The sequence below is a fragment of the Punica granatum genome, chromosome 4 (genome assembly GCF_007655135.1).
Source record: "Punica granatum isolate Tunisia-2019 chromosome 4, ASM765513v2, whole genome shotgun sequence".
Taxonomy (NCBI): Eukaryota; Viridiplantae; Streptophyta; class Magnoliopsida; order Myrtales; family Lythraceae; genus Punica; species Punica granatum.
In genome coordinates this window covers 37260432-37327200 of record NC_045130.1, presented here as the reverse complement: position 1 = coordinate 37327200, position 66769 = coordinate 37260432, and the positions used below count along the sequence as shown (strand labels likewise).

Sequence of the window (66769 nt, the reverse complement as noted above, 5' to 3'; positions counted from 1 at the left end):
GGGCTCTGTGCCGTCTCCGGAAAGAGGAGCTAGTCCATGCAAATATCTCAAATGCCCGTAATGTGAGTGTTGGAAAACCGAGCACGAGCGCAGCGGAAAGTTTAATTACGGTAAAAATCAAATTTTTATCGCATGCTCATTTAATCAAAAACTTCAAGATCACATCTTGACATAAGAATCGCTTTCTAAACGAATAGATAACATCACACAATGAATCCATAAGAAAAGTTACGAACTTTTCACTAACCTTATTGATTCGAGTCGATCAAATTAGCTGTCCAAGTGTCCGGCCTCTAGCTCGTCCACACGAGCACGTCTCCACCAAGATTAGACTCCTCTCGACCCGTACACTCCGATCTAGGTCACCGATCTCGAACGGAATTGTCACGAAATGAAAGGATCTCTTCAAGGACGTCAAGGACAATACCGAAACACCGAATTGGAGCCGAGGAAGACTCCGAATTGCCTCAGAAATAACGTGGCTGAGCTGCTGTAATTTTTCAGCTGAAGCCTCCTCTCTTTCTCTCTCATATATCGGGTCTTATTGATAGATCGTTCTCTAGGGTTTTCTGTAAGAACATATCTATATATATCTTTACCCTAAGGACTAAAATGCAATTATTAATTAATTCGAATTAATTAATAAATCACAAATGAGTCCTCACAATTTAAGTCATCCAATGACTTACCCTTACAGTTAGAAAGAAAGATAAAATAAGTCCTCGACACGAGTTTCCATAAATAGACGATCTATTTATAGAAACTCTCCAAATAAAGAAACTATCGTATTTCCTTAATTAGATTTATCCTTGATATTGAACTCGGCTTCAGGATGTGCTAGCACCCTCGCAACCACATTGCAAACCTCGTTCGATAATTAATTTCTAATTAACTTCCTTAATTAGAATTAATTCTTTTCTCGGTTTAGACCCGCTCAATGTGTGTGACTAACTAGGTTCATCATCAAATGGCAATGGGATTATAGTATCAACTCATTTGATACTACCAAAAACTCTTTCTGTAACCGAAAGCATAATTCCCAAAATGCCCTTGGTTCCCAAAGTTCACGAGTGACACCTAGCAGCATATCGTGACAATCCAAAAGATGACGAATGTATAATTGGAACATTCTGATGAACCTATGATCGTATATACCATGCACTGAATCCTTTCACAACAAGATCCCGATCTAGCTAGAGCTACGGTAAATGCCAAACTCTATAGCCGATCATATGGACTCTCTAATTTCATTCTTAGATCCGTAACATTTGAACAGAAACTCATTTCTATTCAAGTCTATCTACCCCGGCCGAGGATTTCTCGATCTAGAATAAAACTCATATCCATAGGACATTTTCCCTGTTTACTCAGGTTAGTGAATCCCGTCTTGATCAGACACCTAACTCCAAGTATAACTAACTAAGACCACTATCTGCCGAATACTCACGCTAAGCACAAATACATTAGCAGTAGCAAATCTTAATTACCTATACTTGAGATAGCGTTCTATCTCAGGTCTAAGGACTATATGCACTAATACGATCCAGACAACATTAATTGACATTAGTAAATTACCGTATGAATGTTATCTGCACGTCACGTTCGACTACTTATCATATAAGTATCCACATATCTGTTATGATAACAATTATCAAATAGCATGAGACTCACTACTCCATCTTCATTAGTATCTGTATACTAATAATGGAAACAAATAGAGGTGACGATCTATCTGGAGAAATAATATCCAGTTAAGTCTCCTACGATCGTGAACAGTTTAAAGATATTCTTACCGAATTACTTCGCCACTCATATTCTTAACTCTTAAGAATGAAGTATTCAAAATATCTTAAGGACTTTATTCTAATAAACATAGACAATATACGAATAATAGAATAAATTTTATTACCATAAAAGGAATTATCCAAATATATAAATCAAACTCTAGGGCATATCACTAACAGTGAGCCCAGGCTTGTTGCTATCGAGGCACAATGTAATGAGATCTTCAGGGCGGAGGAGCCGCTTCTCGATGTTTTGCTAAGATTCTTCATTGAGGTGTTCCAGTAGCTAGGAAAAACTCGTTAATACATGGTTCGCTTAGGATTTCATAATACTTAGGTAGAAAGTAATTACAAAATCAAGCACACCTGTAACTTGGAATTCTCAAATCAGCCTCGAGGCGTTTCATCTTAGTCTCTGTATCATCATCATTGCCTGTTGATGAAGCCGACAAAAACAAAGAAAGCAAATAATATCACCAATTGGTCAAACGAAAATGACAATATAATATATAATATGCGATCACACAAATATAAGTGACCGGGCAATTACTGAACCATTCACTCATCATAGATCCCAAGCATAACTACATTAAAAAATAACAACTGTTGAATAATAAACAAACGGACATAGAATGAACCAGCAGACCTGCTAAAGCAGCTATTTTTGCTAGTTTCAGGAAACGCTTTCTGTCGGCAAGAGTCAAGTCCCTGTAGCCTGATTCTGCCACTTCATCAGCCTCCAAACCAGAGCTCTCATCCTGAGAAAGAGCCAATTCATGAAGGGTTTCCGAAGCCAAGGGAAACTGATGGAGAAACACCCCGCGAAGCCACAGGAGATCACGATGCTGCTTGAGAAAAATAGAGAGCTCCTCTGGAAACTCTTCCCCGAGTCTCATAAGCTTGGAGAACAGTCTTCTTGCGTACAGCTGTTCGAATACATAGTAACTAAACCCTCCTTTTGGTCCCATACTTTCTTGCTACATGGAAAAGTAACAGAAAACTCAGCATCTGATATAGAATTTACCAGAGGCATTATGTTCAAAATTCAAGAAAGAAACTAAGCTTGATCATCTTTCATGACGATGCCAAAATTATTCCTCTTTAAAGGCGAAGATAACAAAAAGGCGACACTGAAGATTTGACAATACTAAAGCAGATGAAAATCTTAAGGAGACTTTTCCTTTGTCTGTTACAACATATATATGGCAATGGACAGCCATCTAATTACAATTTCATCCATGTGTTAAGACAATCAAAGCATAGTTTACTTGTTGATGCAGTAAATGAGCAGATAGAGCAGACCTTTGAGAAACATATTTACAATTTATTCTCTCAATTCAGTAAGAGAAGTAGGGCCCCTAAACCAGTTATAAGTCTAAAAGTCATTGTAAAATAAAAAAACAAAATATTCATTAAAGCCATATTATTTTATCCAATAAAAAGTAACCAATTGACATCAAACACAAGTCCTAATATACAATTATCACAGGCACGATTCTGCAGATTATTTGCAAACTTCACTCTGGTTTCCATTGTGAAAAATCCATCCCAGAATACAAGATTTTGGCAATAGATGGCAAAGTGAAGAGCAAAGTCCATACCATTAGAGTCTTAAGCAGCATAATCATTGAGATCGCAGCATATGTTCCATAGAGTGCTATAGCACTCGTGCTGCTTTGCGACACCCAGCAAACGTGTCAGGAGGTCTTTATGTATTTCGTCTTGCTTACTTCCTTCAAAATCCTGCAGAAGGAAACATATAAGGGGAGGGGGACTAGGACCAGGGAAAGGAAAAGTTGTGAGGTAAAAAGCTGAACCTGCTGTCCAGTTCTTAGAAGATCCTTAGTCTGTTGATACAGTGAATTAAGGAGTACATCCCTCCTGCTCCAGTACTCTTCCAAGAGTCCTTTCTCCTGCTCTCTACGTTCAACTTTTGCATTGATAGCACCAGTGTAAGCCTCAAGCAGAACTTCAGCCAGCGCCTCTGGTTGAGTAAAGATCTTTGGTTTTGCAGACAATGTATCAAAGGATGCATCATTTAACTGCTGAAGCATGAAAGAAGCAAGGCTCCAGAGTCCATTGCGAGCGATAAGCTGGCAATACCAAGGTGGATACCACAGATGATGCTACATCCAGATTGTAGTAATAACTCCAAAATTTGCTGGTAAAATTGTCAAACCAATACACATCATAGATTTCTAATTTCATAAGAGCGTTCAATGATTGCTCTGCTTATACTGTTACAGTAAAGAGAGAATCCGTAAAATTCTCTTTTCAAGACATCAACCACAATAGCTAGAACTCCATCAAAAGTGAGTTCTCTGTCTATGCGCTCCTTTATCTCAATATATTCTAACAAGCTCTTCTAGAATTTATGGACATTACTGACTAAAGTCATCTCACACTTCACATAGGTAGTGACTGCTTGATAGCCACTTGCCTTGGCTATCATTCGGATCAGAGTGAGCCACTCATTGATCCTCTCGGATGCATGCTTTTTAGCAATCAAGATCTAGAAAAGCAACGGGACTCATTATCGGCCTAAGAGGATTATCTTTTGGAACAAATTCAAGCTTTGTCCTATGGGGATAATTAGGTTGATATATAGCCCTCTTCGTGGTAAGAAGTTCATTAAATGTCATATCATCAATGTTGATGGGGTCTTCTTCCACCAATCCCAAGGTCTATTGAGATCCTGTGTAAGATTATTTGAAGAACTCATTGCCCTTTCATTGGCAGCTCTTTTAGCTGGATCAAGCATGTGTGGGGTCTTTGTTTTCTGCCGAACCTTTTCCAGTTCTCGATCAGAAAGTTTGGATCCCTTCTGACTTCTTTTGGCTTGTTCCGTAGCACCAATCGGTTGTTCACCTACTTGTTAATTTCTTCTTCAAATGAGTTTTATCTTGTCAAACTTTTCTATGACAAGTCTCACATCCTTATGATATTCTTCGAACTGGCTTTCTTCTACCTCTTTTTTTTTTTTTTTTTTTTTTTTTTTTTTTTTATGGGAGTCGACGTTTTTTACTACTTAATTAGAATCTACAGAGAGTAAACATTGATGGCTTAGATTGTTCACAACCATGCCAACTAGTATCATCGGTTTCATAATTTGAACTGCTATAAGGGGAACTCCACGGATTATCTACGATTCTTCTATTTCGTGCAGCTACCATGCGATCTATTTCATTCACACACAAGTAATTATATAAAACTCTAGACAGTTCACTATTTTCTAAACACAATGCTACTACCCTCATATATGCAATATGCCCATTACACATATAGGGGGAATCCTCATAGTTCAGTTGCACAATAAGGTTGTTATCATCATACCTACTGCAAATAATACCAAAATTCTTATAGGCATAATATAATGGATGATCTACTTGATGTGTCGAGGGTCCTAACGGATTCATGGAATATTTAAAGGAACTTCATGAATTTATTTTATTTTTGTTTTCCCGAATCTTAATTTGTTCTTCAAAGATCGTGATCCGTGTAGCAATCTCCGCCAGTAGGAACCAACGGGGTCCTTGCTCGAGTATTCCTATTACGAGACAATTGTAAGAGCAAATCCCTTAATTTTCAGGAAGAAGAGAAATTATATTAAACAAGATTCTAAGATGCCCTATAACATCTCTAACTGCGATAATAGCGAGTATTAAGTCTAATTCAGGGTTCATGAATTGTTTCACAAAAATAAAGAGGATGCAAATGAAACGAACTCAAGACTTTTTGTAACTGTTATGTAATTTTTCCAACTTTCAAGGACTATTTGCCATTAAGTTCCACTGTGAGCCAGGTTCACCTAGTAATTTTCCCTCAGTTGGGAAAATTGGTTGTTCAGAAAACAGCGAATAGAAGGTGGCTTCGAGACAAAAAAGAGGAAAAAGAGAAGACGAGAGAACAGAACGGGGACGCGGTTTTGGGTGGGGGGGTGGGTGGGTGGGTTTATCGCTATTAATTGAAAAGTAAACGGAAAAGAAAGTCCGGCCTTGTCATCCTCGCGTTTCGGTCCTTCGAGATGTTCAGTTACATCCGTCGGCATGGCTTCAGAGATAACCCATTCAATTTCGGGGAAAGCCTCTTGTCCAAATAAAATATATGCATGCCTCAAGAGGCTTCAAATATGACTTTAGCCACTGCATGAACGTCGAAGGCTTTTCGGCGACGACCCAGAGGATATTTATCTTAATGGACGTTAGCGACCCGTAAAAGTACAGTGCTCTCTACATAGACGGTAGATATTTTCGCTAGGCCGCATATTTAATCATCTTCCTTGTTAGCTTTAGTCTTAAAGGTCTCAATCTTTTCACAGTATTATAGCGTAAATCTGAAACACAGGCGTTTTTTTTTTTCTTTTTTTTTCACAAGGCTAGATCGGATTATTAGCCTGATGTGACTGTCCCAACTAAGAGAACTTAACCGTCACGAAATGTTCCTTTCTCTATAGCTCGCTGAGACTTTAACCCAACTCGATCACTGCAATCCTACCAACACACTAGTAAATTTAAGTCCAAGGCTCATTGGATCAAACATTATTGGCCGACTACCGCCATCCCATAATATGCCCACATAGTGACGAGCTCTGCGCCCTCAATGAGGTTCGAACTCGTGATGTTCAAACGAATCACTTGGAGCTTAACCATTAGACCACCGTTAATTAATCCGACGTATCGAGCCATCAAAACTATCTCCCCAATGAAGGAAACAAGCTATCCCTCAGAAACAGATTGAAGTGTTCTTTTACCCCTTTCCTGATGTGGAAAGTGGATACCGAAGCTGCTCTGTTCTTTCTAGACGGACTTACCGGAGGTCAGTACAGTAACGGGGAGAGGATGCAAAGACAGGTAAAGTAGACAACGATCAACGGGGGATCAAGGACCACCAAACAAGACAGTAAATTTTTTACAGATCACAGATCATTGTACACCGAACATCAGTAGCCCAGAGACAATTGCTAGTTTATGAACCGATGTCTATCTCGAAACTATTCTCAAACTCATTAATCTCGCACTAAAATGAGACATGTAAGAGTAATATATATAGCTTGAAATTCATTCCTTCCTGGAAGAATGAATATCATCCTGTGAAGAGAACTTGAAAAGGGCTGATATGGATTGTGGAACAAAAGTACAGCAACTTCAAGATTTCTGATCACAACCTACATCCATCTTTGCATATTTACGTGACACGCAAGCAATCACCCCTTGTGAACCGACTCCACATAGACGAATCACGTTGGAACCCGATTCATCAATGCCCTGACTCAGTACATACCATCCAATCCCCTGCTAAATTCTTCTTCAAGGTCAAGTTCGTAGCGGATAACAATATACCCAGAAGGATTAAACCATCGGGCGCGTGCCGTATTCACTCCATAGGCACAGCACCATCTTCGCCCTCACTCATGCCCTGCAGACTACCCAATTCGATCGCAGTCAGCATGAGTTTACCAGCATCTGGGAAAAACTTGTGCTGCATCAGTATTGCCTCCACGGAGCATTCCAAGTCCCTCGACGCTAATCCCTCCTGCCTATGTGGCAACACCTCGTCAAACCCTTCCTCAAAGGTCTCAGCCTCAGGCCCATAACACCGGCTCGAAGCCTGAAACAGCACCGTACTTCTCAGGATCCTCATGGTCTCTTCATCGCTCCAACCGTCTGCCATGGATGCCCGATACAATTCCCCCCAGTCATCTTCATCGGCGGCACTCTTCCAGCACTCCTCTAACAGGGCTCTGTGCCGCCTACGGAAAGAAGAGCTCGTCCATGCAAATATCTCAAATGCCCGTAATGTGAGCCCAGGCTTGTTGCTATCGAGGCACAATGTAATGAGATCTTCAGGGCGGAGGAGCCGTTTCTCGATGTTTTGCTTAGATTCTTCATCGAGGTGTTCCAGTAACTCTTCCTGCTAGGAAAAACTCGTTAATACATGGGTCGCTCAGGATTTCATAGTACTTAGGTAAACAGTAATTACAAAATCAAGCACACCTGTAACTTGAGAATTCTCAAATCAGCCTCGAGGCGTTTCATCTTAGTCTCTGTATCATCATCACTGCCTGTTGATGAAGCCGACAAAAACAAAGAAAGCCAATAATATCATCAATTGGTCAAACAAAAATGACAAGATAACATATCAATCAGATAAATATAAGTGACCGGGCAATTACTGAACCATTCACTTATCTTAGATCCCAAGCATAACTACAATAAAAAATAACGACTGTTGAATAACAAACAAAGGGACATAGAATGAACCAGCAGACCTGCCAAAGCAGCTATTTTTGCTAGGTTGAGGAAACGCTTTCTGTCAGCAAGAGTTAAGTCCCTGTAGCCTGACTCTGCCTCTTCATCAGCCTCCAAACCAGAGCTCTCATCCTGAGATAGAGCCAATTCATGAAGTGTTTCCGAAGCCAAGGGAAACTGATGGAGAAACCCCTCGTGAAGCCACAGGAGATCGCGATGCTGTTTGAGAAAAATAGTCATTTCCTCTGGAAACTCTTCCCCGAGTCTCAAAAGCTTGGAGAACTGTCTTCTTGCGTACAGCTGTTCGAAGACATAGTAACTAAACCCTCCTTTTGGTCCCATACTTTCTTGCTACATAGACAAGTAACAGAAAACTCAGCATCTGATATAGAATTTACCAGAGGCATTATGTTCAAAGTTCAAGAAAGAAACTAAACTTGATCATCTTTCATGACGATGCCAAAACTATTCCTCTTTAAAGGTAAAGATAACAAAAAGGTGACATTGAAGATTTGACAATACTAAAGCAGATGAAAATCTTAAGAAGCCTTTTCCTTTGTCTGTTACAACATATATATGGCAATGGACAGACATCTAATTACAATTTCATCAATGTGTTAAGACAATCAAAGCACAGTTCACTTATTGATGCAGTAAATGAGCAGATAGAGCAGACACTTTGAGAATTTATCTACAATTTATTCTCTCAATTCAGTAATAGTAGTAGGGCCCTAAACGAGTCATAAATCTAAAAGTCATTGTAAAATAAAAAACAAACTATTCATTATAGCCATATTATTTTATCCAATAAAAAGTAACCAATTGACATCAAACACAAGTCCTAATATATAATTACCACAGGCACGATTCTGCAGATTATTTGCAAACTTCACTCTGGTTTCCATTGTGAAAAATCCATCCCAGAATACAAGATTTTGGCAATAGATGGCACAAGTGAAGAGCAAAGTCCATACCATTAGAGTCTTAAGCAGCATAGAATCATTGAGATCGCAGCAAATGTTCCATAGAGTGCTATAGCACTCATGCTGCTTTGCGACACCCAGCAAACGTGTCAGGAGGTCTTTATGTATTTCGTCTTGCTTATTTCCTTCAAAATCCTGCAGAAGGAAACATATAAGGGGATGGGGACTAGGACCAGGGAAAAGAAAAGTTGTGAGGTAAAAAGCTGAACCTGCTGTCCAGTTCTTAGAAGATCCTTTGTCTGTTGATACAGTGAATTAAGAAGTGCATCCCTCCTGCTCCAGTACTCTTCCAAGAGTCCTTTCTCCTGCTCTCCACGTTCAACTTTTGCATTTATAGCACCAGTGTAAGCCTCAAGCAGAACTTCAGTCAGTGCCTCTAGTTGAGTAAAGATCTTTGGTTTTGCAGACAATGTATCAAAGGATGCATCATTTAACTGCTGAAGCATGAAAGAAGCAAGGCTCCAGAGTCCATTGCGAACGATAAGCTGGCAATACCAAGGTGCCAAGCCCTCAGGCGGTGGATACCACAGATGATACTCCTTTCTGTAGTCCATGGCTGTACGAATTATGGTAACACAAGCATCTGAGAGTTCAAAAGCTCTGCTGACCTGAACTCCTAGAGGCTGCTCGACACCAACCAAATAGTCCAACTGCATCTCTAGGCAATAAAATACTTCCTCGAGATCAGAAACTTTACTGTAAAATACCTCAGCATTGTCTCTGTCCATCAGGAGAACAGTATTACGGCGAGCTCTCTCACCGACCAGTTGAATGAGATCCCATAGAGCACTAGCAGTTTCATACTCTGGACCAGAATATGAGGAGTCAACTGCTGTTGAACGATTCTGGCTAATTGTGTTTTGCAGTTCCCTTAGTTGAATCATGCCAGCTAGCTTCTCACCATGCTCCAAAATGTTCTGAAGGGAACTTCCTGCAAAAGTTGCAACTCTCGTCAAGCTTTAGAAATGACTAACACCAGAAAAGACAAAATTTCGCATTAATGAGAGAGGGGAAAAAAAAAACTGTGATTACTATAAAGGGGTAAGCCATGTGGAGGGGATAAGCCATTCCCTCTGAGAGTTTGGAATTATAAGCTCGGAGGTCTTGCCAAAGATGAAGAAGGTTGTCAAGACTGATTAACAGACATATGAAATCAAAAACACAATGAAAAGAAAAGAATTGCATAACAGAAAGCGGTCCATACTCTGTTTAGTACATAACTCCTCATGACCCTTCGATAATGCAAGAAATTGGAGAAACTTTTGATGTTTCTGCTGCTTATCCTTCAGTTGAGTGGAGACCACAGCCATAGACAAAATTTCAGCTCCCCTAGTTGTTGTCCAGTGTTTAGCTAAGGTGTCAACTATTGACTTGCTAGTCCTTGCAAACACATTAGCCTCACCCTCTCTTTCAAAAGCTCCAGCATTTTTTAGTTTCCCGAGTGAGTCATCAACCTGCCCAGAGAGCAGAAAATCATGGAAAAGATGACTAAGCAAAGCTTCTGATTCCTCATCCTGAGCAGTCCGCCGAGCTATCCCTGTCATGATAGCTCTTTGCCTATCCCCAGAGTCCCAAGCTTCGGAACTAGCTCTTCTTGGAGCAATTTCACGAGCAAATGCAAGGTTTCTCCTCTCCTCTTGAGTAGATGCTCCATTTGAGCTCCCCTTGCGGGATAGGCTTCGCTCTGGTGGTTCAACACCACCAAGTATGACAGCCTTTTCAGGTATTGCCCAAATTCCTGCTTTCTCAGTTAGAACAACCCATGCACCATCCTCAGAATCATCAGCAGAAGGAAGAACTGAAGCATCGAGAACTTTTCCAGCATCATAAGGCAAGTCGAATTGATAGAGTCTAGTGGAGTTTCTATAATAATAGGAGACTGTTGCTGTTCCATCGCCCGAGAGTATGATCGTTGACCCTGAGGGCCTACCCCCTACACGGAGTCTCATGGAAAATAAGAAATTCTCATCCTTTTCAAATCTTGCTTTAGGAATTATTACTTGAATGGGAGCTTTATTCTCCAAGATACGGCCCTGTATGGTCTCCCCAACATCAGATGAGATGTTAAGCCCAGATTTGTATTGCATTGTAAGAAGAGAATACTGTGTGTAGCTCGAACCACTAACTCTGTCCTTACACAATATTGCCACAAGAATAGTAATTACTTTTCCAGTATCATCCACCTGCACATCCAGAGGCCAAATGTGCTTCTGACCAGCTAGACCCTTCTTAATACCAAGCTCACCATCATCGCCAATAATCTCATCAGACCAGAGTTTTGTCAATTCCAGATCTGAAGAAAATTTGAGAAGAAAGCATTGTATCTCATGATCTGTCAGTAGAAAGAACTGTCGGCTTGATTCCTCCAAAGAAGTATGATGAAAACGCCACACCAGTGACCTTGGGTACCCTTTGCCACCAGTACTCTGGACAGCATCATTTCCTTGGGAAAGAGAACCTTGCGCACACTTATACACCCTTTTCCGATGTATAGCATGGCGAGAACAGTGGAACTGCCAAAGCTCGCCCTTAGAGCAACAGGCAAGGGCAGCACATTCTTCTTGGCTGTTAAGGATGGGAGAAACAATTAGAGAGTTAAAATCATGTGGGCCTGCGGAACTACTTCTGCTCCTGCTACCTTGCCGCTGCCTCTTTGTGCTGATATTCTCATCAGCTGGTGAGGCAATTGCATTGAGTTCTTCCTCAGAAGCAATACTACTGACAGGAGTAGATTTTATGTCAGAATAGATGTCAGGCCAGTAAATAACTGCTCGAGTTCTTTTGTTACACAGCACAACCCCAACAGATTTGCTTTGTTGTGCCACTCTTCGCGTACTTTTATGTGTGAAATCCCACTTCACAAAACAAAGTAACCAACTGCTTCCTTCAGATATGCTCCTGCCAGCGCCTTCAACTTCACTCAGGTTTGAAGGAATGGTGAGGGCAATGAAGTTTTTCGAAGCAGAAGGTAGTAAGTAGCTCCAGATGAAGACTTTGTCTCCACAGATAATCCAAGAAAGGGCAGTTCCGTGGTCCAGTCCACCAGATATGCAGGTGTCACCTGTCCAGCAAATACAACAGTTGACAACGTTATCTTTCTACTGAAAAAAGCTTGCATTTTTAAATCATCGGAATGTTTAAAATTTTTGGAACAGTACAAACCAAGAGAATGCTTCTGGTGTAGAATTGCTTGTTCATCACGAATCACATGGGGAAACTCTCCGACAAAGACAGGTTTAGTTGGATCTACCTTGCCGGATTTATCATCTTCCTTCGCAGCCGAAGCTCTGGGTACAAAAAGAGAAAAAAAAAGAAAAAGAAAAGGGTCCATCAGTTAGCCTCATTTCGGCTCTAGATGTTTCCATTCAGTAAAGCATAGACCGGAAAAACCGTCTGCGCCAATCATTCTAAGGATCTCTTGGTATCCAGAAGACGGAAGTGCTGGTGTTGAAAATAATGAACGTTATGGCGATGGCCGGTGAAACAATATTTCGAATGAATTGAAGCTTCTTCCACTTTTATGACAGAAACGCACGAGTTTGAGAATTGAAGTGGTTTCAGCTCTGATCATGGACGCAAAGATATTCTTCTTCAATCAAAGGCCATACTAATACTAGATTGAGCTGCAGTAGATTCATATCACGCTGCAGGAGCTGATTCCGGTCACAAGAAACCACACTAATTTCATGAACGGATAAGCATTACTAAGATGCAGGAAAGAATGCGAGAGCATATACAGTTGGAAGGAGTAAACAGGAGGAGCTGAGAGTACCGGGCCAAAACGGAGAGGCGAGGGGCCCACGGAGCAGGAGTTCCGGTGGCAGGGCGGTTGGGGACTCGATTGTCGGCGGCTGGCGTCGCCGGCGAGCCGGGAGCGGCCTGGCTTCCCCTCCGGGAGCTCAAGTTCAGTCTCTTCGTACCTGGAGAGAACATTTCCGGTGCTTGCTAGAGAGAGAGAGAGAGGAGAGAGGGAAAGGGTTTAAAAAGAGCGGAGAGAGAACACGCTGAGGAAGACGACAACGAACACTGAGACACAAATGGGCCGGGCCGTTAATGGGCTCCAATGATGGCCATGTACCTTTCTACATTCTTCATGCTTCCCTAAGGCCCAATATGTTTAGGTTACAGGAACGCCCGTGGGCCTACTGAACGGACAAGAAAAGGAAAAATAAATGTGCACGAGAGGTCCAATGGTGCAAAAAAGTACGCGTACGTGTATCACTGCATTATACGGCCTTACCAATTTTTCCTTTTTCTTTTTTTGTTGGGTTAATGATCGTGGCATGGTGCATAAGACGAGTTCATTTTAATGGATCGACATACTTGCCCCAGCCAAAGTACTTTGTTTTGCGGATGTAGATTTTAAACTTGCATTCAATGTGCATGCCGACAAATGATAGATCAAGTACGTAGTCGGAGATGTATTGCATCTTATATAGTAGGCTACAAGCACTTACACGGTAAACATTCGTTTTTAAGTCTTTACATTTCAGAACATCATAACACAAATAATACACTATGAAAGTCGGTCGAAAACTCAAAATTGTACATAAGAGACAGTTCTCCAAAGAAGAACTATCGCGGGCTAAACCTTGTACTTGATCCCAAAGACCACACAGGACTAATTTCTTTCCATTTCTTTGCTCTAAGAAGAAGGAAAAAGAAAAACTAAAATTAGGTACATGTAATGATGTAGGCGGCTTCTCGCATCACGGCTCCAACTTGAGCGAGACGACTCTCGACTGCCGGTTGCGCTTTGCCACCTTCACGAAGAAAACCGAGAGGCAGGATGGGGCCCACCACGGCCTGCGCACCTGCTGCTCCCCTTTCAGACAGGCAACTGAATATACAAATTCTCCGCATAAGCATTTGAATTCATACCACGACATGGGAAAATTTGAATATGTCCTACTTTTCTGAAGGGTTAAATGTTTGTTAGACGATTTGTGTGCTCCATTTTTTTTTAACCTAAAAAAGAAACCCTCACGACCAGATAGAAATACTAATGAACGCCCAGTGAGTAGCATTCATTAAATGGCCGGCAGATATGGTGGCATAAAGGACTGATGAATTTTCCATAGGACAAGAACTGACCTAAAAGCTCAAGACTGTCACACAAAGATATGGTTTCTTAATTATTGATCCAACAAGAGGGAGCAATTTTTCTTTATTGACCAAACTAGAATATACAAGTAATCGTTGAATGAAAGAAGAGCACGAGGAGTGAGGGAGAGGGGGAGGGAGAAGGGGAAACCTTTGATTCTGCGGAGCTCTTTACAGAGAGTGATGAAGTCTCCCCATTTCATGTGGCACCGCCTTATAAACCGAAGGATCTGCTCTGTCGTGAACATGGACATGCCTTCCAAGTACTCTCCATTGACACCATTCTCTTTAAAAACTTGACGGTAGCTACCTAAGTTAATCTGTTCCAACCACAACCCAACATCCTGCACACAAAACGACGAAAGGCAGAACCAACTATATCAATATGTATCCATAATTACCATCTTTTAAGGTCATCCAGGCAAAATAGACCTGCAGCTGAAATTGAATAGCCACTCCTCAGAGACCACTGAGAAAGAATTACATGTTTGGCTATTCCCAATCTCAGGATTGTATGACTGCCCTTGGTGATTGCTCCCAAGAAAGCAATACCATTTGGTCCGAACTCATGCAATTATTTTTCTAATATAAGCATCATCATCATCATCTTTCTTCACGAATTGATTTCTCTTCTCCTCCTAAAGAATGTCACGTGAATGGGAAGCATACGCTCCGAGGGAGAGCAATCTCAACTTTCCTTTAGAGAACGGGAAGCAAGTCTTCATATAATATAGCCGTCAAACTATCAAACCATAGAATCATTTTGTCTTAATTTCGCGAAAATAATCAATCTTTAATAGCCAGACTAGACTAAAGTCATCATATTCACACAGATTGAAACGTTGAAATAGGGTCAATGCTAATCACAGGTGAATTGCATAGCCAGGCAAATCATACCAATTCCCAATAGGCAATAATAGGTCATCGACGTTAATGGCTGCAGAGCTGAATTGCAAGTTTCGCTTTTTTCTAATGGTGATCGCAAGAAAATGATCAGATTTTCAGCTGAACAATCTCACAGTCACCAAAGGTTCCAAAATCAGTCCGATTTCATGTCTCCAATTACCATTAGATTCTGCAACTTCACCGGATAATCAATCGACAGTACAGACCAACCAATCAGATCTCTCGGGAACAGGAAACGAGCAAACAGAGCTAGCGGAGCAAAACCATCCTGAACGAGATCCAAGAAAAGAGGAGCTGAGGAGCAGTACCTCGACAGTCCAAATGAAGAAATCCAGAGGCTCCGGCGGTTGTTCTTTGCTCATCTCCCGGAGCTTCGGCCCGCCGCGGAGGTGTCACTGCTATCGGAGATCGAATTGATGGACGGGACAAAACCAGGCCGGGAATCGAAGAGAAGTCTCTGAAATCGATGGCGCGAGATGTCAGAGAGAGGGGGAGAGAGAGAGAGAGAGAGAGAGGAGTGAAGGAGAAGGGAAAGTGGAGAGGGAAGTGGGAAAGGAAGCTCCAGAGAGCGAGAGCAAGGAAGAGAGAGAGACACACACACACACTTCCACTTCTGTCGGTCTTTGATGGCGATTGATGTTTTTGTGTGGAGCCATCGATGATGATGACGACGACGACGATGGGGTCCTCCTCCTCTAATTTCGCTCTTGCTCTTTTATTTTTGTGGCCACGGGAAAATCGTCCCGATCTTTTCTGACCGGATCAACCACTGCACTTGGATCTTCATCTCAAAATCGATGTAAGTGAAGTTGAGAGTGAACCGGCCCTCTTGGTGCTTACAGCTACGATTTTAGTCCAGACCGGTTCGAATTGAGCTTGCTGTTGGCCTCGATTGAGGTCGACCGGCCTCGAATACGAAGCAAATCCTCAATCCCTATCCCTTTGACCTATCCGGTGTCCATAATCGGCATATGTTCTGCACTGGAAATTGGATCGTGACATGTGTTCAATCGGCGCCGGCTATAAGCAATAACAACGGAAAAACATAAGATATAAAACTACCTAGGTAGATTGTGAATTATGAGAGGAAATACGTATGGAGTGATTTGGAGAAAAAATGCGAAGTTAAATCTCAATGAAGGTGGTTCGAGTCGAAAGTTCAACATTTCGAATGGGATGCGAATCGGTGAAAATATATGGCGCAACTAATAAATGATTGGGTGCCGCGGCACCAGAATTTTTAGTTCTGAATCATTGAAGTTGCTATTGATTCTCACACCAGTCAATGCCATGGCATCGGATTTTGGTGTTGCCGCACGAATAGTTCAGTCGGCACTGTAGCACAAAATCCACTGCTGCAGCACGACGGTTATTTTTCGAAAAGTAATAAACGTTGGCTATAAGAACATGATCGTTCAAAAAGTTACGACTACTCCTATTATAAATAAATGTAAGAGGGGTGAACAGGCATAAAACAAAAAAATATCAAACACTCTTTCTTCCCTCGTTCCTATGTTCTTCTTCCTCCGACATTCTTCGATAAGTCTCAAGAAGAGATCTCCGTTCTTATCGTACAAAAATCTCAGTGGTCATATTATATCTTAAAAATAATATTGCAATCAAAGTTCCCGCGATAAGAGAGCAACAATCACCTTACGTAAAGTGATCTCCACACCTCCGACCACACATTCCGATTCTATTCTCCGACCCTCTTCTTCAATAGAAGATCGTGAAACCCGTGTAGCGATCTCATTGCATCCTTGCACGCATGTCATGTCGTGGACTCAAGAGATGAAATGGAACCAGAGGATTTGCATTTCCTTGAATATGAATGAAGCTTGGTCGAACAAGGCTGAGGCCGAGGCCGAGGCTTGAACGTCACTTGGTTGAAGCAGCTGCACCTCGAAGGCTCGAACTACCTATGGCGTTATTGCCATTTAACTAATGAAAAAGAAAAGGACCGGGGGAGGGGGGTGGGTGTGCGGGCGCGGGGGCAGGGTGGGCTAAGATCAAACCAAAACATAGTAAATGTGTGCTGCTCTTCGTAATTGAACTAGTTTATATTCCCTGCAATGCACAGTTTCGCTTTTTTATATACCGATCATCATTTTTATGAGGGGTTTTAACGCAATATATTCTATGATTTGCTTTTTTTCTTAAATCTATCTTGTGATTTAAAAATTACCCAAAAAGACTCGTGATTTTATATATTGTTCCAAATCTATCACGGGCCAAGTTTTCCATCAATTTTTAACAGTGTTGCTAAAGTGGCTCATTTTACGTTTAACGGGGCCTACGTGGAAAATTGACACTTCAACAATACCGTTAAAAATGACGGAAAACTGGACGCCGTGATAGACTTAGAACATCACGTAAACCATGAGTTTTTTTGGATAATTTTTAAATCATATGATGATTTGATAAAATGGGCAAACCATGTGATATATGGTGTTAAAATTCCTTTTTATTGTAATAATTATTTACATTTAGAAAAATTAATTTGCTTATTAAGAATAATAACATTTTTCAATTATTAAATGAAATTTCGAATAACAATTTCAATAAAATTAGAGTAGTATTTGCAGAAAAAATTAGAGTAATTTTAAGTTAAAATTAAAGTAAGTTTTAATGATTCCATAAAAAAAGTAAGTTTAATGATTCATTAATGATTTTATAACTAATCGTCTCGAGCATTGCACGGGCTTCTTTTATCTACATACTTAGTACTATATTTGACTATCTATAATGTTCAGATATAATATTAGTATAGATGTTAATTCACTCAATAGTCTAACATGATCATCAAAGTTGTATATAAAACATAAATATCACTCTAATAAAAGTAAAAGTATCTAATACAATTTTTATTCGTAGATTTCATTTTCTAATATCATATGCTTTCTTAGTAATATTTTAAATTTTCCATAATTTTAATTGCTTATTATTGCTTACTTCTGATTAAATAAATAGTGCAATCTCATATTAGCATTTCATTATTTTCAAATTATAATAACTTTGTAATTTTGAAAATAGTTTTTTTTTTATAATTTTCAATTGCTTTATTGTTTTCAAGTCAATTTTATTATATATATATATATATATATATATATAAAAGCTTGACTACAAGCTAATAAATAGGGATAAAATTGTAAAATAAGTGACATGTTATGGTCAAAATAATAAAATGCTTGAAATTAATTTAATGTAATTATCTACATAATTAACTAGTTTTCTTGACTTGTGCGTTGCATGAGATTTTTATACAAATATAATTGTACTTACCCATTCAAATTTTAATTATTTTTTAGTTAAATTTTATAAATTTAATAAAGAATTTATTCTTTTTTATAGTATATAATATCTAATAATTGTATTCAAACATCTTAAGGAATTATGATTTTACATATATTATTACTATATTGGAGAAGGAGCGGTGATGTAACTTTTTTATAATTATCATTTCTCTAATACGGTAAAAAATTAGTATGCCATAAGTTTTGAGGATTATTTTCTAATTATCATAATTTTTGATGATATATTAAATATAAAATATTTCAGGTCCAAATATATCTATGCTTAGATTACTAAAATTATTATTATTAATAATAGAACACGGGTCGCCCAAGGCATAAAGGGGCAATTATTAATTTTATCCTATTTAATCCTAATTATCCTAATTATATATATATATATATATATATATTTACTATTATGTTATTATTTATTACACCGTATTCAACTTTATATAATATATATATATTCATATAAACCATAATTACATCATTTTAAATAAGTACTCAATTAATTATAAACATGTTAATTCTACATAATAATTGAAATAGTAAGGATCTACTTAATTAATTAATATAAAAATATTTTACGCTGATAATTTTCAATATGATAAATAACTGCAATACAAATTATTCTTATGAAGATAAGTACATACATATAAACTATATATAGATTAATTTATACTATTTAATGTATATTATTCTCAATTTATTTATATTGATTGCATTATATTAAAAATTTTCAGAAGTATTATATAGTTAATCGTATTAAATCGTAATTAAGCAAATTTTTATCGAAGTGATTGGATCATTTCATATAAAATTATTCAAATTCATGAAACTTAATTTAAGTAATGTTAGAAGAACAAATTACAAACAAATACTAAAATTATAAATTTTTAAAGATTCTACAATTATCATTCTTTTATCAAATAAAAATTAAAGATTTTGAATTTTTAGAAATTTAAAATTATCTTCATAGATATACGATTGATAATTGAATATATGAATTAATTTTATTACATAAATTTGTTATTTATAAATTGAATAAAGAAATAAACACTTTACATATCAATATAAATTACAATGAAATTCATATTATTTATTATTTTCATTTTTTTGGATAAGTGGCAAATTTCATTCAACTCAAAAACCAATAAGCCACAAATCCGAGTACAACTCAATCCCGAGCTAAAAGAGACTCAAGAGCTCACCTAATCCCAACCGAACACATCAACCGGTAGATACAACTACAATTCCTAATCGACTAGCAAGAGTGAAATGTGCAAGCTTAAAAGAAACTTTTGGTATAGTAGATGACTTCATCCTCACATCTATCAAAATCTTCTGAGTTAGTACTGCAGGTGAAGTCACTTGTTGTCTGAATATCCTAGAATTCCGCTCTCTCCATTATCCAATAAATATAGTGAGTTCACAAGAGTCTTAAACAGATAGTGTCCAGTTTCTCCCCTTTAAGCTAAGACATCCAACGAAACTCTATATCCCAATCAATCGAGTAACATGGCAAATGAAGAAAAGATGGTCGCGAGTCTCCAACTGCATAACACAGAATTCACACTCCTCTGCCGCTATCTTGACTTTCCATTTCACCGACTTGTCCTTTGTATGCAATCTCTTGATTATTATACACAACCAACTGATGAAGGAGGATCGAAGGAGATGACCCTCAAACCATATAGCTCTGCTCCATCCCATCTTTGGTCCTCTCGGCCTGAAGCATTTCCATGAGCTAGCCATAGAAAACTTGCCAGAGCTATGAGGAAACCAAACAAAACTGTCTGGCTCAACAAAGATGATACCTGCAACTAATGCTTCTCCCTTTAAGCACGGGTTTAATATAAAATTTTATTTTCATATTTTACTTCTAGCTATAAACTTTTATGGGCAAATTGCACTGGTGGTCCAAAAAATTTTACAAATATTTTAATATGGTATAAAAAGTTTTTTTTGCTACTTGACGGTACAAAATGTTTCAAAGTTGTTCCAATATAATACAAACCGTCATCTCGCCATTGGCGCCGTCAAGCCGACGCTGATGGTGCAAAACCAATTTTTGTGAGACGTTACATGATGATGCAAAATATTTTGAAATTATAACTTAATAGTACAAAATGTTTTACGTAAGTTACATGATGGTGCAAAATTTACATATCTTGTAAAGGACGGCTTGACGGCGTCAATGACGAGATGACGGTTTGTACCATACTAAAATAATTTTGAAACATTTTGTACTATCAAGTAGCAAAAAAAAACTTTTTGTGCCATATTAAAATATTTATAAAACTTTTGTACCACCAGTGCAATTTACCCAAATTTTATTCACAGAAACCGTGCAACGCGTGAATGGGCCTGCGGGCATTAGTTGGGCCTGGCCGTACATAATATGCAATTTCATATATGGGCCTGTTTCTTTCACAAAGTCATAGTGGTGTGAACAAAATTTGATTCGAAGTCCCCGTTTACGGCACCAATGTAATCAATATTTCCACCTTCGATAGCCATGAAACCAGAATATGCACCAAAGACATGCTTTGCCCCATTGCACACGCACCAACTGCTAGTCGAGTCGCTCCCTCTTTCCCTCCATCGTGATCGACAAGTCTTCCTTTCTTCCGGCAGTCAACAAACGTAAATTCCCAGACCCCCAACGGCTGACCGAGCGATCACTTTTAGAATTTAACCACAATGATTAGATCGAGGTCATATTGAAACATTACAAGCTCATGAAAGTTGAATGGTACGGAACGATAGCCAACGTACATGTATCCAGAAACGGGTGCTCGATAAGTTGGTCGAGAAAATTATATTTACATGCATGAGCACATGCGATATACACTATATATATTTGTGCTAATAGATGAAATAATGATTTCAAATCCTAAATTTCCTTGTATAGATGTCATATTATAATCATGTAATTATTTGTATTTATAGGGCTGCACATGATATGTTTAAGGAAAGCAATAAGTACAAATAATTATATGATTATAATACGACATCTATACAAGGAAATCTAGTTAAGGAAAGCAATAAGTACAAATAATTATATGATTATGATACGACATCTATACAAGGAAATCTAGAATTTGAAATCATTATTTCCTCTATTATGTGCAAAGATTCTAGATAATTGTTTACTTCTATGCAACTTGAAGTAATACGTGGTCTTCTCTTCAAAAGAAAAGAAATTAAACTTAATGAAGTAGTCCACCAAATATAGTGAAGTCAAAGTAAATGGAAAGAACAATTGGTATGCGGTCAGAAATTAAAGGTGTTCATGCGAGGATATAGTCGTGACAAGATCAACACAATTCCGAGTTGATTAGGGGGGAAACAAAAAGAAAAAGAAAATTGGGTTTTTTTTTCGGTAAATAGAAAATTGGGTTTTTTGACTTTCTTCTTTTTGCCATTGAACTTAAAATATATTCGACTTGTTGACTCATTAGATGCTCAATTTGGAGTCAAGCATATTGTTCTTGGAGATTTGGCAAAGAAAAGCAATAAAGCATATGATGATATTTATTAAATGCGGCGATCTATCGCGTGCATGAAATTGACGTGATTTTTTATTTAAAATTTTCTGCCATTTTCCTTTATTTTATGCAGAGAATTACTTTGATCAATAATCTAGAGATAAAATTAAGTGCACAATACAATCACACATTACGGGGTTAATTTGAATATTTATGGGTGAGATTCAAACTAGCTTATAGACCTTTGCTTTGCTGGTCAGAGATTATGAGACTTCAAATCTCGTGTATATTTTATGTATATATATACAATTTTTTGGTAGGAAAAATAGTACGAGACATTACTCTTGCAAGTCCGGGAGATCGAGGAGCATTAAAGTTATTCCTCTTCCCAACAAATGCATTTATCGGGGTTTGAATTTGTATTTTCCTCCTCAAGGGATTGGAGTTTCTACTTTCTAACACTAAATGAAGACTTTGTTGATATAAAAAATATATATATATATATATATATATACACATATGTTAACCAGGGGCGGAGCAGGATTTTCGTTCAAGGGGGCAAAAATGTTATTCGATATAAATAGTATATAAATGATTTTTTTAGAGAGCAAAATACTAATTTTACATAGTTTTGAAACAAAATTTCAAAGAAATTCAAAGTTTAAGGAGGCAATTGCCCCTGCTAATGAGCTGGCTCCGCCCCTGATGTTAACTATGTTACGTACATTTCACTAATATGATTGCGAAGTTCCCGCCACATTCAAAGGCTCGACAAGGCCGGGCCCATTTATTAGTTGAAATAAGTCGGAATTACCTGTTAAGGAAAAATATTATCATGATATCCAACACATTACACGTGTTCTATATCCCTAAGAATACCATATAGGCCTAGCGAATCAATCGCACGCATATCAATTCATCAATCCTTTCTTATGTGCACGCACGAGTTATACGCACAATAGCGTCGAATATCGGAATATATATATGTCTAATGAATTCATAGATAAAAACTCTAGTAACACCTAATTGTTTTGCACTGGTGTGAAAATGTACAGGGTGCAACAAATTTCTGAATTAAATAAATTGATATAGATGTCTTGTCTCCGTGGTACCAAAAGGAAGAACAAGAGGAAAAGAAAGGCCTCGCTTTGCCCCCGTGTTGGTGGAGGCAGAACTCCCCAAATGTCGGGAGCGTTTGCTAAGATTTTTGTTTTTCTTTTTTTTGAGCAAAATCACAAGTATCGGCTCCATCTATTATCCGAGACTAATTTTATTCATTCACAGACTTATCTATAATCACGAAATACTCTCAATACATAATAGAAATTTTTATACAGAAGACAAAGTTTGTAAACTGACAACTCAACACTCGGGGGACCCTAATAATTCAACCGACAAATGACCCCACGTGAGGGTAAATGCCTAAAAATGGGACCGGTTTTGATTATATATATACGAGATTCCATATCTCGGAGAGATCAAACTTATACTCGTCCCGACATATATAAGGTTGTCACATTATGACACGTTCGTCGTGTATCAATCGGGGAGATTCGGGATCTCGGAGAAAATGAGATTTCCGACCGAGCTAGCTAGAGTTTGCCCATATCGGCCGGAATCATGAATAGGAGAACGGATCTTATCCATCAGTATCATCACTTTGCTCATCTATTAAAAGGAAATTGAGCTTCTCTCGAAGGAACTCTGCATGCATGCATTAAGACAAGGGGGAATTGAGCTAGAAAAGATAGTCTGACGGTCGATGGGAACTGATGATCAGTCGAAATAAGAAATATTAACCGATTCATGCACCGACCCATTATTATAACAGTACTAGAACAGTTTCTACCACTCTAATTAGAAACGTTGCGATGCAATAGCAAGAAAGTTGGAATTAATGAGTCAATTTAATCATCAGAAAGACCAAACAAACATACGAACTCGGTCGGCGGATGGACCCCAAAGTCTAATCCTCCATTATTATTATAAGCATATAAAGCGCATGCCCTGGGAAATCTCTGGTTTTGTCTCTTTCCATTCAGTTCACTAAGATTTATTGAACGACAGCAAGAGGAAGAAGAAGAAGATCATGATAATAAATTAAAAAGAACGGTCATCTAATAGTTGCGGGTGCCATGCGCATGTGCATGGGCCCCCTCTCCTCTCTTTCTTTCTTTTTTTCTCCTCATTGATTAAATGAGAGATCAACATCACATGAATATATAATTTGGAAAAAAAAATAGCGAGGTATGATGCTCTTGACATGCATTTTATGTGAATGAATTTTACATACAATGGAAAAGTTGAAAGACTCTAAAAACGTCCTGTGCCACGTGATAAGCCGCACTATAACGAGAATTAATTTTAGCTAGCACGTCTCATTAAAAAAAAGGGGGAATAATGAGGGAGCATTGAATCATCAGTAGAAATATTCATTAATTTTTATTTGAATCTGAACGTGGCAATGATAAAATATATATATACATATCGTTTTATAATTAAATCCTTACAATCTCGACTAAGAGGCATATAACTCCGAGAAATAAGATGTAATACTGCAGTACACAACATGTCCGATCATCAAGAGATTTTTAAGTTTAATCCTTACCAATGAATTTACTTATATATATTTACCTACTTTACATTTTTGTACTAAATCCAGGTAAGCTGCTGCAGTATAAAGATATATATATATATATACACGTATGTATATATATATATATACACATATTATGCGATTTTTGTTATTTCCATGTTGTCGCAATAAACCCTAGCAGGCCGAGAAGATGCAGCCAAATTACAAGTCCCCATGTGCTTCCCTTCGTAAAATTTATACGGATTCATTTGCTTTCTTGACTATGTGCGATCCCCTTTTGCTTTCCACTTCCAATTCTTTGAATTTTAAAGAGAAAAAAGAATAATAAGAAAAATATTGTTTCAGTGTACCCCGTAGAATATTGAAACAGAGCGTCACAAAGATTTGTTTCTTTGAACAATATTAATAAATTATTTGAAGAGTACTATATATTTACTTTTATTTGCAATTAAATGGTGTTCGAGCCAGTTTGTGTGCATTTCGACTAATTAACCTCCCTCGGCGAATAAAAGGCAAGCCATCCACGCTTGACCTAGGAGATTCATAGTTATCTTTTCCTTAATCAGTTTCCGGCCTACTTTTGTGTGGTGAAATACAGTTTTCGTTCATTGAATATTATCGATTAGAGTTCTGGAATAAATAAGAAAATTAATCAGTAATATGATTTAGAATGATAAGGATAATTTTCTACTCAAATCATGGAAAAAATAAAGTATATGTACCTTGTAGGAATTCCTTTCCTTTATTGAGCTTTCCCTTTTCCATGGAACACGTGATTTTTTTTTTTCTAAACCAAATCAGTTTATTTAGTACGAATTTTACTTGCGTTGTTTGTGATTGAAATTCATTTAATCAAATAGATTCCCATCAAATCTTTCAGGTGTACCAAAATAGATAAGTTATGCTTCGTATAAGTGGACTTTACCTATGTTGCAAGGATTAAAAACTTCTAAAAATACTTCGTGATTAAATCATGTCCACGTTTGAATAAATTAATTTTGATTAATAAATTAAAAAAATCTCATAATTTCATTTGAAAAAAAAAATCGGTGTTTGTAAAATCTGCTCAACTCAGACCAACTACACAGAATCCCACGCCATGGGCATCAAACAGAAGGGTTGGAGATAAGAAATGTGGGGCCGTGAAGTTACCACAAGCCATTAACTTTGGAGAAGACAAAGTGGAAAACAAAGATTCCCTCTTCTTCAAACCCTTTTTTACACATTTATTCCTAGTCATTGATTATTCCTAACCATGTTTCTTTAGGCATAGTTACTTGCATAATTACCTATTCGATTATTATAATCCCACGAGAACTCAAAGGCTTGGCATCTTCAATGAAAGGTTGCAATTAATCACAATTATTTACAATTTGTCGCTTTATCATCTCACCATGCATGGCTTTTTCTAGAAGGAGAATTCAACTTGCCACTTAATAAATGAATGAAGTGGTACTTTGGATTAGTATTCCAATCCGTACCTTACATAGGTCTGTTTCATAGAACAATTACCGACAAGTTTTTTGGGTGAATAAAATTGTGTGAGTAAAATCGTGAATTTGCTCTTGCAATTCTAGCGAGCCGAGTATTAAAAATTATTTTTTCTTTCAATAAATGTGCTTTTCGAGGCTCAAATTTGTGTTATCCTCCTTACGAAAATTAAAGCTATTTATCCTCTTAAAAAGTTTTTAAATTATTCACAATTTTAAAATATCAATTTATTTAAGATTAATAATTTTTTAAAAAATAATTAAGAATTTTAAATAATAATTCTAATATATTAGTGTACTTTTTGAATAATTTAGTAACATCTTAATATACTAAATCTCTCGTTTATAATGGTGATGTGTCAAACTATCAAATATTTTACTTTTTATTTTGATTTTTTTTATTAGTTTATAATATCATGTAAGACTTATCTCTATATATATATATGCTATATTTTTAATAAGTTATTTATCATCTTGAAAAAATTTATTTCAAATTGTCACCAATTTAAGTAGTTTTTATCGTGACATTGGAAATGTCCTAATTCTTCTTCTTCTTTTTTTGGTGAAATGCAAGGTTATTCTAGCGTATTCCTTACTTGAGCTGATCGCGAGATACTTTAAATAAATTTTGAACACCACTTGCAATTAACGAGATTTTCAATAATGATTTTTAAACTGATTCAAACAAGAATATTTTTTTCAACGAAACTTTTATTTAATTTTACATTTGTGTCCTTTTTATACTCATTCCATATACTATTACTATGGATATTGATATTTCCTTCCGCATTCACGTATGCTTTTCGAGTTAAGATTACTATTTGTACTTGGCAAAAAATTACATAATTAAATATGGTGCATCTTTTCAACGCTGTATTGCACCCCATATATTTTTCTTTTTGCTTTTTATGCTAAATAAAGGGATCCTCGTAACATTTGAGTGCATTCTAGCCTGACATTATGACTCAAAAAGGCAATGGAATTAAATGAAAAATATTGCAGTAAGGGCAAGCTGTAATAGTGATACGTAAAAAAATGAGATACTTAATGTAGAGGGATTGGCTAGAATTATATGCTAACACATCTAGTGGCAATTTTACGTGTAATACAAATAGATATAAATTAATATATTTTTTTATAAAATTAATGATATCTCTAACATATATATAATTCTCTCATTTTATGTAGATATTATTTAACAATATCCTTAATATTTCATATAAGTTTTTGCCTTTTTATACTTTTCTTATCATATAATCTAATTAAGCTTTTCATTATTTCCTCCACGTCTATATGTTTATTAAACTAAGGCAATTTCGAATTTAGTATGTTATAACAATTTTAAAATAATTCACTCGATGTTAATTTATTAATGTTTTATGCTTTTCGATATTACTAATATCATTTCTCGCATTTTTATCGTATGAAATATTATTGATTGAGAATTTTTTTGTAGACAACTGCAATACGCGGGCTCCTATACTAGTTTCACTACTATTTCTCTTACATATTGCATTTTTTTATACTAGTTTCACTACTATTTCTCTTACATATTGCATTTTTTTATAATCATTAATATTACATGTTTTTGGTACAGATATTGATTGCAAGTACATACAACTTTATCTCTTGCAATTTTTTATTTTCCTTACGAATAATTTGTTAGATCCTTACTTTCATTTATTATTTTTTTTACTTTTGATATGATCCTAATTTTGTAAAATTAGTGTCTTAAACGTATTTTTGAAAATCATGTATATCGGGATTTTTTAAAAATCATGTGTATAGGCAACTAATTATTTTGTTTAATATGTTTTTACATATTTTATTTAGGAGTTGATATAATGCTAAAGATATTCTGTTCAAACATACATATATCGCCTTGCAGATTTTTTTTAATAGTGCTATTCAAAATCCTTATTTTCAAATATTGAATTTTATATTTCATATATTCATAAATTTATATAATTAGTGAATTTTGGTAATTTGTATTTATGCTTAAACTAATTATTTAGCATAAGTTATTCTACTATATATTCTCATATTTATTTATAAAATCTTTTATTATTTTAAAAATAATTTCAAGTGTAATTGTTGTATTTATTGACAGTATTTATTACAAAAGGTAATTAACTTTACTATATATAGAATAATGATAATAATGATGCATGGTTCCATGATTAATCCTCCATGGACTTGCCGCTTGTGCCAAGACGAGAAGATAAATTTAGGATATTGATACTTCAGCAACTTTTTACTCTTTAGATTAACTTATTTTAGCCGGTAAAGATAAAAGAAAGCATGCAAACCCGAAGTTGATCATGATAAACTTGAAACTTAATCTTCAACCTCATGACAACATCATTGAAACCATCAACTTAGATTAACCTTTAACAATCAACGACATGATTGGCCACTTAATTATGCTATTCTCGTTTAGTGGGTTATAAGCATCAGCTTGGTTCATTGAACATTAAACAAAGCAAAAAAGAAAAAGAAAAAAAAAACATTAGACATACATAAATATATTAATATAAAAATTGGGATGTAACTTGTAACTTGTAAGTAGTAAAAAGTGAAAAGTAATATCAATATCTCGAATGTCAGCTACCAGTCATAGTACAAAAGGGGTCGCACGTTGCCTCAGATGAAGTGGAAAGCACTTTCATCCTTCCAAGTTCCAAGCACATTGATCTTCTTGGTTTTTTTTTTTTCCCCCTCCATAAAATAGAAAAATAAAATAAAAATTCTACTTCTATTATCCCCAGAGAGATCAAGTTCACGGGTTCATCTGGGACCCAAAGCTCAATTTTGGGGAGGAATGTATGTGATCAGACTCGTCGTATTATATCTCTGTGCATAATCAATCAAAGTCGTCAGTATTATATATGAAATATATTAATTATATAAGGTTCAAACCGGTGCATAAAGCAACTATCACGCCCCAAAAGTAAATGGTATTATTCGAAAGTTTGGTCTGTACAAAATTTTCAAAAGTCCTTAGCATAGTTGGCTCGAAAATGGAGCGAAGTTCGATCCTCACCTTGTATCTATTTTGACTTTCCACGCCGATAATGACCGAAAATTATACGATTCGGGGAATATTTCATTCAATTTTTTTCTGTATCCAACGTTTTTCATCTACATAATAGGTATGACATGATATTCTTATAATTCACGGCTCCGAAGTCAGTGGTTTCTCATGGACAGTCACTACCGTAGTTTCTTCGAAAGCTAAGAGACAACTCATAGAAGATTTCTCTATCAATCATGGTTCTTGCATATCATTAATTTTAAAAAAAATTCAAAAATATTGCAATTTCTAATGGTCCATTTTATTACCGTTCAACTGGTTCAATCTTATATCTCCTAAGTAAAATCTCGAATTTGATTACTGTGGATAGTGAAAATTCATACTATAAGAGTTTTATTATTTAATGAGCCGATTTCGTTCTATTCTGAATTAATCGGAGTTTATTGAGTTTTTTTATATTAGGTGGCGTGCATTAGAAAAAAGAAAGTTCATCTTATATTATATATTATATTATGTCTCAATGGAATTTATTTATATCTATATATATATATATATATATAATTAAAGAAATACTTCACGCTTGAATTTGTCTTTCTTCACTGTGGCCTCTCTCCTTCTGCCCTCTCTGCTACCCTACGAAGACCCCAAAATCTCCACTGGAACATCCCATACACGCAGACAGAGGAGAGAGGAAGCAGCTACAAAGGTTCCTCAGACAAGGTCTGGTCTCAGATTCTTTGCGAACCCATCAAGAAATTCTTTGCTCATCCCTGCGAACAAGACATTGGGGTGAGCTTCTCCGGCAAAATTCTGATGTCCTGTCTTTCTGGTCGGAGATGCTCTGTTTCTTCTGCGAGCCCGTTGGGTGAATCTTCCGGCGGGTTTTCCAGCTCGGAGCTCGTTTTTCGCCGGCTGTGAGTTCCTTGCGGAGATGGGTTTGGTGAAGAACCTGGGAAAGGTATGGTCTTCCGGTCTTGGTCGTCTGCTGCTTGAAGTTCCATGACCGGAATGTTCTGCTGAAATTCCGCTTTTCTCTGATTATATTTCTAAATTGTGAAAGGCGATTACGTTTCTTCTTTCACTGGGTGTTCATGGTGGCTTTCGGACGTCAGTTCCATCGCCTCCATAGAAGGTTGGTCCTTAGAACTACGGCCAAATAGAGAGAAAATTACTGCTTTGTCAGTCTGGAGATTGCCCAAACTCCTGAACCCATCTGAAAGTTTTTTGGCTTGTGATCCCAGTGAGCTGATCGCTTGCTTTCAATTTGACCGTTTGAAAACTTTCTTTTTCGCTTTGCTTGTGATGGGAAGAGACCCTCATTCCGTCGGTCAGCATGATTAGTTGATATGATGTTTGGTTGTAATCGCTGAGAAGCATGGAAAACTGCGGGACGGTTTAGGCTTCTAAACACCGTGACAGATTCATGGTACAAGCTTCTCTCGAAGTTCTGAATAAATTGGTTGTTTTTTGGCGAATGATTCGTTTTGTGTGAATTGCTTTATCCTTAGAGGAGGAGATGAGAAAAGCTTCGATGGGACTGAAGCATGGCATAGTTTTGGTAACTAAACTCAGTGTGCATACCTTTTATGTGACTTGTTTTTACATGCCATAGTGTGAATGCTGATTCCGCTTTCTTACTGTATGATTACTCTCGTGCGACCGCTACGTATAAACCACTTGCAAAACCTCAAGCTTCCATGTCATTCAAGCTCCGAAAACATCAACATGATAATCATACTGCAAAAGTTCTTTGGTCATATTATCTTTCCTTACTGCATTTTGTTCATAATTGTTTTTCCTTTGCTAGATTAGAGTCTTTTGGTTACAAAAGTTGGCATGAAATTCGAATAGTAAGATGAGATTTACGTATACTTACGCAACGCGTGCTTGTTGTTTTCTTCTGTTTGGCTCCTTTGTCAGATGATGATATCCACTACGTGCCCCCCCAAAGTTCACCATCATCTTGCTAAAAGATCGATGGGATTCTAAGGAGGCCTGGCAGGTAGACAGGATCGGCACAATTAAATTCTCTAATGCAGACGTCGTGACGGGAATTTGAGAATGCCTAAGAGAGCATATTGTCAGGTGAAGCAAGAGTTCGACCCTTACTTGCCACAATTCCACGCCTTAGATCGCTTGGGAACTCATTTCTATACCCAGAATTACCTTAAGAAGTTCTGCACGCTAGACTCATCCTCCGCTTCTAGTAATCCGATATTGACCCAAGACTGTCTCTTCCAACGATACGATCATCAGAGTTCCCCTGAGGATCACACCCGAGCCTCTTCGATTAGTGGGTCCTGCCTCACTGATGAATCAGATGACTTTAAGCACAAGCTGAGGGAGCTCGAGACTGTGATGCTGGGACCTGATGATCCAGATATTTTTTATAGTAATAACGACAGTAAGAGAGAGTCAGACTTATCCCTCCCTTGGAGGATATTGATGGATCCCATTTCTATCTCTTTTGGCGATCTGAAGCAAGTTCTTATTGACTCGGCAAAGGCAGTTTCTGAAGATGATCTTTCGACGGCCCAGCGGTTGATGGGCAAGTTGCGTGGGATGGTCTCTGTTTCTGGGGAACCAATCCAACGGCTAGGAGCATACATGTTGGAAGGGCTAGTAGCGAGACTGGCCTCCTCAGGAAGTTCGATTTATAAGGCCTTGAGGGGCAAAGAACCTGAGAGCACCGAGCTGCTCTCATACATGCACATCCTTTACGAAGTCTGCCCATATTTTAAGTTTGGATACATGTCTGCAAACGGGGCTATTGCAGAGGCCATGAAGGACGAGAAGCTTGTCCACATTGTTGATTTCCAGATTGGGCAGGGGTCTCAGTGGATCACCCTGATCCAGGCCTTCGCAGCCCGTCCCGGTGGGGCCCCTCATATTCGGATCACGGGCCTAGACGACTCTACATCAGCGTATGCCAGGGGAGGCGGGCTGGAGATCGTGGGGAAGAGGCTCTCCAGGCTCGCGGAGTCATTTGGAGTCCCCTTTGAGTTCCATGCAGTGACAGCAGTCTCAGGCCGTGATGTCGAACCTAAGAACCTGTGCCTCAGGCCTAATGAGGCCTTGGCTGTGAACTTTGCATTTGTGCTCCACCACATGCCTGATGAAAGTGTGAGTACCCTGAACCATCGGGACCGGCTCTTAAGGATGGTCAAGGGCCTGTCACCGAAGGTCGTGACCCTCGTGGAACAAGAATCCAATACCAACACCGCGCCTTTCTTCCCGAGATTCGTGGAGACTCTGAACTATTACACAGCCATGTTCGAGTCGATTGATGTGACGCTTCCGAGAGAACACAAGGAGAGGATCAACGTGGAGCAGCACTGCCTCGCGAGAGATGTTGTCAACATAATCGCGTGTGAGGGGGCGGAGAGGGTTGAGAGGCACGAGCTTCTCGGCAAGTGGAGGTCAAGGTTTTCTATGGCCGGGTTCAGCCCGTACCCTCTGAGCTCCTTAGTGAACTCCGCCATTAAGACGCTGCTGGAGAATTACTCATACAAGTACCGGCTCGAGGAGAGGGGTGGGGCGCTGTATCTCGGATGGATGGATAGAGATTTGGTCGCTTCTTCGGCATGGAAATGACAGCTTTCGGAAAAAGCAGCCCAAAACTTTCGGGCTATAGAACGCATCTGTTTTACTCTTTTTTTTTCCTCTCAAAAACTGTGTACTTTGTATAGATACCGAGGCGCACCTCTCGGGGATCAGAGGTTTTTTGAGGGCAGAGGTCGAGTAAACTCCGAGCCGGGCTGCTTGCTCTATTGATGTTTGTTGTAGTTGTAGCAGGAAGGACTTTGCTTCTTCTGCATTATCTTGGGTTTTGCCAGCAACCATTTTCAATAAATTGATGGTTGTGGACCATGTGGATGTGGTGACTTATACGAGGACCTTTCTGCTAAAATAAAATAGTATTAGGGCCTTTAACCAATCAATCTAGAGTTCGGGACGAATACTCAATTATTAAATTTTCGCCGCCATTGGTGAACATTCCAATATACTCCACCATCTTCTTCTTCATCCTGACTAGACGCGCAATCGCGAACGTAAACCCTAATCCCCAAATTCATTCGATCAAATTCCCTTCGAGAGCCTGTTCATAATCTCCATCGGAGGATCCGTCAAGCTGAGGGCGTGATTCCCCATCCGCTATGCTTCTCTCTCCCGGCCACTCCCCACGACATCTCTCCTCCCCGTCCCCGGCTACAGTTCAAGACGATGGCCAGTCTCCGGCAAACCCCAGCAATTCTTCCTCGATCACTCCTCGGAATCCTAGGAAGCGGTCCATGGTTCTTGACGAGGACACGTACGTGGCTGCGATCGAGAAGATCATCGAGCGCGACTTCTTCCCCGACATCTCGAAGCTTCGGGACCGCCTCGATTGGCTGGAGGCCATCAGGACCGGTGACCCGATCCAAATCCGCGACGCGCAGCTGAAGATCATGGAGCGCCGTGGGAAAAGGGTCGGTTCCTCGAACCCCGACGGCAAAACTCAGACCCCAGGTTCGACCTTTACACGAAATTTCACTCCTTTCGATGATGAGTTTACCGGAAGAACCCCCCCGACCGTCGGTGGTTCGAATATGGAGGGATTGTACAGTGGGGAGTGGGGTGGCGGTGATGGCGGCGTTGATGATTCATTATCGTTAGATGAGTTCTTTAGGAGATACACGAGCGAAGATAATGATAGTTTTTCGAAAATCTTGGAGAAGGTGAATAAGAAGAAGAAGGAGAAGTATGAGTATTTGACTGCTGGGGAAAAGGAGGCGGATGTTAAGTCGATCGAGGATGTGAAGAGGGAGCGAATTACCGATGGATATGGAACATCTAATCAGCCTCCGAGCACCTTAGAAGGATGGAAGTATACTGCAAAGAATCTGTTGATGTACCATCCGGCTGATCGTGGTGAGGCCCCTTTAACGGAGGAGGAAAGGGCAGTCAGGCTTGCAGGCTTAACGAAGGAGATTAATCGGTCAAACACGAGGTTTCATGGTAAAATGTTGGATTTGAGGCCAAAGGAGGATGGTACCGTTGAGGTTCTTTACACCCCGGTTGCAGGTGCTACTCCAGTTCCTTCTTACAGGGAAGGAGATAGGTTGAAGAAGTATGACTTGGATGATCTGCGGAAGACTCCCAACCTGTTTTATGCTGAGTTGAAGAAATCAGAGAATGGGTACAGCTTTGTGAGGACCCCATCCCCAGCACCAGGTGTGGATGAATCGCCATTCGTTACTTGGGGTGAAATCGAGGGGACACCGCTGAGATTGGAACCTGAAGATACACCAATTGATATTGGTGGAAGCGGAGATGGGCCTCACTTTAAGATCCCTCAGCCGCCTGCTCGAGATGTGAAGGCCCATTCTCTGTCCAGGGAGGCTGCTCGCAAACTGCGGGAGAGATCAAAGATGTTTCAGAAGCCTCCCCTGCCATCTCCAGCAAGAGGCGGGAGTGCTAGTCCGAATGTGCGGACTCTCTCCCCTGCTGCACAGAAGTTTGTGAGGAATGCTATTTCTAGGTCATCATCTTCAGTTGACGAGTCACTTCGTGCCAGTTATCGGGGTGCCAGCCCGGGCATTGGGACACCTAAGAATGCAAGGAGTGTGTCTAGGTTTGGTATGGATGGGAGTGTAAGTTTGAGGTCACCATCTGTTAGAGAGGGTTCAGATTCTCGCTCGTAATTATGTGGTATCTTCCTTACAATGAGTTTTGTAAGTCACTATCCAACGAAAAGCAAAGTTCGATCTAGTATCTTTGTTGCATAATAATGTCATCTCCAGTCGTTTCTGATCATTTCTATTATGAGAATGTGGTGTTCAGTATATAACATAGCATCTATAACTGCCTTGAACGACAGAAAATATAATCGATGATAACATACGTGGGGGGAATCTGTCCGGAAATGTTCAATAGGAAGTGATCATACCAGTTATTTGATGAGGACGCATATGTTGTGAATTATGATGATTATCCATTGAATGGTCCAATGTTGGTTTCTTGAGCGGAAGAAATGTAAGAAGTAGCTTCCCCTGCTCCAATGGGTTACTCCATTTCAGGAGCTTGGTGTTGGATTTACACTGATATTAGATATTAGAAGAGGAGTCTTGTTTCCTATGGAGTGCATATGCTGGCATAAACTCGGTTGGATGGTGTGTTCTTGTGAGCATTTGCCATACAGCTCGACAAAACCGTTCTTTAAGGTCATGTATATTTGCTGTTCTTTCATGTGCTTTGCCATTAATGTTCAAAAATCTTTTGAGATACACTTAAAATGTTTCAAGCTCTCGAATTTCATGTGCACACATGCCTTGCATTGTTTCCAGCTCAAGCAGGAACCAAGCCACCCTGCAATAGGTTGTTCATCGTCTTCCTGATTCGAACTACATCTTCGTTCGTCCCCTGCACACGGCTTGCCATTAAGTTTCCTTGGAAAGGACGATGTGTATTCCCTTTTCATGGAATAGCCCGGCTTCAAAGCGAAGTCGCTCGGGCTGCTCATACCTTTTCGATCCTTCACGGGAAAGCTGTACTTTTGACTTGTCCAAGTTCACACAAGACCCTCATGAGCGAGATCTCAATGTCTGAGCATATCATACTTTGGAGATCTTTGAACTGTCATGTTGAAAGGTTTCAATGTATCTTGCTGTACATTAAACTGGGCAATAAAGTTCGATACGGCAGGCTGGCCTTACTGTACTGAACATGAGTTTTTATAGCTTTACATTCGTATCTGGATTCAGAGTTCCAATTGATTTCAGCACAGGCTTCACATGAACTTCTGCAGAGAGCCGGGAAGCGCCAACCCCTGTTGGATTCACTATTATCAATCTTCTCGCACACAGCACAAACGATTGCTGGGGCCACAGGGTGCAACAAGGTGGGCAGTCCGACGTATGTGGACACGGTGCATCGGGCGGCTCTTGTGGCGTCCAGTTTTCGCGATCATAAACACGTCGGTATCTCTTCCCTCGCCAGTGGGCATTGATTCCTTGTAGGTGTCAAAAGTTAAGAAAGGCTCCAGCTATTTTAATGCTGCTCACAGGCCTTCACATGAGCTGCAAATATTGTGACCGTGACGCAGCTAGCAGCCACTTTGTTATTTCCTTCTTTATTATCCAAAAATAAATATTGCAAAAAAAGCTAAAATAATAAATAAAGATTAATAAAAACACAGGAGAGGGATTAGTAATCTATGTATGCCAAACTTTAGCAGTCAAAATTACTTGGCCACTGGCCCATTGTCAAAGAATCTTTGCTTATGATCATTTCGCCATCATCGTCTCTGGGCATGTTCTGCATATGGCGATTCCACCAAAGTGGGAGACGAGATAGAGATAAGGGCTCTGTCACCGTCCCCGTTACAGTGAGTCTTGCTATCGAGCCATATTCGTGCTTATAACTTACAAGTTGGTATCCGAATCAGATTCGACTCAAATCCGAGCAGCAGAAGCATATACCATCTGAGCATTCGACTCCTAGCTTTGCTTATATATTTGAAATGTGCTGGTCCTAATATAATTGTTAGTTTTTTTTTTTGCTGGATAATAATATAATTATTATTTAGTTAATGAAAAAATGGGAAGGGAAGGAAAAGTCAGGGCCAAAAAGACGCACGTGCTTAAGGATGAGCAGTCACGCAATGGTCCAATCAGCGCAACTACGACACCGTGTGGAATTTGATGCCGCCTCCCTCCTCCACATCCACCAGCCAGCACCCATAAAAGCTGCCGCGCCTTCTCCCGCTCTATTCCTCATCCGCAGCTCATAGCCCGTGTCCTCCATTAACGCCCCTCGCCTCTCTCTCTCTCTCTCTCCATCTATCTATCTATCTGACGCAATCCGCTTTGCCGTCCGAAGGTAATTCCTCTCTCTGCTATGGCTTTTATGTACATACATTTTCATCCGTGATGCGATACGAGGCTCGTGAAGGTGGTGTTGATGTTAAGAAGTAGATGATGATTGATGAGCAATGGCAGCTCGTCCAATCTCGAATCATCTTTGGAATTTCCTCTAGCTGATTCTGTAGCCAACTCTGTTTCCCTGCATTCAACCGATTTTTCATACGTGTAGCTGGAAGACTCTGCTCTGCAGGAAGCAGGAACCTTTCTCCTTTCCTTAAAAATCGTATTCTTCATTGGTGAAACTTCCCCTGATTCCCCTGTGACCTGTTTCTCTACGATTTTTCATGATTCGCATGTCTGTTGCACTAGAAATCAATCTCTTGCGTAAACGGTAGGATACGGAGTGTGTCCGACAGTGAAACTCTTCTTCTGAGGAATTGAAAGTTTATTCGCTTTTACTTGAAATGAATTGGAAGTTTCTGGTCTCCGAAATGGCTAGAGTTTGTATCATTAAGAAAGCTCATGCTTTGCATTTGAACTGTGGTAATCTCTCTTTAGGTAGAGAATCTTGTCTCTCAAGCAATCTTGGGTCATTATTTTTTTATGCGATTATAAATGCAATACCCTTCGTCAGAGTGAAAGGAAAATCTGTTGGCCATCTAAGAAGCAGTTCGATAATTGCTTTGCTATGTCAGGATTGTGTTTCTTTCCCTAAATGGCTTATCTTTTGTATTTCAGTTTCGGGATTTGAGGGAAGGCGCCGTACAAGCGTTTTGTACTTTTGATTGGGAAGGGTTCCATCGCATACATCATTGATATGCCTGTTGCAAGTTCTGATTCAACTGATCCAGATGCAGAACCTTTCGTTGAGGTCGATCCAACTGGGCGATTCGGGAGGTACAGCGACCTGCTTGGACACGGTGCTGTGAAAAAAGTTTATAGAGCATTTGATCAGGAGGAAGGTACGGAGGTGGCATGGAATCAGGTTCGCTTGGCAAACTTCAGCGATAATCCCATGTTCATCAATCGGCTTCACTCGGAGGTTCAGTTGCTGAGCTCGTTGAATAACCAGTATATCATCGTCTGCTACAACGTCTGGAAGGATGATGAACATAATATGCTGAATTTCATTACTGAGGTCTGCACATCAGGGAACCTGCGGAATTACAGGAAAAAGCACCGCCATGTGTCCATTAAGGCCCTGAAGAAGTGGTCAAAGCAAATACTTGAGGGACTGGACTATCTCCACACCCATGAACCATGCATCATCCACAGAGATCTCAACTGCAGTAATATCTTCATTAACGGAAACACCGGTCAGGTAAGCGTGCTGCGATCATTAACTAATCTCCTTTTAAGTCTGTGATAGTGCCTTTCCCACTTAAAAGTGCTTCATACAACCTAGACCACACTTTCCATGTATATGCTTCTCCTTTCCAAGGCAGTAAAAGCGGATGAGGTATTGATTTGACGCAATGATTCATACAACTTTATCACTGTACTAGTTTCTGCATTACAAGTTCTGAAGAGATCTCACTGACATTGGATTAGTCAGTACGAAAAGCAGTTGCTAAATGTTGCTGCTCCTGTCAGAGGCAGCATCTGACTTATTATGAAGCAGGAGTTGTGCGGGGTTGAGAAATTGAGTCGTACAAGGTTTAAGAAATCCTGAACTATTATTGGACTATTATGTCATTTGAGTATGTGATTAATTGCCTGCCTGTGGCGTGTTCAAGTTATAGAAAATTGGGATCTCTAAGCTTGAGGATGAGGAGTTAAGTAAGGGCAAATCGTGAAATTTCTGAGCTTACTCTCCTGATGTCTATCCTGGTGACACGGTTCCAATTAGTTTTCTGTTATTCGTTCGGAGGGCTTTAACCACAATTTTATTAACTAGTTTTTATTCTGCTTACTTATAGGTTAAAATTGGGGATCTCGGACTGGCAGCAATTGTGGGAAAGAGCCATATCGCGCACACAATCATAGGGACTCCAGAGTATATGGCACCGGAACTATACGAGGAAGATTACACAGAAATGGTGGACATTTACTCATTTGGGATGTGCTTGCTCGAGATGATTGCAATGGAGATACCATACAGTGAATGTGATAGTATTGCTAAGATATACAAGAAGGTGACGACTGGGATACTGCCTCGGGCCATGAAAAAGGTGACTGATGCAGAAGTGAAGGCCTTCATCGAGAAGTGTATAGCCAAGCCCAGGGCAAGACCTTCGGCCTCTGATCTGCTCAAGGATCCATTCTTTTCCGAACTCAACAACGATGATGAGAGTGACCCCACAAGCTGATAGCTCCGCCTCTCAATGCTTTCGTCATCGAACTTGGGAAACCAGCAGATTGTAGCAGTGATGGTAGAATAATGCGTCTCCTACAGTTTTGCAGTTGCCCTAAATGATCGTAAAATTCCGTGGCTTCACCTCGAGATCCACTCCCCCGGATCCATCATATTACTATCTTCCTTATCGAGCCTGCAGGTGGTCCAATAATGCGCTTACTAGTAGCAGAACAGATGCACTGTGCTTGTTTCTATCTCGGAAAGGAACCTCCCCGCATATAATAGGTAAAGGGTGTACAGGGGAAAGGAAACATATGTTGCATATGGTGGAAGGCAGTTCTTCAATTCTGAGGTAAATCTTCTCTCAGACTATAGAACTAGTGTTGTGAATTCCGACCACATTGTTCATAGATATAGTAGAAACCGCCTTGTCAGATTTCGCTTTCTTCAACAATGTTAGATGCTGCATATGTCTGCAAAGAAGGCCACTTCTGAAGCCTCGTGTACGTAGCAACTGTGTTCAACATTGTTATAAAATGTTAAAATAGGTTCACAGTTCTTGGGACCAAAGTAGTATGTATCAATCAAGCAGTCCTCTTACAAAGCATCAATGCAACGAAGCCCTTCACGTTTCCAGTTCGCTTCTTTTATCTCATGGGGATTTCCGGGATTTGTCACGCTTTCAGTCTGTTTCTGCACCGCTTCTGCACATTGCGGTCAAGCTCATGGTTCGTTCTAAAGATACTTTGTTTCGAATAGAAATTTATGCAGATGAATGATGAATTGCCTCTAGCCATCAACTCATGGACGGTTCTTGCTCCGATTTTTCTGGTCAAGTCAAACTGATAAGGACGGAGCTACATATTATTCAATACACGCACACATATATATGTATTATACTCGGCGTTATTTGTTTTAGGACATTAAGTAGCTTTGTCATGCCAAACAGCCAGAGACTGAATATTAAATCTCTGCCTCTGCAAGGAATGAATTGCTTGGGATGGAGAATATTAGCTGTATCATATCACATTATTGGGAGTGAAACTTCTGATACGAATACCGTCACGAATTGTTAACTCCTCGGACGACATTGTTGTAGTTGTAATCCATCTTCGGAGTACCTGTATTGTTTATCCAGGGTCACTGGACTCACTACATGCTTTATAAGGATTGGGACGAATTTGATGCGCCCGACACGAACTTTCATTATTATAGTGAGTAAAGTTGCAAGCTATCACCCCTGCATATACAAAATTAACACGAACTTCGACACGAGCAGTAATTCGTTTTGTTGATATCATGATTAGAGCTCTCAACTTAAAAGCCTGTCCTACTTTTTCAGGAGTACCTTAAGTCGTTACCGGCCGGACCCGATTTAGATCGCACGATGTTAAAGGTGTGAACTCGTGAAAATCCATGAAAGTGAGATTATCGGGATTGAGATTTGGTAGGAAAATCGGTCCAAAGCACCCGAATTTTCAGTAGACGTGCCGTCTTGGGTGCAAACGATGTGCTTAGAAATCCATGGAAAACCAATGCTTCTCCCGTACTTCATCTTCCACTTTCCCCCTTTCTTTATTTATAATTATTTATTATTAGTACCGTTTTAATTATTCATTTAATACTTGAAAACCACTAATAAATAAACTAAACAAACCTCCCATTTGCCATTAATTCCTCCTTTTTGTCTTTCCCCATACAGGAGAGCTTCTCATTTCTCCAAGCATTTGATTTTGAGTATCCTAAGTATATCTTCTAATTCAAGCATCATCGTCCCCGCAGGTCTTCACCCCTAAACTAGTTGCCTCGGGCATATCAATCGTTAACCGCTTCGAGCCCAAGCTGGGAGATTTAGCACGTTGTACGAAATCTCCATGCATCGGTGGACATGCCAGCAATGGAAGAACTAGCTCCTTGATCATAACTTAACCATGTCAATAATCATGTGTGTTACATATCTCAATTGGAAGAGCAGATCAATCGCACACATCGACCGTTTGACCAACACAGAACCTGATACAGTCGGCAACAGGACGTATGTTACGGTTAGTTCGACCGAACATCATTGCTCTAAAAAATTCAGCCTGTTTGCCCAGAAGAAAAGGAAGAATTTTTTCACGGAAAAATGGCACCGGAATTCAACTTCTCTGCACCCGAGAACGTCCTTGAAGCCTTAAAAATTGGATTCTTGGGTTCGCTCGTGTGCATTTGACTTTTGACTATACATAGGCCAAAGCCACATTCAACATATATATATATGTATGTATGTATGTATGTATGCATGTATTTAAGAAGAGATTTTTCCACCATTTTATGCTACTTCTCGCTCTTCTTCTTCTTCCTTCTCTTTATGGTTTGCTGAAGTCCATAAGCTCGCCTTCTCTGCTTCCTGAGATGGGCTTATTTGAAGCATTAATGGCCAAACACAGAGCCTGCAGTTAATGAACATTCCTATACATACGTCCCCAACTTCGGCAGTTTCAAGCGAAATTAATTTTGTCAGTCTTCTTGTTCAACTTTTTGCTCAATCTTCTGCGACCGGGTGGAGTTCCTGTTATGGAATTTGCGAGCCCGAAAGAAGGTTCGGTGGCCTCGAGCCCGAGCCCTTTCCCTTCCCCGAACATCGGTGCCCTCCTCAAAATCAAGATCCTCTCGTGGTGCCCAACCTCACCCTGTCAAATGACTTTCCAGTTTCCAGTTTCATAATGTTTTGTCGTTAATGTTGTGTTTCTTATATCTTGATGTCATGTCTCCTAGGAGCCAAGAAACAGGATTGCCCGCCACAGTTCGTGTCCATGTGGGCGACAGAACATTCAATTTTCACAAGGTGAGATGATCAGACCGGAATTCTGTGAATTGATCCTACTGAGCACGGGGCAGGTTCCTCATTCAAGTCCATCACCGTGTTTCGGCTTATGTTCCGGAAACTTCTGATATTTCAGTGTATTTATGCCATTTGCAAAGGCAAACACAATCTTACGGTTAGCTGCAGATGGAGTGTCACATCGGTTCTTATTAGTTTGAGCTCTCTTGCAGTTCCCATTGTCCTCGAAGAGTGGATACTTCAAGAGGAGACTAGATGAATCCATGGAGGTTGAACTCCCACTGGACTTCCCCGGGGGGCCCGAGATTTTTGAAATGATCGTGCTCTTCGTGTACGGCTCCTCCACGATGATTGATGCTTTCAATGTGGCAGCCCTCCGATGCGCAGCGGAGTTTCTAGAGATGACTGAGGAGTACTCCTCGGGCAACCTCTGCGAGAGGTTCGATCTGTACATGAACCAAGTCGTGCTCCAGAATTGGGATGACACTCTAATTGTCCTCCAGAAATGCCAAGCTCTTCTCCCTTGGGCTGAGGAGCTACTGATCGTTAGTCGCTGCATCGAATCTCTTGCCTTCATGGCCTGTATGGAGATTCTTGACCCCGAGAGAAGGCGTGAACTACCCGTGGTCACGCTGGAGGTCCTGGGGAATCACCCCTGGAGCTGCGAACGAGCAGAGAAGATTGTAAGCCGAGACCTTTGGATAAAAGACCTCATAGCGCTCCCATTCGGGTTCTTCAAGAGGATCATTGGGTCCTTGAGGAGGCAGGGCATGAACGAGAAATACGTGACCCCGATCATAGTCTTCTACGCGAACAAGTGGGTGATCTCAGGAAAAACCCAACAATCCCCAGAAAACTCAAGTGAGAAGGACTCAGCAGGAATCTTCGATGCTGTTCTCGATTTACTTCCGATGGGGGAGAAAGCTAGTAGACAGATTCCTGTTGGATTTTATTTCGCTTTGCTCACAAAATCTCTCGAGTTTGGTTTAAGAATCGATGCTAAGGCAAAGTTATATGATCAGATCGCTTCCGCCCTGCCTTATGCCCGATTGGACGATTTCATCCTCCCAAGAACTTGTGTGGATCCTATCTCTTTGAGCAGAGAGTTGGCTACAATGGAGAAAATAGTTTCGAGATTTGTGGTATTGTCTCATGAGATGGATGCCAGTCGTACTCCTCTGATGAGCAACTCGATGGTTGCAGAACTGTGGGATGCCTACCTCTCTCATGTAGCCATTGATCGGGAACTGCGCCCAACGAGGTTCATGAAGCTTATCGAGACCGTCCCGATATCTTACCGGCATAGCCACGACAATCTCTATCGAGCAATAAATACCTTTCTTCAGGTATTATTCTTTTTTTCCCCCAAAGAAAACTCGAGTTTCTAATACCAAGTAGTAATTTCTACTGACGATGAACTTGTTTTTCTGGTGTTACAAATTTTCAGGTTCACCTGGAGATATCGCAAGAAGAGAAGGGGGCGGTCTGCAAATATCTCAGCTGCCAAAAGCTATCACAGGATGTCTGCATTGAAGCGGTTCAGAACGAGCTAATGCCTCTTCGTCTAATCGTTCAGGCGCTCTTCGTTCAGCAACTGAATACACAACAAGTCTTCAAGGAATGCTCTGACTCGTTCCGTTACAACCACTTTGGTGAGTTTTCAGGGAGCTTATCGAGCTCCAGGTGCCCTTTCTCCAAGAGCCAGAATCTCGGTGAGAGCCCGTCTATGGAAGAAATAGACAGAAGGCCTCTCAGCTTTTTACTCCAAAAGGATCATAGTTCAATTCCAAGGCCTGATGATCTTCCTGATAGTAAAGATTACGAATCCACAAGCTTCAGGATTCAGAGTCTCGAGCAGGAGTTGATGTCCCTAAAGAGGAGCCTCCAGGGGAAGAATGCCTTAAAGAAGACAGAGCTCGGATCAGGCAAGCAGCAGAGCAAGAAATCAAACGGATTCGATGAGCGTTCTCTCAGTAAGAGAAGGAACACATTTGGGCAGATGACAACGGGTTGTATTGGCTCCATGACCTTCACCTCACAGAGAAGATATGCCGGTAGGCTGATGATGAAGATCTTTCGGCGACTAAGCCTGTTTGGCAGTAGGAATTCAAAGAAAAAAACAGGCGCCCCAGGCTCATGGCCAAGATCATTTTAGGTGGCTGATACGCATTATATAGAAAATATTAGCGGAAGCATACGTATATACATGAACTCATCATCATGTAAGTCGTAACAAAAAAAATGCGTCAGCAACCTTATTTGAGGGGAGAAATCGAACTTCTTGCCTAGAAAATGGGACATTTAGTACCGAGAAGCTCACGTTTCCTTATAGTATCGTATATTAGATCTACAATAGGAAGCCAGGGCCTGCTGATGCAGGACTATGCCTACATTATAAATTTTACATCAAACAACTCCGACATCGAACTTAGGATGGAAACTCTCAGGGTACGATACTGACTGGCCATTGAAATACACAAATGACCTAATGATTATTGTCGGTTACCAATCAAAGAATACGAGATAATTCCTCCTGAGATTACACTGCTAAAGCTGGTTCGGGAAAGGTATCATCCTTAACTTTGAAAGATCCAGATAATGTGGCCGAAGCCCGTACAACACTCTGCCCATTCACGTAGTGTTGGCGGCACACAGGCATATAAACTTCAGATCCTCCAATGAGTTCTGTTTCGGTCTCCTGAGTCTTCCTCAGTGTAAAGAATGCCTTCTTGCTGCAGAGTTCGCAGCGAGCTGTCAACTTCATCACTGTATCGGCTACAGGTATTATATCAAGCACAGAACCGAAGCTTCTCCTGTCATGTTCAGTTGTTCGTTACTGCTGTCAAATTTATGCAGAAGTGGTATACAGAGAAAAGTTTACAGAGCAATGCTCCCGGTATGAAGAACTGTACCTGAGATAATCGCCATCCAGGCCTGCAACTATCACAGTTTTGCCATCGCGATCGGCTGCCTCACAACAAAAATCGTAAAGGTCTTCAAAAAACTGGGCTTCATCAATGCCAATCACGTCAATCTGCCAATATCAAAGCAGTCGAATAATCAGGCCATGGTTTACAGATTCAATCAGTCCTACTTATTAGTGAATTCATAGCACGTGTGGAGCTCAGAGGTTTTACCCTCTGGTAGGCCTCATCCCCGAACGTCTGTCTGAACAATGAAAGATCAGGCAGGGCCCAGCATGGGAACTTGGCTCCATCGTGGGTCACGATTGAATCGATTGCATATCTCGTGTCCTTGCTCGACTTAATGATTGCCACATTCCTAAACAACACATAAAGATCTCTTGATGGCCGGTAAATACAGGACTATTCAATAACTTCGGAACCACAAAGACCGGCAGTTATCAACAAACCCAATAAAAAAAAAAAGATCACTTTTTGTCAAATGGGTAGCCGCAGGGACCAAATTAATGAAACAGTGGCTACAAAACAGATCGCAGTTCTGGTTCGCCACGGAACGGAAACCCGAACACGTCGGAGTAAGTGAATTATTACCGTCCATTGCTGCTCTCCTTTTTGATCCGGCGGAGGAGGGCAGTGGTCTTGCCTGCAAACATGGGCCCGACAATGACATGCACCTCACCAACCTTGGAGCGCATCGAACCAACCCGATCGGACCCCGTTCTCCCGGAGCTCAAAGAGGTAGCCGGGCAATTTGCGAAAGCCATCAACAGGAGGGTAAAGTTTGAAACTTTCGGGTATGGATCAAGAGGGGTTGGTGTGCTCTGGAAGAAAACTGGAAATGGTGACCGGTTTGATCCATAGTCTTTGAATTAAATAGAGGGAAAGTGTTGAATTTTGGGTAGAAAAACAAAATTAAAAAAAAAAGTGGAGGGAATGTGAGGGAGTTTGATTAAACAATTGGAAAAAGATTGGACCATTTTCCCTTTAATTATTGTCAGTGTCTGGATTTTTTGGGGGGAAGATGGGGTTCCACGTGGGAATTGCGCGCGCGAAAGAAAAGCAGACAGGTGCTTTGCCACGTGGAAAGGTTGTCGGTAATTAAGCTTAAAGGCGTTAATCAATAAATTTAACTTGCAGAATTGACGCCGTAAGTCAAGATGGCCGAGTTGGTCTAAGGCGCCAGTTTCAGGTACTGGTCCGAAAGGGCATGGGTTCGAATCCCATTCTTGACAGTTTGATTTTTGTTGCCTCCATACCATTTTCTTTGTTTTAATTTTACGAAGTTATTTTTTTTATGGGACTACGAGGTCTCAACTTAGTCTTGACCATTAGACACGTCCAGTGGCCATATTCCTCTTACTTAGGAAGAGCGTGGTAATATATTGAGGTTATGGAACTCGTGAAATTGTAAATCTTTTATTTTGTATTGGATATATAACGAAAATAATTCATTATAAACCTGCAGTTAATCCTGATCCCAACAAACTAGACCAGGTTATAACTATGCATAACACCACTATTGTAAATCCTTCTTTTAGTGTTAGTTAAACAAGGAGAAGAGTTCGCAATAGAAGTTAATTTATGTCCCAACGAACTAGACCAGATGATAATTATACATACGCCATTGTTGTAAATCCTTTTATATCGTGTTAGGTAAACAACGAGAAGAGTTCGCAATAGAAGTTAATCCCGGTCCCAACAAACTAGACCGGGTGATAATGGTACATAACACCAATTTTAACTACTTGTGGGCACAAACCTTTCTATTATTCATAAATGTGGCTAATTTTACGGGGAAAGAAAGTCTATCTTCCCCATCGATTGCAGATTAGGCCCTGAAATAGCATGAATCGACGGAACCCCGCTTGAGACCGACCCGCCTGCTTGCCACACGTGATTCACGCCTGTGGCGTTCTCTAGAGGCCCCACCGACGCAAATATAGTCATCTCGTTGTAGGAATACACACCAGAGACATTCGAGACCCCGAAGCTGAGTGGCCCGGGCCTCATGGAGGGGTTGTAGCTGTTGATAGGGGTTGTGTACACGTTCATGGTCCCGTTCGGGTTCTGGAAGGCAACGATCGCCTGGGAACCCAGCATGCCCGAGCCTGTTGGGTTAATGGCCCAGGCAACCCAGCCCGTTGAAGACTGGGCCGCCCTGAGTCAAGAGTTGAATGGTCACGGTAGTGTAAAAATGTGGGAACATTGCCAATACTTTTGCTATCTCCACTTCTCTTCTCCCATGTTTCGGACAGCTCTTTGATTTTTTTTAAACCAAATACAAATTCAAACCCTCCCCTGTTAATCAAAATGGGGGTAAATCACACAATATATCATGATTTATGAAATAATTTCACTACACTTCATATTTTTAAAAAATTTCATGACACATAACGGAAACATTTTAAATTTTCACCTCATATCATATTGTTACTTTTCCATCCAAAATTGGATTGAATGGTGACATTGCGATATTTTCAGAGACCAGGCCAGCGGCCCCAATTGGGTGGGGGTCGGCAGCGCGCCCACAAGCAATTGACCCCCCCAATTAGGGTCGCTAGCCGGTGACCACAATTGGTGGGTTGGGTGGCCGGCGGGCCCCCCTAATCTCCGCTCTCGATCATCCCTTCTCTTTTAAAAAAAAAATAATTAAATTTATTTCGTTTTAAATCTCTCAAGTTTTATTTTGTGTAAAATTGTCTTTGAAAATGTTGTAACATAACGTATAATCCAATTTTGGACGAAAAAGTAACGATATGATGTGCGGTAAAAATTTAAAAAAAATTCGTGATATGTCGTGGTAATTTTTGAAAATATGATGGGTAGTAAAATTATTTTAGAAACCATGATGTATGGTGTGATTTTCCCACCAAAATATTTAAAATTTTATATTTAGTGAGACTATTCGTACTCCTTTATTAGTTATTAGAATTTTTATTTTATTGCACTAAACACACAAACCTCCCTTATTTGTAACAATAAATAAATAAATTCAAATCCAAGCCTGGTCTTATATAACCAACAAACATTTGATGTACAAGGAAACTTGGGTCTTTTGTCAAAGAATATTTGTCTATACATCTTCTTCGATCAATTTATTTTGATCATTCTAGAATATATATAATGACTTCTCATGTCATATAGTCGGGATGTTCACCGCGAGCAACAACTTGTAAGCTTATTATGAAGTTCTTTGCACCTCTCAGGAGGAATAAACATCTCATTTTTTAACGTGTACAAATGGTAATCGTGTTTACCACGTTAAGTATAGTGACTCGACATGATTTTCTAGATTAGAGAAAAGAGAGGAGGAGGAATTAAGGAGTTTATGCTTAGTAGGGCTTCTCATTCTTCTCATGGGTAATCATAGTTGGGCCGGGCGGGGCAGGGTGTTTCTTTTCCCTTGGCAAATGCCCAAATTGGATTCCATCAAGGCTTACGGCTTGTGTTGGGATGATTTGAGTTGAAATTTATGGAAAGGTTAGGTGAAATGGAGAAGACTTCTATGCTTTGATTTATCTTCCACATGGAAAAAGGGATACTTTTCATACCTTCCCCGAAGCTGGAAATCGAAAGGTAACGACTTGTATCGGTATTGTCAAAAGACTCGATCGCGTAATGGCAATATAAAAATAGAAACGATATATAGAAGAACTTTCATAGTTTTCTTTCCCATCATCGAGGGATTTTAATTCTGGACATAGTACTCTTAGGACGATATAACAATGTTCGATGTGAATTAGGCTGATCATCATCTTCTAATCTTGGGTTAGAAAAAGTTTAGTATACATGCAGTTTTTCATTAATTAATTAATTAATTAACTAAAATGGGGTTTGTTGCATGCACATCATCGGATTGTGAGTGGGGGTGACAATGGGTCAAACCATCTTCGTAGAGGAGTGAGAGCAGTCTCAATTAATTAACTTTCTTTTATTGATTTGGTATGATTATTTACTTTGGACCATAGCTAGACGGCAATTTCTTTCTCCAATAATATATATATATATATATATATATCAATATATACACATATACAAACATATACAATAGGCAGGCATGAGAAGGAGTAAACGTTAAAAAGAAAGAACGAATAGAAGAGAATTAAAGAATGACTCATACCCCGACATAAACGCCAGGGAGTAATGGCTAGGGCTCTACGAAGCTGTTCATCCTTGACTCGAATGAGTCTTTTTGACGCGACCTAGTAGAGCTGTAACATAAGAATTTAATTAATAAAAATCACCCCAAAATTTTAGACGAGGCGATTGCCCTCTCTGGCCCCGAGTTCATCCTTGACGCTGAAACTAATATCCAATAGTGCATAAATATCAAATCAAATTTTTCGTATAAAGAGAAAAATATGTAGTGATATATTTATTTTAAAAAGTTAAAAGGAATATTTTTCTACGATGTAGTTCATCATCATATCGAAAAGCATATTTAGTCCGACATGAATATATCAACATCTGATGTCATCTAATTTTTATTTTTTTTATATCTCTATTCACATTATCAGACTGGTGTAAACATAATCGGAGGTCTCCACTTGCAGCTCTTTATAGTTTATTCTTTTCACTTTAATTTTAAATTTAAAAATGATTTTGTCCATTATTTAATTTACAAAAAATAAATGATAAGAAAAGGAGAAAACACATGCTTTTTGAGAATTTTTATGTATTATCTGACAATTGATACTTTAAAAATAATTGTTAATATTCTTTAATTTGTTATGCATCTGACGCCGTATGGTAGGTGTCGCTGGGAGTAAGGTAAATGGACCGACACGGCATGCGAGTGGGTCCCGCACCGTCGGAACTCCGGCGCGTGACGTTCGTCAACGGTGACGGACGCAGAAGACCCTTTCACAGTCAACACGCCTCATTATTTCCTCAATTTTCTAATTTTGCTTTCCCATTTGTCATCCTTAATTCACCCAATGATATTTATTTACTTATCCTCAACAAAAGAAGATTATGAGTTGCTTACTTCCTTAGACGTTTTATAATAATCAAACCAATTTTCTTAATTTGATTCCTCGTTGCATCACGATACAAGATGTATATTACTTATCGAATTTCAGATGATATATATTGAACCGATATCCTTATTCTTTTGTTCAACTCTTGATTAGTTTGCTCGATTGATCGATCTTTTATAGATCAGAATTTTCTATTAGATCATAGTTTTGTAATTTTTCCATTTGAAGGAATTTTCAAGGTCATTTCTCGTGCCAAAATGACAATATTATATGCGATTTTTCACTAACAAAACGTTTGGATGATTGCGATTTTTTGTTTTCACTTTAGCCAATTTTTTTTTCCATATTTTAATAGCATATATTACGGCAAGTGAGACATGTTCAACATGAATGGGAAATGGTTGAAATTGAAATATTATGTATGTTAATTAAAGCACATGCGAACCACACGCCATATATATTGATAAATGTCATGGTATACATGCTTAAGTTTATCGAGATAGAGATGTTATATGGTGAAAATAATTCGAGGATGTTTATTGATATATATATATATATATATATCGCAAAGATGAAAACTTTTCAATTTATTAGAATTGAGATATACTTATATATTTGAGCCGATGAATTACAAGATGTTTTTTTTTTGGTCTTTTCTTATTGATATTAATAGCACTGTGGCTTTAATTTACATCGGGCTTGGCATTGAAGATCACGCTTTTTAAAATGACATTTAGGAAATCTTAATTATGAAATATGTAGAAATCTAAAATGATCTAACTCATAGGCCCCGTTTGAATTGTTAAACTAATTTTAGAATCATGATTTTGATTTTAACTCAACACACTACACAACAAAAATACACGTTTCCCAAGTCAAATTTATAATACTATCTCATTTGTCTTTTTCCACAATCAAAATCAAAATCAAAATCAAAATCATGATTCTAAAATCACACTAACAATTCAAACGTAGCCATAGTTTCTTGTCAAGCCAAACTTTGAGATTGTAAGGGAAATTGTCAATGGACCGGTCGATGCATAAGCATGTGGACCGGTCGAGGAGCACATAAATTATTGCTAGAAGAAATTATGCATCTCAAAGTCTAGAATGAATCTACGATACCTCAATATTTCAAAATCAGATCATTTGACTTTTGACTTTAATGTCTCATTAGAATATGGATATACAACATGAGTATTTTTTTTTTCAATAATTACTTAACATCAAGTACGGTAGTACGTACTTGGCCGTAATTTTAGAGTTAATTGTTCGTGCACCAAAGAATCAAATTAAATTCACTCGCTTCATCCAAAAAAAATAAAATTCACCTGTCAAAATATGCATGGTTTTATATTTGTAATTGAAATTGCTATATCTAATCTATACAGTAATTCTTTAATTTTCTTCTCGATATAATTGAAATTGTTATATCTAATGTATACAGTAATTCATTAATTTTCTTCTCGATATTTATGTATATAGTTATTTTTTCTCAAATATATATGTGTGTGTGTACCTAACGTAAATAAATTAGATACCCGGGAATCATAGAAGATTTATAGCTCACTGTATAATAATAGTATTCAAGGGAATAGATATACGTCACGTGTGATGATATATATAAAACTAATTAAATAAATAAGTAATTGCAACGTGGAATAACGCCGTCAACATGACGTGACGATAAAGTGTCTCCGTTAGACTGTCGTTATCCTCCACGCGCCCTTCACCCTGCTCGCTGTTCGTAGAAGTCAGGCTACAGTGACAAATAATAAAAACTTCGAATATCAGCCATAAAAAATAAAATTTGGAAAAAAAATTGAGGAAATTCATAGACGGCAATGTGAAGACATAAAGAAGTAGTTGAACTCCCACTTGAACCAATCAATTCGGGAGAAAAATTCTTATGTTGTAAATCTTTTTTTTTTTTTTTCCTTTTCAGATAAAAATCAGGTTAAAATTCAATCGTAAATAAAATTCGATTTGCAATCCGCATATTTATCTCGATAATTATTATCTCACCGATTCGCTAGCAGCCATATAAGATTCTAGGTATGGAAATAGAATTGTTGGAGAGTATCCCATGTCTCTTTATCGAGTTTGGTATAGTAACTACATGGATTTTGTGTATACATTAACGATCGGTTCATTTATAGATTACGATGATTTAAGATTAAAGACCGAAACAACGTAATCTCCAGTTTAGAGAATAGATATATAAAATCTCCAAAATAGGAAACAAATAAAAAAAGAAAATGCACCGAAATCGAAACCTGCGACCTTCCCGGCAACTGCCCTTTTCAAACCCAATTTCCCCTGACTTTTTATATGTGCATGCATATATAAATATATATATATATTGTGTATGTATGTGATATATAGAAACAAAATATTCGTAGGAGAAGCAGTCAAGAATCCCGATTTCCCTCCTCCAGTTTTTCCTATATAAACCATTCACTTGCTTTGCTTTGTCCCTACGAGCGTTCCCTTCACTTGCCTAATTGCTTTGTTCCTAAGACCCTCCCGGGGACATATACGAACATGAACATGAACATGAACATGAACAGCAGCAAGGACATGATGATGAGGCCGTTCCGCGTTCTCTTCTTCTCGATTGCGCTGCTCTCGGCTTTCTTCGTCCCGACCGCGCTCTCCCAGGCATGCCGAGGCTACACGTTCTCGAACAGCGTGGCTTATGAGACGTGTACGGACCTGCCGGTCCTCAGCAGCTCCCTCCACTGGACCTACGACCAATCCACGAGCCTCGCCACCATCGCGTTCCGCCGCTCCGGGGCGTCCTCGTCGCAGTGGATCTCGTGGGGCATCAACCGGCAGGGTGCCGTCATGTTGGGGACCCAGGCACTGATGGCGCACCAGAACTCCAGCACCGGTTCGATCGTAGCCTACACCACCCCGATTGACAGCATGTCACCCAGCCTGGCCCCGGGCAGCCTCAGCTTTGGGGTACCGACCATCAGCGCCACGCTCGATGGGGACGTGATGACGATCTTCGCGACGCTGCAGCTGACGAGCGATATGGTGACGGTGAACCAGGTGTGGCAGTATGGAGAGATGAACGGGGCATCCCCAGGCGTCCATCCAACTAGCGGGGCCAACCTCCAGTCGGTGGGGACCGTGAATCTCCTCTCCGGGGCCGCCACCGGAGGGAGCAACTCCCGGCAGAGGAGGAGGAATGTAAGTATCACAAACAATGGATCTGATATAGATCTCTAAGCTTATAACTAATTAAGCAGAATTACATGCATAAGAGCAATCATTCATTAATTTTGATCGTAAATTTATTGATATATATATCTTTTCTGCAGGTTCATGGTGTGTTGAATGCAGTGAGTTGGGGGACTCTCATGCCTCTAGGAGCCCTGATTGCTAGGTACTTGAAGGTGTTCAAGTCGGCCGATCCGGCCTGGTTCTATCTCCACATTACTTGCCAGACCTCAGCCTACATAGTCGGAGTCGCCGGGTGGGCCACCGGCATGAAGCTCAGGAGCGACTCCTCTGGGAGCAACGATGTCCACGGCAACATCGGGATCACCCTCTTTGCCATGGGCACTCTCCAGGTACTTGCCTACTCTAACTCCTTAGAACTCTAAGGTCCGATCGAACATAATTAAACTATACGTATCAAAAACAGCTCGAACATCGGTATTAATTTTTTTTTTTTTTGGGGGCTTTAATATTCGAAGTAGTGTAGATAGGAAACCTAATATCTTTGACTACTTAAGGTAATGTTAGGAAGTATTTTTCTTCTAGTTGGGCTATTTAGTCAAGATTTTTGATAAATTATGTATTTTTTAGTCAAACTAGAAATTAAATTGTTTATTGAAACTTCACATGGAGAAGGTTCTTTCATGTTCGGCTTTTCCAACACTTGGAAGTTTTGATCACTTTCCTCACCTACCCCACCTTTCAAGCGGGCCCGGCCCAATGGGCCGATATGCCGCGATTCGGCCCATCTACCCTTATTGTGATGGAGAACGTATTCCCAACCAGAGAAAACAAAAATTGTACAATTCACATTCTAAGATGTTGATTTTGTTTTGTGATGGTAATACAAAGACACGTGTTCTAATAAATTCCGAAATGATCAGGTGTTTGCGCTCCTGTTGAGGCCTAAGCCAGACCACAAGTATAGGTTGTACTGGAACATCTATCACCACGCGATCGGGTACGCAGTTATCTCCCTCAGCATAGTCAACGTGTTCGAGGGGCTCGACATACTCGACCCTGCCGGCAAGTGGAGGACCGCGTACATCATAGTCATCGCACTCATCGGCGGCTGCGCCGTCCTGTTGGAAGGCATCACGTGGGCCATTGTCCTCAAGAGGAGAAGAACCGAGTCTCATGATCAGAAGTTCTCCCACGGCTTCAATGGGACCAATGCTTATGGCAATGGGGGAGCCCACGATGGAGTATGATGAGCATTGGCAGCTTATGATTCTCTTCTCATTTTTGTATATTGATAGATGATCGTAACCCATTATAGATCTCCGCTTCTTTTGTTAGATGGATAGATTGGTGATGGTGAGATAGCATATTTTTTTTATGTTATATCGGTGCGAGATTGTATTTTTTTCCCCCCACTTCGGGGTATACATAATTTAGATGTTATAGACTTATTTTGAGTTCTTATCCACGTGGTTTAACTATTTCGCATTACTATTCATATGTTAGATTTCAATAAGATGAAAAACGTTTGAATCCATTATACGATAACGAATTACACATACGTATAAAATTGCAATTCTAGAAGGTATGCTTCATATGTTAAATAAGAGTTTGATATTAAAAGTCGCATTTTGGTGTAATTAGGAGACTTTGAAACACCTAATGAAAATGACCGTTGGAGAAATAACATAAGAGGGCAAAGGAAAGTCATCTTCCTTCTCATACAAGCTGCAGTGTTTCTATGTAGGAATGATGCCCTTGGCCCCCTACGTAGAAAATTATACCGCCTTTGAGGTCCGCCTCGAGCAGTTTAGTGTGGCGGTGGTGGTTCGTGATTTTCTCGATTCATCATTAAGGTTGAAATCTTAACATCATTTCGCAAGAAAAATCTTATGAATCCCATGAAATTACTTCTAGAAAAAAAAAAAAGAATCTCATGAAATCGAGCATTGACGGCCTCCTTGACTCATCCGAGGAGTTGGATTGGTTGACGTGTTAGTAAATTGGTGCAGATGCTCTGTGCGATTGTTAGACGCATACCACGAGGGAACAAATGAGTAGGTCAGTCAATTATGCGCTCTCACTGTACTATGGGTCTTGATCTCTTGTGTTATTTGTAGATATTATTGGAACGTCTATACTCCTTCCATGTATTTTATAAATTTTTTTAATGTAAAGAAAAATTTCTATTTCAATTTATTAGGTATATGAACATTTTTTTTTTAGTAAAGTACATGAATTTTTTTTGTAATAAAAAAAGATGAAAAAAAAAAGTTACGGAGACTAAACGGGTACCGGGTCAAACCGGGCCGAAATAGGGTCCGACCCAACGGCCCGTTTCATGTTCATCTCTCCCACCAAATCTCCGCCACACAGAACTCCCGACGAAGTCCACAGAAGGCAGATGTCCCCTTCGAACGATCACCCATAAACCCAAGAAGTCCCTCCTCCATCATGTTTGTTTTCCAGAGGATGGCGTCATCGCAAGCCCTCTTCTCCTCCTTCCTCCTCTCCAACCACCCCATCTCGCACACCCTCCTCGCCGCCGGCCTTTCTCCGGCGAAGCGCCTCGTCTCGCTCCAGAGGCGTCTCGACCCCCGCGAGCTCCCCGGGAAGCACGGGCTCTCCTCGCTTCGCTGTGCAGTGGCCACCACTGAGTCAGCTCAGTCAGCGAGTCCGAGCAGAAGTGGCAGCTCGGAGGAGAATCCGGCGGAGGAGGAAGAAGAGGAGAAGATTGCGCTGCCCACTAATGATTCGTCGGAGAGGCTCTTAAGAATTCGCCACACGGTACTAAAGTTTCCATCTTTCTTGGTTTCGTGAGCTTCGAATTTCCGGAGAGTACATGTTCTCTTGATCGCAATTGCTGAAAGTTACCAGCTTTGTCAGTGAACTGTGGGGTGGGAATATCTGTTCGGGTGATACTATGATGGCATTGGAGTTAAAGTTCATGTTTTGGTGATTAGGGTAAAATGTAGTCGAGTCTGCCGGATTCGGGTTGAAGCTGCATTTCCATATGGAGCGGGAATCTTCGAAAATGAGTCGAACTGATTTGAATATATGGCCGTTTCATTTATAGATAATTTGGAAGAGTAGTGAACTGATGCTGAAATTGAAGTAAGAAGGCTGAAGGGTCAATCTGTCTCGACTAATTAAGCATTTCCCAACATTCAAGCAGCGTATAGAAATTCTTCGGGTATTATCTCTTAGGAAACTACATGCTTTTTTCCTTAAAACCAGATACGGCATAATTTGTGAATGCAGTGTGCACATGTGATGGCTATGGCGGTTCAGAAGCTCTTCCCTGATGCAAAAGTAACGATTGGGCCGTGGATAGAGAATGGGTTCTATTACGATTTTGATATGGAGCCTCTGGCGGATAAGGATCTCAAGAAAATCAAGAAGGAGATGGTGAGTGGACCTACTCTGGAAACTCCATTTACTTTTCGCCCTACAGAAATCTTAAATTCATGTAACATGGTAGGAGTCGGGAAATTATTCATTTTCTTGTGCTTTTAGGGCATGGATTTTACTTCATAGTGATCTGTAGGACCGGATTATCAGCAAGAATTTACCTCTCGTAAGAGAAGAGGTCTCAAGGGATGAAGCTAGGAGAAGGATTATGACAATGAACGAACCTTACAAGATGGAGATTCTGGAAAGTATCAAGGAAGAGCCCATCACCATCTATCACATAGGTGAATACTCTTTTATGGATTTGTTGTTATGTCAAGAAGAAGTGAGCAGATCTGTATAATGATAAATTTTAACTACCTTCTTTCTAGGGAATGAATGGTGGGATCTGTGCGCTGGACCCCATGTTGAATCCACTGGAAACATTAATCGTAAAGCTCTAGAACTCGAATCTGTTGCTGGAGCTTACTGGAGAGGAGACGAGAAGAGACCAATGCTGCAGAGGATCTATGGCACTGCTTGGGAGAATGAGAAACAATTGAAAGCATACCTTCACTTCAAAGAGGAAGCAAAACGTCGAGACCATAGACGAATCGGTCAGGATCTTGATCTATTTTCTATTCAGGTACTTAATTCTGGAATTTTTTGAATTACAGAATGCTGCATGAATTTTGGGGAATTCTTAAGGCTGGGCGATTTCGTTTTCATGTTGTTTTTGTAGGAAGAAGCTGGCGGGGGACTTGTGTTTTGGCATCCCAAGGGAGCGATCATAAGGCACATAATTGAAGATTCATGGAAAAAGATACACATGGAACACGGTTATGATCTCTTATATACTCCTCATGTAGCTAGGGCAGATCTTTGGAAGATTAGTGGCCACTTGGACTTCTACAAAGAGAACATGTTTGATCAGATGGACATTGAGGATGATCTCTATCAGCTTCGGCCTATGAACTGTCCGTACCATATTCTGGTTTACAAGAGGAAGCTTCACTCTTATCGGGATTTTCCTATCAGGGTCGCGGAGTTAGGGACAGTTTATAGATACGAATTGTCTGGAAGCTTACATGGCCTCTTTCGTGTTCGAGGTTTCACCCAGGTTAGTAAAATATTTACGTATCTCTTATCTATAAAACACAAACATGATGGTTTTGGATTATTTTTTAGCCTTCCTACCATGTTCTGCGCCATTTGCAGGATGATGCACACATTTTTTGTCTAGAAGATCAGATCAAAGATGAGATCAGGGGAGTCCTTGATCTTACAGAGAAAATTCTACTACAATTCGGGTTCGACAAATACGAAGTCAATCTCTCCACTAGACCGGAGAAGGCTGTTGGAGAAGATTATATATGGGAAAAGGCCACTTCTGCTCTCAGAGATGCTTTAGATGATAAAGGTTGGAGCTATCAGATCGATGAAGGAGGTGGTGCATTTTATGGTCCAAAGATTGACCTGAAAATCGAGGATGCTCTTGGAAGGAAATGGCAATGCTCGACGATTCAGGCTAGCCCTCGCTTCTGAACTTTTATTTGGGGATCTGATAAATATATTGATGATATTGGTTCAGAGTACATTCTTTGGTCTTTGCAGGTTGATTTTAACCTTCCCCAACGGTTTGATATCACGTATGTCGACTCTGATTCAGAAAAGAAACGTCCAATCATGATTCACAGGGCTGTTCTGGGATCACTAGAGCGGTTCTTTGGGGTCCTTATAGAACATTACGCGGGAGACTTCCCCTTATGGCTCTCTCCAATTCAGGCCCGAGTTTTACCGGTTACAGACACTCAGGTAACACCTTTTAAAATTATGTTAATGATCACAAAATATTTTTCATAAATTTTCTTTTCCTGGCTTTAAAAGATTACTACAATGTCCATAGCTCGAGTACTGCAACAAGGTAGCCACGAAACTCAAAGCGAGTGGGATTCGAGCTGAAGTCTGTCAAGGGGAGAGGTTGCCAAAGCTTATCAGAAACTCAGAGAAGCAGAAGATCCCGTTGATGGCTGTTGTGGGTCCCAAGGAAGTGGAGACGGGGACTGTGACAGTTAGGTCTAGGTTTGCTGGGGAGCTCGGGAACATGTCTGTTGATGATTTTATCAGCACAATCAGATCTGCCACAGAGAACAGAGGATCATTCTGAAAGCATGCAAATCCACAATAGGATGGCAATAGAATTTATTCGCTGGGTACATCAATACATGTTACGTAGATACACACTCCGAGAACAGGATGAGTGTCAATGTATCCTATTAGAAGGTTCAGGATCATAACGAATGTATAGAATATTGTTTAAAACGAAAAAATTTGCCAATGAAAATTGTTATTTATCGATTGATATAACCTCTTCTCTATGGTTATATTAAATGCTGCAGCAATGCAGAGAGCCGAGATGAAAGTTCGCGAGAGATTTCAACACTTCCTTGTTGGGAAGCCCAAAACCAGGGGAAAGACGATAAAAATGGCCAACATGAATCCGGAAAGCAGCCTTTGGAAACACCGGACAAGGTTAAGCCATGATTATGAAAGAGAGCACTCTGTCAATAGGATCTCTGTGTTTCAATCACTAAACCAGGAAATGGTACTAGGATACGATTATAAAGAAAATGATCATTAGTCTCGGTATCGCACGTTAAGCTCACAACATTTCATAAACAGCACTCTATCTAACTACTACTCACTCGATTTCAATCGGCAACACATTTTTCATTTTCTTATTTTTCTTGATCTCAAATGCCATATCATATTTCACCTTCTCAGATTAGAGGAAGGTTTGAATTGCTATTCGTGGCAGTGAAGAATATGAAAAGTACAAGCTGTCCTGACAAATTAGTGAGATCTGTATTAAAGATTGATTTCTTTTTTTATCAGGAGACAATTTCCAAGTAACTAATTATGGCAGAGCTACAAGAAAATTGCAACCTGATGGCACTATATATTGTGCCATTCAGGCACTCTCCTTCCTCAGAAAATTTAAAATAAAATAAAAATAAAACTAGAATAAGACGAGAAGAAAACTGGGGAAGATGGCCACGGCGTCGAGTTTGTCCGCGTTCGTGTTTTTGATTCTCTGCATTTCTTCTTCTCTGACAGAAGCCCAAGTCTTCGATGTGACCAGCCCCAAGTATGGTGCAAAAGCCGATGGGGCTACTGATATGGCCCAGGTAACAAACCAGGGAGCTTAAAACCCGTGATTCAATCCATTCGGATGCTTCAATCATCGAGAGGACGAACGGCTTATGCCTTCATGTTCTTTGTCTGATCTTGCAGGCTTTGAAAACTGCATGGACCGAGGCATGTGCGTCGCCTACCCCGAGCACAATTTTGATCCCCACTGGGGCGTTCTTGATGGGCCAGGTTTCGCTTGGAGGCCCCTGCAAGAGCTCAATGACAGTCCAAGTGCAGGGAATGGTCAAGGCCCCAGCTGACCCTGCCCAGATGAAGGGCGATGGCTGGATTGTCATCCAACATATTGACAGTTTCACGCTTAATGGTGGTGGCACCTTTGATGGACAGGGCAAGATCGCCTGGACCAAGAACGACTGCGCTGAGAAAAAAGTGTGCACTAATCTTCCCACTGTAAGTTCTCTTCCCCAGATATTCCGGCACCTTTCTTTTCGTAGTTTTATTTCTTGAAGATGATAAGGAAGGAGTGAAACCGTTTTTCGATATCGAGGTTGCATCTTAATTGGAAAGCGACATTTCATGTTTGATAGTATGATTTTGTTGCAGCACTTTCATGACAACTTGTTGGCTTTTGTAGTTATCCTTGTGCAATTTTCGCCAGCAGAGATTGCTAATGATATGTGTGCATATTTGTCTCTCTTATGGTACAAAATGAGCAGAACCTGAGGTTCGACTTCGTCAACAATGCCCTAATCCAAAACATAACAACCTTGGACAGCAAGCAATTCCACGTGAATGTCTTGGGCTGCAAGAACATCACGTTCCAGCATGTCACTGTGACCGCGCCTGGCGATAGCCCCAACACCGATGGAATCCACATTGGCCGATCCAATGGGGTCACCATTGTGGACACCCACATCCAGACAGGGGATGATTGCATCTCAATCGGGGACGGGAGCCAACAGGTCAATGTCACTGCCGTGACTTGCGGGCCAGGCCATGGAATTAGTGTTGGCAGCCTTGGGAAGTGGAAGAATGAGGAACCGGTGATTGGCATCTTCGTCAAGAACTGCACCATCACTGGCACCATGAACGGCGTCCGTATCAAGACCTGGCCTGCCTCCCCTGCTGGGACTGCCACCGACATGCACTTCGAGGATATCGTCATGAACGACGTCGGCAATCCTGTGATTATTGACCAAGGCTACTGCCCATGGAACCAGTGCACGGCTGGGGTAAATATACGTCCCTTTCCTGTTTTCTCTTTCCATATGAGAACAGGAAACTCCCTAAAAGACCTTATGGAAACCGGAAAGGTTCTCGAGGACCGACAATACTAGAAAACTAATACATGGTTACTCAGGTGGGTTTCGGTCTGATTTTCTTTCAGGTGCCATCACAGATTAAGATCAGCAAGGTCAGCTTCAAGAACATCAGGGGAACATCATCGACCCAGGTTGCAGTGCAGCTATCGTGCAGCAAGGCAATCCCGTGCGAGGAAGTAGAGCTTGCCGACATCAACCTCACTTTCCATGCAACCAATGGAACCGCAGCCAATGGGCCCACAACTTCCGTGTGTGACAATGTCAAGCCTGTGATCACGGGGAATCAGATCCCGGCCATTTGCAGAAACTCTACTGCTGGCCCGCCCGCTGCCGCACCTGGTGCCCCGGCCAACGCCACTGCTCCCGCACCTGCTGCCCCTGGCAACGCCACTGCTGCTCCACACCCCTAAACTTACGATGGTTGCTCCACCTTAGCCATATCGAATATCAAGATTCGGCTTCTCAGCATGTGAAAAACATGGCATACCGCACTTCCTTTTGCCCAAATTATTGAAGATTGGGGAAAAAGAACTTTTTGTAGCTTAAAATTGTAACTCTAAACAATGAAATATCATTGATTCTTCTTATTTGTCTTGGATTCTTTTGTTTCATAGTTGTGCTCAAGATGTTAGATAACTCAAATAATTTCTCGATGCATGAAACCATTGGATGACTAGAAAAGACGCGGACTGAAGGACTCGAACATGATGCAAAAAGCAGGACACACAAACGTTAGACAGACTAACTTGAGAACAAACTTAGACCTAGTACATTTATTAGACTTATATTCTCCTGTTCTGTCGTTCCTAAAGAGGGCAGGTCCTCGAGACGACCCAGTTGAGGTACCTTCAGTACTCATTTATTTCCCTGATGGGGCGTGACCAGGCTTTCAATGCTTATGTCCGCAGATGGGCATGAAGAGTATGGGATCGTTCGTGATTTGGATCTTCGCATTGCGGAGAGCGACCTCCTGTCTTCATCTCTTCATGATCATATTGTCTTGCCGTGCGTTTGGCAATTTGCCAGTAAAATAATTACTGGTAATGTACATCCCCATCAAAGTGGAAATTCACTTTCCCACCACTGAATCTAGCAATTACCACTCTGGTGGGAATGTGAAGGGGGACATGTGGATTACCATGACCCAACCAAACGTGGGAATTTGGTGGGCCCTGGGAAAATAGTTCACATTGGGAATGTGGATACAACTACTCGTGTTTTGCGAACTAGAAAATTCAAACTTGAGCTCTAATGAAGCTAAAGCTCGAGGGCAGTGGAGACTTGGCTGAGTTGAGGCCGAGATCCGGTCGAGACTGGCGGTCATAGATGGTAGAGAGGAGAAGGAATCGAAAAAGGGAAAAGGCTGGAAATGGCGATCTTTTGGAACTTACTTTCTAAAACTTATGGCTACAATTAGATTGCCATGAACTCAGCTATTATAATCCGTGTTTAATTATTTTTTATCTAAGAATTTTTTTTATTCTCAAAATTTTCCTAGTTTTCATAGTATAGTTTTCTTCGATATTTTTATTTTCAATCATCTCATATTTATATTGTATCATATATATATATATATATATATATAGTATATGGATAGTAAAATAATGTTGATTAACGAAAATAGAATTTTTATACAAGTACTACACAGAATTTCTAATTGAATAAAATACTCAATACAGAGGTGCAAAACTAAATTGAATAATCACCTACAAGGTTTTTTTTTTTGTTGGGTGGGGGAAATAAAAGGATCTTTTTGGGATAACTAACCTACTAACCCACAAAAATAAAAATTATGATGGTTTATTAAAAAATATAATGTTGAATTTTTTCTTTTTCTACTTGGAGTTTGTTTACATAATTTGGGTCAAGTTGATTTATTTGAGACATTATTTTCTTCATGGGGAGACTCTCTTCTACTTAAGTAATTTACGATTCTATGTTTCATATTTCATTTTCCTTGTCAACTGTTAAAGTGCAATAATGAACAAAGAAATGAGAGAATTATATTGAATCTTTGATTGTAAAAGCATAAAAAGAATTGTTTGGTTCTGTTGGAATATTAGTTAATAATACAATATTTTCAAGAATGTGGTCGATTAGATTTTATTTTTATTTATCATCAGTTAATTAAGGAGACAATGAAAGAAAAAAATCCAAAAAGAAATATTAAATTGGTATCGAATGAATAAAATTATTAAATGATCAAATGTGATAAAAATGAGAAAAATAATATGAAAGGAAAAGAACATTCCTTCATTGTATAATAGATTATTTTTTGGTAGGCCATATAGGCCTCCGTTATACCCGCAAAAATAAAAATTGTCCTTGTTTATATGAATGTCTATACAACCATTTCCAGTACGTCGAAATAAGTTTTATTGCAGATTTGATGTTCTTTGTTATAATAGATCAAATGCATCAAAGAAAAATCTCGAAAACAAAGCAGAACTCTGATGGTTGTATTTGACATGAATATCTCAAATTTGATGACGTTCGTGTCTATTTAGGGAAGAGAATATGATCAGTAGCTCTCCTGATAAATAGTGAGATGACTGGATTGAGATGTCTGTAATAAGGATTGATTCATCAGGTGACAATTCCCAAGTAACTAACTATAGCGGAGGAAGGTCAACCAGAAACTCGAAGCCTGATGTTCTATATTTGCTCAGAAAAACATTCTGACAAAGTCAGAAGAAGACGGAAAGAAAACGCGGTAAAGATGGGCAAGATGGCCATGGAGTCGAGCTTTATGGTGTTCGTGTGTTTGATTTACTGTGTTTCTTCTTCTCTGACCCAAGCCCAAGTCTTCGATGTGACAAAGTATGGTGCAAAGGCTGATGGGTCTACTGATATGGCCCAGGTAAGAAACCAAGGAGTTTAAACCCGTGATTCGATCCACTCGGATGATTTGATCATCGATGGAGAGGAAGACTGGCTTATTCCTTAATGTTCTTTGTGTGATCTTGCAGGCTATGAAAACTGCATGGACCGAGGCATGCGCATCGCCTAGCCCAAGCACGATTTTGATCCCCCGTGGGACATTCTTGATGAGCCAGGTTTCGCTTGGAGGTCCGTGCAAGAGCTCGATGGCAGTACAACTGCAGGGCACGGTAAAGGCCCCGGCTGACCCAGCCCAGACGAAGGGCGACAGCTGGATCGTCATCCGCAATATCAACGGGTTCAAACTCAATGGTGGCGGCACCTTTGATGGCCAGGGCAAGATCGCCTGGACCAAGAACGATTGCCACCTGAAAAAGAAGTGCACCAATCTTCCTATTGTAAGCACTCTTCCCCAGATATTCCGGCATCACTCTTTTCGTAGATTTATCTCTTCAAAATGATAACAGAAGACTCCAAGCATCTTTTGATCTCAAGTGCGCCTCTTAAGAAGAAAGAGACTTTCTAACAAGCGCAACATTTTTGATAGTTTTATTTTGCTGAAGAACTCCATGACAGCTTTATGCTCTTTGTAGTTATGTTTAAGCAATTTTCGTGTCCAAGATGCTAATGATATCTGTGTATTTTACTCTTATGGTACAAAATGAGCAGAATCTGAGGTTCGACTTTGTCACCAACGCCTTAATCCAAGACATAACAACCTTGGACAGCAAGCAATTCCACGTGAATGTCTTGGGCTGCAAGAACATAACTTTCCAGCATGTCACGGTGACTGCGCCAGGAGATAGCCCCAACACCGATGGAATCCACATTGGTCGATCCAACGGGGTCACCATTGTGGACTCTATCATCCAGACCGGGGATGACTGCGTCTCAATCGGGGATGGGAGCCAGCAGATCAACATCACCGGTGTGACCTGCGGGCCAGGCCATGGAATTAGTGTTGGCAGCCTTGGGAAGTGGAAGAATGAGGAGCCCGTGGTTGGCATCTTTGTCAAGAACTGCACGATCACTGGCACCATGAATGGCGTCCGTATCAAGACCTGGCCTGCCTCCCCTGCTGGGATTGCCACCGACATGCACTTCGAGGATATCATCATGAACGACGTTGGCAATCCCGTGCTGATTGACCAAGAATACTGCCCGTGGAACCAGTGCACTGACGGGGTAAATATACACTCTTTTCCTGTTTTCCCCTTCCAATGAGAATGGAAAACTCCTTAGAAGACAGATAGAAAACGGAAAGGATCAGAGGACTGACAATACTGAGAAAACTAATGCACGTTACTCGGTGGATTTCGCTGTAATTTTCCTTTTCAGGTGCCATCACGAGTTAAGGTCAGCAAAGTCAGCTTCAAGAACATCAGGGGAACATCGTCAACGCAGGTCGCAGTGCAGCTATCTTGCAGCAAGGCTCTCCCGTGCGAGGAAGTAGAGCTTGCCGACATCGACCTCACTTTCCATGCAACCAATGGGACTGCAACTTCCGTGTGTGACAATATCAAGCCCGTGATCTCGGGGACCCAGAACCCACCAATTTGCAGCACCACCAGCACTGCCCAACCGGCCTAACCTTACAATGGATTTTCCAGCTCAGTGACATCGTAGATCAAGACTTGGCTTCTCAGCATGTAAAAAACATGGATATAAGTGCAATTATCAAAATAATAATAATAATAATAATAATTGTACATAATTATTTTTGCCCAAGTTATATATAAAAAGATTGGGGAAAAAGAATTTTTTGTACAGTGTAGAAACAAATCCTGAATAACAAAGTATTATTGTTTCTTTTTATTAGTTGGATAGTTTGCTTCATTCGTTGTTCTCAAGATGTTCTCCAAACCATAGGACGACTACAAAAGATGCAGACCAAAGGACTCGAACTGACACAAAAAGCAGGAGACGGACGTCAGACAGACTATATTGAGAACAATCTTAGAGCTAGTACATTTATTCGACTTATATTCTACTTGTTCCTAAAGAGGCGGGTCCCTCGAGGTGACCCGGTTGATGTTCCTCGAGTCCTCATTTCCCCGCAGGGGTGAGACAAGCTTTCAATGTGCCTGACTATGCAGACGGGCTTGAAGACTCCAAGGTCCTTTATGATCTGAAACTTTGCGTCGCAGAGAAGAACCTCCCCACCATTATCTGATCTCTCCATCAAGATGCGGTTTTCATCAAGGACGTGCAGTGTTTTCATAGGTTCTCCCTTGAACTGAACTGAGTAAAGCTTTACCCATGATTCTGCCTTACCATACTCCATAAGGAACCATGTGTCATAGGCCTTGAAGAGCTTGCAGATGATCAGGAAGAGGGATTCTGCCGATGTATTTGGCCCATTTGGAGTCTAACGGAGGAGAAATTCATTCTTAACATGCCCTTGATCAGGAAGCTTTACCTCGGCATATTTCTCCTCCTTCACATCAAGCGAGAGGACGAAGTATTGCTGATTGGTGACCTTTTCTCCCTTGGTCACCACCCAGTGGAGGGCCCCATTCACGGACACCTGAGACAGGCCTTCCTGAAAAAAGCCGTTCAAGTCCACGTCGATCACCTTCCACTGATCATTGCTGAGCCAGTAGACCTCCACTTCATATGATTTGCTGTCAGTAAGGTACACAATCCTCACAACTAGGTAATCTTTCATCTCAGGGTGGAACATGAACCCGAAACTGGACACTGTAACTTGGTTTGTGAACCGGTTCACGTAGTACCAGGGCAGGGATCGGAACTCTTCATTGGCTAGGTTCCAGAGAAATGCATTCAAGAATGGGAACATGCCCTCTTCGTCCGATTCCATTAGGCAGACTAGTCCATTGCACAAATCAACCATGGTGTAATAGCCAGTCTTGCTCTCAAACGGGACTTTCACCTTAAGGAACTCCTTTAAAGTTTCCTTGCTCCTCAAGGAAAAGAGCTCTTTGGGCTCCTTTGAGCTCTCTCCACCCTTTTCAACTAGGGCCTCGCATAGCCTTCGCAATTCTCCCCCTGCTAATTGGCACCTTCGGCTTCCTCACCT

At 40.1% G+C, this 66769-nt stretch overlaps 14 protein-coding genes and 1 non-coding gene across 17 annotated transcripts; 9 read left to right on the top strand and 6 right to left on the bottom strand.

Annotated features, from left to right (window-relative positions):
* Positions 1-1978: 1978 nt before the first annotated feature.
* Positions 1979-2873, bottom strand: LOC116206338 (nuclear pore complex protein NUP133-like). Its single transcript, XM_031539177.1, has 2 exons — positions 2431-2873; positions 1979-2217 (listed from the first exon to the last, which is right to left on the bottom strand). The coding sequence occupies exons 1-2, from the start codon at positions 2750-2752 to the stop codon at positions 2141-2143; spliced, it is 399 nt and encodes a 132-aa protein (XP_031395037.1). The 5' UTR covers positions 2753-2873; the 3' UTR covers positions 1979-2140.
* Positions 2874-3395: 522 nt separating this feature from the next.
* LOC116204396 (nuclear pore complex protein NUP133-like) lies at positions 3396-3863 on the bottom strand. Its single transcript, XM_031536472.1, has 2 exons — positions 3602-3863; positions 3396-3527 (listed from the first exon to the last, which is right to left on the bottom strand). The coding sequence occupies exons 1-2, from the start codon at positions 3836-3838 to the stop codon at positions 3396-3398; spliced, it is 369 nt and encodes a 122-aa protein (XP_031392332.1). The 5' UTR covers positions 3839-3863.
* Positions 3864-6656: 2793 nt separating this feature from the next.
* Positions 6657-12983, bottom strand: LOC116204056 (nuclear pore complex protein NUP133). The gene is made up of 8 exons (XM_031536111.1): positions 12788-12983; positions 12178-12302; positions 10220-12076; positions 9225-9946; positions 9007-9150; positions 8053-8383; positions 7778-7845; positions 6657-7694 (listed from the first exon to the last, which is right to left on the bottom strand). The coding sequence occupies exons 1-8, from the start codon at positions 12946-12948 to the stop codon at positions 7158-7160; spliced, it is 3945 nt and encodes a 1314-aa protein (XP_031391971.1). The 5' UTR covers positions 12949-12983; the 3' UTR covers positions 6657-7157.
* A 431-nt stretch (positions 12984-13414) lies between these two features.
* LOC116206363 lies at positions 13415-15617 on the bottom strand. The gene is made up of 3 exons (XM_031539208.1): positions 15333-15617; positions 14270-14462; positions 13415-13855 (listed from the first exon to the last, which is right to left on the bottom strand). The coding sequence occupies exons 1-3, from the start codon at positions 15384-15386 to the stop codon at positions 13725-13727; spliced, it is 378 nt and encodes a 125-aa protein (XP_031395068.1). The 5' UTR covers positions 15387-15617; the 3' UTR covers positions 13415-13724.
* A 13878-nt stretch (positions 15618-29495) lies between these two features.
* LOC116206171 (scarecrow-like transcription factor PAT1) lies at positions 29496-32798 on the top strand. 2 transcript variants are annotated; one of them, XM_031538965.1, is made up of 3 exons: positions 29496-29886; positions 29989-30060; positions 30849-32798. In XM_031538965.1, the coding sequence occupies exon 3, from the start codon at positions 30990-30992 to the stop codon at positions 32520-32522; it is 1533 nt and encodes a 510-aa protein (XP_031394825.1). In that variant the 5' UTR covers positions 29496-29886; positions 29989-30060; positions 30849-30989; the 3' UTR covers positions 32523-32798. The 2 variants fall into 2 exon arrangements, with proteins under 2 accessions (XP_031394825.1, XP_031394824.1); XM_031538964.1 differs by lacking the exon at positions 29989-30060 and having other exon boundaries at positions 29497-29886.
* A 146-nt stretch (positions 32799-32944) lies between these two features.
* Positions 32945-34733, top strand: LOC116206172 (splicing factor ESS-2 homolog). Its single transcript, XM_031538966.1, has one exon. The coding sequence runs from the start codon at positions 33086-33088 to the stop codon at positions 34610-34612; it is 1527 nt and encodes a 508-aa protein (XP_031394826.1). The 5' UTR covers positions 32945-33085; the 3' UTR covers positions 34613-34733.
* A 1897-nt stretch (positions 34734-36630) lies between these two features.
* Positions 36631-39712, top strand: LOC116206173 (probable serine/threonine-protein kinase WNK11). 2 transcript variants are annotated; one of them, XM_031538967.1, is made up of 3 exons: positions 36631-36788; positions 37511-38093; positions 38692-39712. In XM_031538967.1, exons 2-3 carry the CDS (start codon positions 37590-37592, stop codon positions 39079-39081), a joined length of 894 nt encoding a protein of 297 aa, XP_031394827.1. In that variant the 5' UTR covers positions 36631-36788; positions 37511-37589; the 3' UTR covers positions 39082-39712. The 2 variants fall into 2 exon arrangements, with proteins under 2 accessions (XP_031394827.1, XP_031394828.1); XM_031538968.1 differs by lacking the exon at positions 36631-36788 and adding an exon at positions 36827-37068.
* Positions 39713-40880: 1168 nt separating this feature from the next.
* On the top strand, positions 40881-44078 carry LOC116202471 (BTB/POZ domain-containing protein At5g48130). Its single transcript, XM_031534042.1, has 4 exons — positions 40881-41725; positions 41826-41895; positions 42105-43238; positions 43340-44078. Exons 1-4 carry the CDS (start codon positions 41625-41627, stop codon positions 44045-44047), a joined length of 2013 nt encoding a protein of 670 aa, XP_031389902.1. The 5' UTR covers positions 40881-41624; the 3' UTR covers positions 44048-44078.
* A 114-nt stretch (positions 44079-44192) lies between these two features.
* LOC116202472 (thymidine kinase) lies at positions 44193-45732 on the bottom strand. Its single transcript, XM_031534043.1, has 4 exons — positions 45408-45732; positions 45030-45174; positions 44805-44926; positions 44193-44705 (listed from the first exon to the last, which is right to left on the bottom strand). The coding sequence occupies exons 1-4, from the start codon at positions 45578-45580 to the stop codon at positions 44432-44434; spliced, it is 714 nt and encodes a 237-aa protein (XP_031389903.1). The 5' UTR covers positions 45581-45732; the 3' UTR covers positions 44193-44431.
* A 235-nt stretch (positions 45733-45967) lies between these two features.
* Positions 45968-46048, top strand: TRNAL-CAG. Its single transcript has one exon. It is a non-coding gene; the product is annotated as a tRNA-Leu (tRNA).
* Positions 46049-46604: 556 nt separating this feature from the next.
* On the bottom strand, positions 46605-46916 carry LOC116204395 (cytochrome b561 and DOMON domain-containing protein At5g48750-like). The gene has a single exon (XM_031536471.1). It carries the CDS (start codon positions 46914-46916, stop codon positions 46605-46607), a length of 312 nt encoding a protein of 103 aa, XP_031392331.1.
* A 5277-nt stretch (positions 46917-52193) lies between these two features.
* LOC116206163 (cytochrome b561 and DOMON domain-containing protein At5g47530-like) lies at positions 52194-54450 on the top strand. Its single transcript, XM_031538955.1, has 3 exons — positions 52194-52993; positions 53125-53376; positions 53908-54450. Exons 1-3 carry the CDS (start codon positions 52340-52342, stop codon positions 54232-54234), a joined length of 1233 nt encoding a protein of 410 aa, XP_031394815.1. The 5' UTR covers positions 52194-52339; the 3' UTR covers positions 54235-54450.
* Positions 54451-55361: 911 nt separating this feature from the next.
* LOC116203402 (threonine--tRNA ligase, chloroplastic/mitochondrial 2) lies at positions 55362-58541 on the top strand. Its single transcript, XM_031535105.1, has 8 exons — positions 55362-55771; positions 56246-56392; positions 56532-56679; positions 56767-57020; positions 57117-57494; positions 57593-57901; positions 57989-58189; positions 58281-58541. Exons 1-8 carry the CDS (start codon positions 55439-55441, stop codon positions 58539-58541), a joined length of 2031 nt encoding a protein of 676 aa, XP_031390965.1. The 5' UTR covers positions 55362-55438.
* Positions 58542-59357: 816 nt separating this feature from the next.
* LOC116203403 (exopolygalacturonase-like) lies at positions 59358-61438 on the top strand. The gene is made up of 4 exons (XM_031535106.1): positions 59358-59562; positions 59669-59977; positions 60244-60759; positions 60915-61438. The coding sequence occupies exons 1-4, from the start codon at positions 59425-59427 to the stop codon at positions 61257-61259; spliced, it is 1308 nt and encodes a 435-aa protein (XP_031390966.1). The 5' UTR covers positions 59358-59424; the 3' UTR covers positions 61260-61438.
* A 2045-nt stretch (positions 61439-63483) lies between these two features.
* Positions 63484-65544, top strand: LOC116203404 (exopolygalacturonase-like). The gene is made up of 4 exons (XM_031535107.1): positions 63484-63709; positions 63819-64127; positions 64399-64914; positions 65068-65544. Exons 1-4 carry the CDS (start codon positions 63500-63502, stop codon positions 65317-65319), a joined length of 1287 nt encoding a protein of 428 aa, XP_031390967.1. The 5' UTR covers positions 63484-63499; the 3' UTR covers positions 65320-65544.
* The last annotated feature ends 1225 nt before the right edge of the window (positions 65545-66769 follow it).

Excerpts from the sequence above, each read along its gene's own strand:
- LOC116204056 (XM_031536111.1), bottom strand. The coding sequence starts at position 12,948 with ATGTTCTCTCCAGGTACGAAGAGACTGAACTTGAGCTCCCGGAGGGGA. Across the intron at positions 12,077-12,177 it reads ACACCAGAAGCATTCTCTTG|GTGACACCTGCATATCTGGT; the intron begins GTTTGTACTGTT and ends TTTGCTGGACAG. Across the intron at positions 8,384-9,006 it reads TGCTGCTTAAGACTCTAATG|CAAGAAAGTATGGGACCAAA; the intron begins GTATGGACTTTG and ends TTGTCTATGTAG.
- LOC116202471 (XM_031534042.1), top strand. The coding sequence starts at position 41,625 with ATGGAATTTGCGAGCCCGAAAGAAGGTTCGGTGGCCTCGAGCCCGAGC. Across the intron at positions 41,726-41,825 it reads AAAATCAAGATCCTCTCGTG|GAGCCAAGAAACAGGATTGC; the intron begins GTGCCCAACCTC and ends CATGTCTCCTAG. Across the intron at positions 41,896-42,104 it reads GAACATTCAATTTTCACAAG|TTCCCATTGTCCTCGAAGAG; the intron begins GTGAGATGATCA and ends GCTCTCTTGCAG.
- LOC116204396 (XM_031536472.1), bottom strand. The coding sequence starts at position 3,838 with ATGCTTCAGCAGTTAAATGATGCATCCTTTGATACATTGTCTGCAAAA. Across the intron at positions 3,528-3,601 it reads TTCTAAGAACTGGACAGCAG|GATTTTGAAGGAAGTAAGCA; the intron begins GTTCAGCTTTTT and ends TTCCTTCTGCAG.
- LOC116206163 (XM_031538955.1), top strand. The coding sequence starts at position 52,340 with ATGAACATGAACATGAACATGAACAGCAGCAAGGACATGATGATGAGG. Across the intron at positions 52,994-53,124 it reads CCCGGCAGAGGAGGAGGAAT|GTTCATGGTGTGTTGAATGC; the intron begins GTAAGTATCACA and ends TCTTTTCTGCAG. Across the intron at positions 53,377-53,907 it reads TTGCCATGGGCACTCTCCAG|GTGTTTGCGCTCCTGTTGAG; the intron begins GTACTTGCCTAC and ends CGAAATGATCAG.
- LOC116206172 (XM_031538966.1), top strand. The coding sequence starts at position 33,086 with ATGCTTCTCTCTCCCGGCCACTCCCCACGACATCTCTCCTCCCCGTCC.
- LOC116206363 (XM_031539208.1), bottom strand. The coding sequence starts at position 15,386 with ATGAGCAAAGAACAACCGCCGGAGCCTCTGGATTTCTTCATTTGGACT. Across the intron at positions 14,463-15,332 it reads TCTTCATTTGGACTGTCGAG|GATGTTGGGTTGTGGTTGGA; the intron begins GTACTGCTCCTC and ends TTTTGTGTGCAG. Across the intron at positions 13,856-14,269 it reads AGAGCTCCGCAGAATCAAAG|TTGCCTGTCTGAAAGGGGAG; the intron begins GTTTCCCCTTCT and ends TTGTATATTCAG.
- LOC116206171 (XM_031538965.1), top strand. The coding sequence starts at position 30,990 with ATGCCTAAGAGAGCATATTGTCAGGTGAAGCAAGAGTTCGACCCTTAC.
- LOC116202472 (XM_031534043.1), bottom strand. The coding sequence starts at position 45,580 with ATGGCTTTCGCAAATTGCCCGGCTACCTCTTTGAGCTCCGGGAGAACG. Across the intron at positions 45,175-45,407 it reads AAGGAGAGCAGCAATGGACG|GAATGTGGCAATCATTAAGT; the intron begins GTAATAATTCAC and ends TGTGTTGTTTAG. Across the intron at positions 44,927-45,029 it reads GGGATGAGGCCTACCAGAGG|ATTGACGTGATTGGCATTGA; the intron begins GTAAAACCTCTG and ends TGATATTGGCAG.
- LOC116203402 (XM_031535105.1), top strand. The coding sequence starts at position 55,439 with ATGTTTGTTTTCCAGAGGATGGCGTCATCGCAAGCCCTCTTCTCCTCC. Across the intron at positions 56,393-56,531 it reads AGAAAATCAAGAAGGAGATG|GACCGGATTATCAGCAAGAA; the intron begins GTGAGTGGACCT and ends AGTGATCTGTAG. Across the intron at positions 58,190-58,280 it reads TACCGGTTACAGACACTCAG|CTCGAGTACTGCAACAAGGT; the intron begins GTAACACCTTTT and ends CAATGTCCATAG.
- LOC116206173 (XM_031538967.1), top strand. The coding sequence starts at position 37,590 with ATGCCTGTTGCAAGTTCTGATTCAACTGATCCAGATGCAGAACCTTTC. Across the intron at positions 38,094-38,691 it reads TTAACGGAAACACCGGTCAG|GTTAAAATTGGGGATCTCGG; the intron begins GTAAGCGTGCTG and ends GCTTACTTATAG.
- LOC116206338 (XM_031539177.1), bottom strand. The coding sequence starts at position 2,752 with ATGGGACCAAAAGGAGGGTTTAGTTACTATGTATTCGAACAGCTGTAC. Across the intron at positions 2,218-2,430 it reads AAAAATAGCTGCTTTAGCAG|GCAATGATGATGATACAGAG; the intron begins GTCTGCTGGTTC and ends CTTCATCAACAG.
- LOC116203404 (XM_031535107.1), top strand. The coding sequence starts at position 63,500 with ATGTTCTATATTTGCTCAGAAAAACATTCTGACAAAGTCAGAAGAAGA. Across the intron at positions 64,128-64,398 it reads AGTGCACCAATCTTCCTATT|AATCTGAGGTTCGACTTTGT; the intron begins GTAAGCACTCTT and ends CAAAATGAGCAG. Across the intron at positions 64,915-65,067 it reads GGAACCAGTGCACTGACGGG|GTGCCATCACGAGTTAAGGT; the intron begins GTAAATATACAC and ends TTTCCTTTTCAG.
- LOC116203403 (XM_031535106.1), top strand. The coding sequence starts at position 59,425 with ATGGCCACGGCGTCGAGTTTGTCCGCGTTCGTGTTTTTGATTCTCTGC. Across the intron at positions 59,978-60,243 it reads TGTGCACTAATCTTCCCACT|AACCTGAGGTTCGACTTCGT; the intron begins GTAAGTTCTCTT and ends CAAAATGAGCAG. Across the intron at positions 60,760-60,914 it reads GGAACCAGTGCACGGCTGGG|GTGCCATCACAGATTAAGAT; the intron begins GTAAATATACGT and ends ATTTTCTTTCAG.
- LOC116204395 (XM_031536471.1), bottom strand. The coding sequence starts at position 46,916 with ATGCTGGGTTCCCAGGCGATCGTTGCCTTCCAGAACCCGAACGGGACC.